General features: G+C 51.7%; 2 protein-coding genes across 6 annotated transcripts; one reads left to right on the forward strand and one right to left on the reverse strand.

Moving 5' to 3' along the window:
• Positions 1-3,454: 3,454 nt before the first annotated feature.
• Positions 3,455-12,885, reverse strand: RDH8 (retinol dehydrogenase 8). 3 transcript variants are annotated; one of them, XM_047717084.1, is made up of 7 exons: positions 12,776-12,885; positions 9,440-9,601; positions 8,611-8,790; positions 7,402-7,495; positions 6,887-7,070; positions 6,565-6,776; positions 3,455-4,039 (listed from the first exon to the last, which is right to left on the reverse strand). In XM_047717084.1, exons 1-7 carry the CDS (start codon positions 12,876-12,878, stop codon positions 4,030-4,032), a joined length of 945 nt encoding a protein of 314 aa, XP_047573040.1. In that variant the 5' UTR covers positions 12,879-12,885; the 3' UTR covers positions 3,455-4,029. The 3 variants fall into 3 exon arrangements, with proteins under 3 accessions (XP_047573040.1, XP_047573058.1, XP_047573050.1); XM_047717102.1 differs by lacking the exon at positions 8,611-8,790; XM_047717094.1 differs by lacking the exon at positions 3,455-4,039 and having other exon boundaries at positions 6,030-6,776.
• Positions 12,886-14,587: 1,702 nt separating this feature from the next.
• Positions 14,588-51,880, forward strand: COL5A3 (collagen type V alpha 3 chain). Of its 3 annotated transcripts, none has more exons than XM_047703210.1 (67): positions 14,589-14,827; positions 18,486-18,644; positions 18,739-18,928; positions 19,004-19,160; positions 19,823-19,927; positions 20,224-20,376; positions 22,184-22,297; positions 22,403-22,549; positions 23,594-23,641; positions 23,715-23,756; positions 24,074-24,136; positions 24,699-24,773; positions 24,870-24,953; positions 25,133-25,189; positions 25,280-25,333; positions 25,511-25,564; positions 26,132-26,185; positions 26,267-26,320; positions 26,489-26,542; positions 26,896-26,940; positions 27,048-27,101; positions 27,284-27,328; positions 27,490-27,543; positions 28,069-28,113; positions 29,069-29,122; positions 29,212-29,256; positions 29,387-29,440; positions 31,033-31,077; positions 31,186-31,239; positions 31,375-31,482; positions 31,961-32,014; positions 34,949-35,002; positions 35,868-35,912; positions 36,172-36,225; positions 36,349-36,393; positions 36,757-36,810; positions 36,908-36,961; positions 37,051-37,104; positions 37,242-37,349; positions 37,508-37,597; positions 37,870-37,923; positions 38,708-38,815; positions 38,921-39,028; positions 39,115-39,168; positions 39,624-39,677; positions 40,324-40,431; positions 40,506-40,559; positions 40,761-40,814; positions 40,932-40,985; positions 41,121-41,174; positions 41,719-41,826; positions 42,456-42,509; positions 42,680-42,733; positions 43,028-43,081; positions 43,253-43,306; positions 43,464-43,571; positions 43,753-43,806; positions 44,868-44,921; positions 45,107-45,214; positions 45,492-45,545; positions 45,626-45,661; positions 46,101-46,154; positions 46,803-47,010; positions 47,092-47,204; positions 48,771-48,839; positions 50,579-50,818; positions 50,907-51,880. In XM_047703210.1, exons 1-67 carry the CDS (start codon positions 14,740-14,742, stop codon positions 51,051-51,053), a joined length of 5,238 nt encoding a protein of 1,745 aa, XP_047559166.1. In that variant the 5' UTR covers positions 14,589-14,739; the 3' UTR covers positions 51,054-51,880. The 3 variants fall into 3 exon arrangements, with proteins under 3 accessions (XP_047559176.1, XP_047559166.1, XP_047559159.1); XM_047703203.1 differs by having other exon boundaries at positions 14,590-14,827; positions 18,483-18,644; XM_047703220.1 differs by lacking the exons at positions 47,092-47,204; positions 48,771-48,839; positions 50,579-50,818; positions 50,907-51,880 and having other exon boundaries at positions 14,588-14,827; positions 18,483-18,644; positions 45,107-45,152; positions 46,803-46,941.
• Positions 51,881-54,841: the final 2,961 nt, after the last annotated feature.

Below are 54,841 nucleotides of genomic sequence, written 5' to 3' on the forward strand. Positions count from 1 at the left end.
AGTCAACCTCACTCATAATAAGAGAAATCCAAGTTTAAATAAGAGAAATAGGAGATAGTAATTTTTACCCATTAGAATGGCCAAAATGTAGGAGACTAATCATGTGCAGTGTGGTGAGGCTGTGGGGAAGTGACCGTACTAACATACGGACATCAGTTTTTCCCAATAGAGTTGAATTTGATAATGTTCATAAAAATAACAAATGCATAGTTCTTTGGCCAAGTAATCCCATGACAGAAACACTTGCACATGTGTGAAATGATATATGCACACAAGGTTATTCATTGCAGCCGTTTATATAATAGGAAAAGATTGGAGAGAGCCCAAAAATTCATCAGTACAGGACTGGTCCCATAAATCATTGTCCACGTACACAACGGGATATATCGCAGCTGTGCAAAAGAATGAGGATGTCTGCTTGGGCTGATATGGGAACACTTCTAAGACATATTATTCAAGGAAAGAACTGAAGTTTGCATTTAGGTGTAAAGTATGCTGATTTCTGTGAAAAGTTTAATAAATATATATATATATATGTTTATACACATGTGTAGGTACCTATATATTCTGTTTTTCCATTAGAATACTCCATATTTGTTTTTTAAATTGTGGTAAAATCTGAACACCACGAAACTTACCGTTTTCATCATTTTGAAGTGTGCAGAGAATGCTGTCATACACATTCACATCACTGTGCAACCGTCCCCACCATCCATCTCTAGAATGTTCCATCTTCCCAGACTGAAACTCCGTCCCCATAAAACACTTACTTCCCACTTCCAACCCCCGCCAAGCCTCTGTTAACCATTGTTTTACTTTTTTTCTACAAATTTGCATATTCTATATACCTTACATAAACGAAATCCTATAATGTATTTGTCCTTTCATGTCTGGCTTATATCACTGGGCATAATGCCTTCAAGTTTCATTCCTGTTGTAACATGTGCCAGAATTTTCTTTCTTTTTAAGACCGAATAACATTCCTTTGTATGTATCTGCTGCGGTTTGCTTATCCATTTATCAGGTTTTTTTTCCCCTGGTATAATCAGAAGGAAAATCTGGATAGGTAACTTGAGGTGGGGGGGGGTATCAGGAATTAGGCAGTTGAGGGAAAGAGGAGGCTGGCAGAATTGCTTTTCTTTTATTCTTTTATTATTTTTTTTTAAGATTTTATTTATTTATTTGACAGAGAGAGACACAGCGAGAGAGGAAACACAAGCAGGGGGAGTGAGAGAGGGAGAAGCAGGCTTCCCGCCAAGCAGGGAGCCCGATGCCGGGCATGATCCCAGGACCCTGGGATCATGACCTGAGCCGTAAGCAGACGCTTAACGACTGGACCACCCAGGTTCTGAACTTATAAAATATTGCTTTTAAAATATTCTTTTATATGTACATAGACACAAATGTATTGATTTTTTAAAATTAATTAATTAATTTATTTGACAGACAGAGATCACAAGTAGGCAGAGAGGCAGGCAGAGAGAGCGAGAGGGGGAAGCAGGTTCCCCGCCGAGCAGAGAGCCCGATGTGGGGCTCGATCTCAGGACCCTGAGATCATGACCTGGTCTGAAGGCAGAGGCTTAATCCACTGAACCACCCGGGCGCCCCACAAATGTATTGATTTTTAAAAGACACTGAGATTTTATCAATTCAGAAGGTGTTTTTAAAATTTTTTTTTAAAGATTTTATTTATTTATTTGACAGACAGAAATCACAAGGAGGCAGAGAGGCAGGCAGAGAGAGAGGAGGAAGCAGGCTCCACGCCGAGCGGAAAGCCTGATGTGGGGCTTGAACCCAGGACCTGGGATCATGACCTGAGCCGAAGGCAGCGGCTTAACCCACTGAGCCACCCAGGCGCCCCCAGAAGGTGTTTTTAAAGTGTCTTCTGGGCTGTGGTGTGGGGAATGGATTGTAGGGGGCAACAAGAGTAGGAGGTGAGAGTGGGGAGGGGACAGGTGCAATTCTCCAGCTGAAAAATGATGGTGGTTGGGGCACCTGAGTGGCTCAGATGGTTAGGCATCTGCCTTCGGCTCAGGTCATGATCCCAGGGTCCTGGGATCGAGCCCCCCATCAGACTCCCTGCTCGGCAGGGAGTCTGCTTCTACCTCTCTTTCCCCCCACTGTTCCCCCTGCTTGTGCTCTCTCACTCTCTCTGTCAAATAAGTAAATAATTCTTAAAAAAAAAAATGATGGTGGTTGGATTAGGGTGGGGACCCAGAAAGTGTTGCGAAATGGTCGGTTCTGAATACATTTTGCAGGTCCAGTGAACAAGATCTGATTAGCTGTGAGGTATGAGAGAGAGGAAGTAGAGATGACACCAGGATTTTTGGCATGAGCAACTAAAACAGACTTATCTTTGCTAAGACAGGGAGGACCAACGGGCAGGTAGGACTGTAGAAATCGAGAACAAGGGTTTGTGCGTCTTCAGCACCTTCTGAATGTTGGCCAATTTCTGCTGGTCGGCAGTGGCATCCCGCTAGACCATAATAACATTTCTTCCTCCTCCGCTGAATTTGCTTTTATGTTGCCATCTGGATTGGTGATGATTCTTCCTTATATGCAACAGAAGCTGACTCAGGGTGATTTAAGCTGCAAAGGAATTTATTGGGTGGATATTGGTGGCTAATGAAATCACCAGCCCTCGAAGACGGAAGGGGCAAAGGAAGGGCGCAGGCCAGCAGCTAAGACCGGCCGTCAGCTCTGGCTTTCGCTGACGGCCCTGGACGTTTGCAATACCCCTGTCCCTTCCACTACCTCCCTTTCCTGATCTCTCCTCCTTTGGGTGGTGGGTTCTCAAATCTAACGTTGTACCTGAGTGGAATCGGGGTGACAGGCTCACTCCCTAGTTGCAAGACAATCTGGGAGAGAAGGCCGATCTGAGAAAGACGTATTTTCCCACACCAAGAGCCTATGAGTATAGGGTTTGGAATATTGTACGCCCCACCTGTAAATATCGAATTTGGCCTCACTTATGATGAGGTGACTATGATGGCTTTTCCTTCTTGGGAAGAAGATAACTTGTCTTTTTTATTTTTTTAAGATTTTATTTATTTATGTAGGGACGCCTGGGTGGCTCAGGTGGTTAAGCATCTGCCTTCAGCTCAGGTTGTGTTCCCAGGGTCCTGGGATGGAGTCCCCACATTGGGATCCATGCTCAGTGGGGAGCCCGCTTCTCCCTCTGCCTGCTGCTTCCCCTGCTTGTGTTCTCTTTCACTCACTCTCATTCTCTGACAAATAAATAAAATAAAAAAAAAAACTTTAAAAAATATTTTATTTATTTATTTGAGAGAGAGAGAGAGAGAGAGAGCATGAGTCGGGGGAGAGGCAGAGGGAGAAGCAGACTCCTTGCTGAACAGGGAGAGAGCACCATGATGGTCCCCCAAGGGGCTCAATCCCAGAACCCTGGGATCATGACCTGAGCAGAAGTCAGCCGCTTAACCGACTGAGCCATCCAGGCATCCCAAATTAGTCTTTCGAAATAATTTACATAAGGGAGTTTCTTGAAAAACAAGATAATGTTGGACTTAGAAATCGGGATTGTGGAGACCTTCGGGGTAAGGCAGGCAGCAAATATCAGTACCGTTCTAATGGTGGAGTCTGACGGTGAGCTAGTCTGCGTGCGTTTTGCTCCCTGGCTCTTTCACATGAATACACTGGGTCTGTCAGAGTCCCGGATGGAAAAAGATAATATATTCAAAGTGGGTAATTTGGAGATCAATGAAGACAGGGGCAATTGTAAAGGGGAAGACAGAAGGTGTGTATCCCTAGGGAAGATAGTGCAGTGTCATCCTGATGGCAATTGTGGGGGTCCCAACACCATCACTGGCTGAAGGGGGCATAGGGAGGGAGTGGTTTTCAGAAACTGGAGCTGGGGCCTTGGATGGATGGAGAGATGCTGCTAATACACGGAGACCCCCATGGAGGGAGCCTAGGGGAGAAATACTCTGGTCTTTCTCCTCCCTGCCTCTCAGCTCCTACTGAGGCCTCCTACTGGCACTCCAAAGACCTCTAGCACATGTGTGCTTCACTTCATATATTCCTTCAAAAGAATGTATTTAATTTTTAAATTGAGGTATAATTCATATACCATAAAATTTGCCATTTTAAAGTGCACGATTCAGTGGTTCTGGTATAGTCACAAGGCTGGGCAACCATCGTCATGATCTATTTTCATATATTCTTTTTAACATCTTTTTTTTAAGATTTTATTTGTCAGAGAGAGAGAGAGAGAGAGAGAGAGAGAGAGAGCATAAGCAGGGGGAGTAGCAGGCAGAGGGAGAAGCAGGCTCCCTGCTGAGCAAGGAGCCCGGGCTCCGTCCCAGGACCCTGGGATCATGACCTGAGCTGAAGGCAGATGCTCAACCAACTGAGCCCCCCAGGGGCCCCATTTTCATGTACTCTTTTCCGTATTCCAACACAGCTTCAAAAATCCAGTGTCAGGGAGGAGAACGGAGGGGTTCATTTGACCAAAAATATTAAGTGGCCCCAGTATATGTGCACTGACTCAAAGAGACCTCTTTCATGGGCCCTGGACTCAGTTTCTCTTGTCCTAGAAGAGGTTACTAGAGACCCTTAAGGTCCAGCATACACTGAGCTGGACAGACCTAGGCTTGAGTCCTGCCCTCCCCTCTGCTCTGGACAACCTCAGTTTCCTCATTTATGGACCGGGCAGGTTCTGAGTGCCTCTATCTAACAAGGCTGCAAGAGCAGACATTAATTAAAACACCTTCGACCGGAGCCTGGCATTCCAAGGAGATAGTTAAACAGGAGCCACACCAAAAGCTCCAAGCGAAATGGAACACAGTGCAGGGTGCTTCTCCTGTCATTTCACTGCCATTATTGTTAGCTCCCCTTTCCAGAAGATGACACCAGGGAGTCACCTGCCCAGGGTCACCCAGTGAACAAGAGACAAGGTCAACATTTATACCCAGAGTCCATTTGCTTCCAAACTCTCCACACGAGGGCCAAGAAACTGGGACCCCGGTTGCTTTTTAAAAACTTTTAATTGTGATAAAATGTACAAAACACACATCATTAGTACTGAGGCCACTCGCATGGTCGTGCAGCCATGACCACCCTCCAACCACAGAACTCTTTGTCTTGCAAAATTGCAACTTTCTCCCCACTCAACATTGGCTCCACATCCCACCCTGCCTGGCTCCCCCCATCTCTACCTTCTGTCTCCGTGGATTTGACTCCTCTAGGGATTGCATCTAAGTGGGATCAGACAGTATCTGTCCTTTTTCTGTCTGGCTTATTTCACAGAGCATAAGGTCCTCAAGGTTTACTCATGTCGCAGTAGGTGTTGGAATTTACCTTCCTTTTTTTTTTTTAAGATTTTATTTATTCATTTGACAGACAGATCACAAGTAGGCAGAGAGGCAGGCAGAGAGAGAGGGGGAAACAGGCTCCCCGCTGAGCAGAAAGCCTGATGCAGGGCTCCATCCCAGGACCCTGAGATCATGACCTGAGCCGAAGGCAGAGGCTTTAACCCACTGAGCCACCCAGGTGCCCCGGAATTTACCTTCTTTTTAAGGCTGGATAATATTCCATCTTGTGGATATCCTCATTGAGTTTATCCAGTCTTCTGTTGATGGACCCATGGATGGAATTGCTTCCACCTTTTGGCCATTGTGAATAATGCTGCTATGAACACGGGTGTGCAAATATGGGTTTTGAGACACTGCTTTCAATTTGTTTGGTTCATACCCAGAAATGGGATCGCTGGGTCACATGATAATTCTGTTTCTTTCTTCTTTCTTTCTTTCTTTCTTTCTTTCTTTCTTTCTTTCTTTTTGAGGAACTACTATACTCTTTTCCACAGTGACTATACCATTTTACTTTCTCAGCATCAGTGCCTAAGAGCTCCAATTTCTCCACATCCTCACCAACACTGGTTACTTTGCTTGGTTTACTTATAGTAGCCATTCTAATATGTCTGAAGTGAAACTTAGTTTTTAAAAATTTTTTATTTAGACACAAGAAATTGAGCTTTATTAAATATTTGATATAGTGATTACTTGTGGACACAAATACATATTTTATGAAAAAAATATACATGCACTACTGGTGAGTGCACAAACATTTTGCTGACAGAGTGTGTGACCAGAAAAGTCCGAAGACCCGTTAGTCAACTCAGTTCTATGGGAAGGGGTTTTAGATCACCCTTATATTCCCAGGCCCAAGATAATAAAGTCCAGAGGTTGAATGAAGCAGTCTATCTCATCTTTCAAGGTCCAGCAACAATGTTGCCTCCTCCAGGAAGCCTCCCTTGCTTTGCCAGACATAGCTCCAGGTCCTTACTCAGGGCTCCTCAGCCCAGAGTCCAAGCGTTCCTCTTTCTGCCCCAGCCCTGACCATGGAGGGGTGTGTGGATGGATGCTGAGGAATTTCTGGGGTCCAGCAATGCCCAGGCACAGAGTGATGCCCAGGAAAGAAGGAAGGAAGGAAGGAAGGAAGGAAGGAAGGTAGGAGAGAAGAGTCTGTACTGGCCTCTGAGATGGGTGTAAACTGAAGAGACCTGGCTGTTCAGAGGTGGGGAGAGTTGGGTGAGGCTCTGCTCACCGGGGCCATATTCGGAAGCGGAGGCAGCCACAGGCCAGACATCGAAGGCCAATGTTGAGAAGGCGTGTCCAGCGGAAGAGCAGGCAGTGGGTAGTGCGTACATACAGGCTGCCTGAGGGGTCTACAGTCTTGAGCGCAATCAGTGGGGTGTAGCGGGCGTTGGTCTGTCGGCGCAGGGGTGGTCTGGTGGAGCTGATGACTTTGACAATGACCTATGGGTGGATCCCTGAGCTCTTAGATTCAGGGAGGGGGGGGGCGTTTGCAGGGTGGGGCACCCTCACATATCTGAGCCATGTCTTGGGACTCTGGGTTCCCCACTCACCTGGGCTACATCCTGTGGGCTCTGTCCTACAGAGTGAAAGAGCTCCCTGGAGGCAGGGAGGTAGAAATCCCGGAAGTAGTGCAAGGTGTCAGGGTCAGTGTCTGGGAACTCGGCTGTGGAAACCTGCTCCAGGAGCTTCCCCTCAAAGTTAGTGACCACTGGGCCAGGTTCCACCAGGGTGATGCTGGGGACATCAGTAGGGGTAGGGGGTCTGGTACTCCAACCCACTCTCGGCCCCGTTACGGTCCCTCTTCTCCTCTCTCCCCCCATTTCTCTCATCATTACTTCATCCTTCCTGATTCCCCCAGCTTCTCCACTGCCCATCCCCCATACTCCTCCACTGTCTTCCCGTAACTCCCTTTCCCTCATTCCTGATTCCACTTTCTCACCATTGCCTTGTTTTCCCACCATCTCGGCCTTCCCAGCCCACATCCTCTCACCACCTCCCCTTCCCTCATCTTTCTCCACCACTGTCTCCCATTCCTCCCCCTTCACTACCCAAACGCCCGCCTCACAAGATGTTGAACTGCAGCAGCTGGACAGCCAGACTTTCGAAGAATCCCTCCAGGGAAAACTTGGAGGCTGCATAGACTTCATTGAACACCACACCTGAGAGGATTGGAGGAGGTTGGGCCCTTTGGGGTCTGGGCGACAGGCTTGTGGGACCAGAGGGGCATGAGGTCTTCAGGAGACTGAGCAAAGAGGGTTTAAAGATCAGAATGGGGGGGATATCTAAGGCCAACAGGATGAGTGTACGTATGTATGATGGGAGCATATGTTGAAGGATGAGCCCATATGCTTAGGATGAGATTGTCTTGGGGTGCCACGTGCTGCCTCTTCCCTGTGCTCCATTTGCTCTTGGCCCTGGAAAACCCTCCTTCCGTCCATCCTCTAAACCTCTGAGTCACTTGAGCATAGAATTGCCAGGGTCCCTGAGGGCAAGTACTATTCAGCAGCTTTCTTATCTGTCCTTATTAAGAGTGAATGTGGCTCCTGAAGTCAGGAGCTACAGCTGGAAGAGGGGCCACAGGGATGGGACTGATTGGTAGTTACGGATTCCCCATGGTGGGGTAACAAATAAGGTAGATTCTTAAAACAAACAAACAAACAAAACAAATACTGTGGATTCTTCAGGAGGCTGCTGAGGAGGTAAGGGCAGATCCCAGGGAATTTCCAGGGGGAGGAAGGGCATCTAGAGGGGTTCAAGGAGGAAAGACCCAGGAGCATGGATGGCAAATAAGTGGCCTCCATAGTAGGCTCATGGCAGATGTCGCTAAACGATCACTAGTCTCTTTTTCTGCAGAACCTCAGAGCTCCAAAGCTAGATGTCTCTGGGGCTTGGTTAGAGGTATTTGTCAAGAAAATGTCACAGGAAAGGAGTTCTGGGGCACCTGGGTGGCTCAGTTGCTTAAGCGTCCGACTCTTGATCTCAGCTCAAGTCTTGATCTCAGGGTTATGAGTTCGAGCCCTGCCTTGGGCTTAGAGGTGTCCAGAAGTAGCACTGATGCTGGATGGGGATGGCCGTTGCAGCATTTACAACACTACTGCTTAGCTCTTGCAGCATGGCCGACATAATCTAATCCGCAAATGTTTCCTATAGAGCTTCAGAATCCTTCTCAACACAAGCTCATTTGGAATATGAGCGAAAACCTATTTGCCATTCTTCTAGCCTGGGGAGGGTCAGATGCTAGGAGGATTCCCAGGGGTGGGTCCCCAGGGCTTACCCTGCAGTCCCATGACACTGCTGACCACCACAATGTGGCCCTTTCGCCTTCTCTTCATGCCAGGAAGGACAGCTCTGACCAGACGGACAGCCCCGAAAAAGTTGGTATCAAAGACGTTCTGCATGGCAGCTAGGCTGAGCCCCTCCAGGGGCCCCACCAGGCCCACTCCAGCATTATTCACTAAGGAGGGGACTGAAGGTTACTTGGAAGTCCCCCCAACCCTTCTAGTGTCACTCCTCTAGGGACACTCCCTGAATTATCCCACCCCCTACTCCAAATTCAGGGCCAGTCCAGAGTATCCTGAGTGGACAATTGTGGAACCCTGATGATCTTTACATATAGTTTAGCATTTTTTATGAGGACCCTGGACTCCGGGTCGGGGGAAGGGATGCTGGGAGCAGCCTCCCCTTAATGCAAGAGCAATTCAGCTCTGACCCCAATTTGCATCAAAACAGCCACACCCACCCTCCTCAGAAGGTCTTTGAGAGATCATGTGTTGCTTCTACATCATGCTCGGTTCCCCAAATGACTCATCAAAGTAACTTTTCCAACATATGGTTTTTGGAGAAAAACCATATGTAACAGAACACCATATGGTGTTCTATTTGGTAAAATCTACCCTACCCCCGGGACTCAGTTTATTTCTTGTAACCCCAATAAACTGGTGCCCTGGGCTTTTAGCCAGCTTGCCTACACCTTCTGTTCAGGACTAGAGGTTGCTGGTGAAGCAAGAAGGCTCATGCTCAGACACTGGAGAGGATTCACTACAATGAGGACCTGTGCTTAGGTCAGGGAAGTGGGGGTGACCCCAGGGGCTGTTCAGTCTCACCCAGCACATCCACTTCCCCTCCTTGGATGCCGCTGAGGCACTGGGCCACTGACTCGTCACTGCACACGTCCAGCTGGGCCACGGTGAGGGTCTGCCCCAGAGCTTCCCCAGCAGCTGCCTCCAGTGTCTCCTTCTTTCCCAGGTCCCTCATGGTGGCCACCACTGGGGACAGAAAGCAGAGTTGGGGCAAGCACTGGGTTCCTTTCCCCTGTGCATTCACTTACATATCTCCATGATATTGCATGAGCCATCACAGAGGGATGGAGACCCACGGGTTTACACACCTATTTTACTATACAACCACAAATGCATATAGTGTAAATACATTTACATGTACTTTCATCCATCCTTTCATCACTTTAGTCCTCCATCCCTCCATCCAACATTTACTGAGCATGTACTTAGTACACATTATGCTCTATTCTCAGTGCTGAGACGACTGCATGAAATAAGATGGACAAAGTGCCTGCCTTCACAGAATTTATAGTCCAGTGAGTAAGGCAATAAAATAAATAGAGAACACATGGCCTTGAGAAAAGAAATGCATAAACATTTAGGGTCAATATATGTGCGTTGTGCGTACATGGAAATACAAATAGCCACATCTACGTCAGCCACAGAACTGGCAATTTATTGAGTATCTACTATGTGCCAAACACTGTGCTACACACTTTTATAAGCATTGTCTCTACTCCTCACAAAGAACCCTATGATAAGGTAATGGGCTTATTTTCCAAAGATGGCCACAGCATCTTTCATCGCATATGCTCTTTGAGAATTTTGCTGTTCTCCCTCAAGACATGAAATCTCATTTCCCTCTCCTTGAATCTGGTGTCTAGCTGGGCACTAACAGAACACGGTGAAAGTGACATTGTGTGGCTTCTGGGATTAGGTCAGAAGAGGTATTGCAGTTTCTGCTCTGTTTGCTTTAATGTTCATTCTTTTTTTTTTTAAGATTTTATTTATTTATTTGACAGAGAGAGATCACAAGTAGGCAGAGAGGCAGGCAGAGAGAGAGGAAGGGAAGCAGGCTTCCTGCTGAGCAGCGAGCCTGACGCGGGACTCGATCCCAGGACCCTGGGATCATGACCTGAGCCGAAGGCAGCGGCTTAACCCACTGAGCCACCCAGGCGCCCCTTTAATGTTCATTCTTTTTCTTTTTTTTTTCCCAAGATTTTATCTATTTATTCATGAGAGACACAGAGAGAGAGAAAGAGAGAGAGGCAGAGGGAGAAGCAGGCTCCCCACTGAGCAGGGATCCCCGATGCGGGGCTTGATCCCAGGACCCCACGATCATAACCTGAGCTGACGGCAGATGCTTAACCATCTGAGCCACCCAGGTGCTCCATTCTTTTTCTTTTTAAAAAGATTTTAGTTGTTTATTTATTTGAGAGAGACTGAGAGAGCAAGAGTAGGGGGAGGGGCAGAGGGAGAGGGAGAGAGAGAATCCCAAGCTGACTTCACTCTGAGTACGGAGCCTGATGCAGGGCTCAAGCTTATGACACTGAGACCATGACGTGAGCCAAAATCAGGAGTTGGATGCTCAATTGACTAAGCCACCCAGGCAGCCCTGTAATGTTCACTCTTAAAATCCTCGGCCACTTTGTAGCAGCCCAGCTATCCTGGGGCCACCATGCTGGGAGGAATCCGCAAGCTAGCCAGACAGAGGAACCACATGGACAAGGCCTGACATTATTAGAAGGAGGAGAGATGCCTGCCCAGGGCTGTGACTAGTCACCGCTGTTCCAGTTGTAGCCTTTGACCCTGAGCAATAATCGCCTAGCTGCCCCCTTCCAAATTTACGGCTTTTGTAAACCAAAAACCATGGTTTTACAAAACCATGAGTTTTTGTAAACTATGACTTTTGTAAACCGTGACTACCATTGTCCTATTACACCAGAAATTTTGGAATGATTTGTTCTTTAGCAATAGTAGCCAGAATAAGTAGGTAAAGTTACTGTCCCTATCACAGAGATCAACACACTGAGGCTAAGAAAATGAAGTTTCTTGCCTGTCCCACCACTAGTAAGTGTTAGAACTGGGATTTGAACCTCGGTTTGTGGGAGTGCTGAGCTCAAACCCCTCTGTACATGTTTGTATCCTTCATGCGTGTACACATGATCATGCATGCACAGCACCAGGGGCCGTGTTCATATAGTCTGTGGGCCTGTGTGACTCACGGGTATCGCACAGATGAATGGGAGCACATGCATCTCCATACAGTGACAACTGTGGTCCCAGGGTGTGGGTTGCCTGGGCTCAAATCCAGGCTCTGCCACTTTCCAGCGGGGCGACTTTGGGTAAGAATCCTTGGCACTCTGTGGCCCAGTTTCCTCATTTCTGAGGTGGGGCTAATGATAGTGGCCACCTCATAGGGGTGATTGGGGAATTAAATGACTTACTAGATGCACGACACTTAGATCGGAACCGGGCACATTGTAAGCACTCCATAAACATCCTTCAGTTTCATACATTCATCTGCCTGTCCAGGGCTGTGACTAGTGTCACAGGGACACACACAGCACAACTACTTCCCTGCGCACTGGCACTCGGTCCGTCCCATCCAAGGCTGTGTGTGTCTCTAAGACAGAGGGCAGAGGGTTGGGAGAAGCTGCTCTGCCAACTGGGGCAATGCCCTTGCCCCCAGCAACCTCCTTGTAAGTAGCAGCCCTTTACCCACTTCAGCTGCAGCCTGCTCTGGGTCAGAGGTTCCCATGGGTGGAGGCAGACCGAGGCAATTTACTCCAGAGTTGCTGGAGGCCAAGTCCCTAGATTTAGAGGCCCCCTTTAAGCCCCCAAGGTCAGGTTCACTTAAGAGGCTTATCTTGGAGCAGTAATCTGGGGAGGGGTGGAGGAGGGGAGTCCTAGGGAGTGCCCAAGAGGAACCTTAGGGAAGCCCTCCCCACCAGCCCTTTAAAAAAAATCACCTACCCGCCCTGCTCCCCCCCACCTCCTACCATACACCACGCTTACTTTGCTTCTTAGCACTTATGAGCATTAGACATATTATACAATTAAAAAAAAGTCTGTTTATTGCCTGTCCTTGCTCCCCTCCCTCCTTACTGCTGAGGACAGAGATTTTTGTCTGTTTTGTTCAAAGCTGTGTTTCCAGCACCTAGAACAGTGCCTGGCACCCAGTAGGTGCACAAGAAATATTTGTTGGATGAGGGGATAATTCCTGAGCAGAGGTGGGAAGGGGGCCTCCATGTGTCCTCGGTCCCCCTCAAGCCCACACATACAGCTGATGGGATGGGCTAGTGGAAATGGTGCCAGGAGGGCTGAAGGTCCTCAGAATGCCCACCCCTGCCCCTCCCAGCCCCACCCTGGGCCTCTAACCTTGGTAGCGCTGCCTGTGGTCATGAGCCAGCTGCACTGCAAGCTCCAGCCCAATTCCCGAGGAGCAGCCTGAGATCAGTACAGTCCGGGGTGCGTCGGCCATGTTGATCCCTCCCCGGATGGGTGACCTCTGCTGGCCAGCACCTGACTCCTGCCACCCATCCTAGCCTCAACCCCCCTACCTCCTAGACACCCTCCCATCTTTCCCCTGCAAGGTGAAGGGGCTCCAGAAGACACCAATTCTGAACTGACCCTGGGCAGGCAGCTGGGGGCGGGGGAAATCTTTTAACCTCAAAATAGCCTCTTTCTTTTATCTGTTAAAAATCTCTTCTCACTGCTACACTCACAACTAGGGTCTTTTTATTATGACTGTAAATCATTTGGGGCTGGGGGAATTAGCAGGGGCATTCTCTTCCTGTCAATTCTGGGCAGAGAATCTCTGATGGGAGGTAGAGAGTGAGAGAAAGTGGCAGAGAGTGTGGTCCCAGAAGGCTCCTTTCAAAGATGAGAATGGGTGTCGATATGTCAGATGATGGGGGGAGACCAGGAAGAACTTCCCAGCAAGGCAGGGCAGGGCACTCTATGAGAATTTTTAGCAGGAGAAGTCTTAGCCTCTGAGGTCCCTGAGGAGGGAGAAGAAGCAGCTTGGGGAGATTCCCTTTCTTCTCCCCACCCCACTGCCCCCTTTTCAACTCTCAGGCCAGATGGGGCTCCACCCCTCCTCTCTAGGGACACAGACACTCTTTGTCCGAAGAACCAGAGGCTGGGAGGGAGACACTGCCAGCTTCTCCCTCTTCCCCTGTGGTGGGGCAGTTCTGGGCCCAGGAAACGCCCCTTAGGTTTCTCCCTGCAGAAGCTCCCTCAGATCCCACAAGTCTGTGCTTGTTCAATTGCACAGACAGCTCCATGTGACCCCCCCGGGGGGGGGGGGATGAGGGAGCTTCACAGTGGGGGGTCCCAGTAGGGTGAAGGGCAGCTCTACCTCACTCCAAGAATGGCAGGTATCCACCTCTCCCTAAGGCAGTGCCCTGCTTTGAAGTAGGGCCAGACTTCCCCCATTTAATGGGGGCATATGTGAAGATTTGGAATTGGGGCTAAGACATCTGTTCGGGGACCTGAATCAGGGAGAGGGGAGGAGAGGGCTAGGGATGGAAATGGGACCCTTTATTTGAAGATTAAGAGTTTGGGAGAAATTGAGGACTGTGTTTTGGAATCTGTGTCATAGGTTTGGGGGTGAGGCCAGGACATCCAATTCTGGAATTTGGGTGGAGAAATGAGGGTTTGGGGTAAGGCTGGGAACTCCATTTTGTAATCTGGTATGAGACTGGGGGTGGGATGAGGATTCTTTATTTAGACACCCAAAGGGAAGTACTGTGATGAAGCTGGTACCTTCCATTGTGTCTAAGCCACTGGGATAAAGCAAGTGGGTGAAAATTTGGCATCAGGCTGGGACCCTTTCTGGGGGCCTGGGTGAGACAGAAAGTATTTGGTATAAAAAAGCTGTATAAAGCCTTAACTCCAGGGCCTGGGTGGAGGCTGATGGAGGCTGAAGGTTTGAATGGGGCTAACATCTGTTTTGAGGGGGCCTGTTAGGAGGAAAGGGTTTGGGGTAAGTCTGGGGCCCCGAATTCTAAGGCTGGGTGGGAGTGACCCTTTTCCTCCACTGTGGGGTGGGACAAGAAGGGCCCCCGCTCCCGGCTCAGGGCTCCAGCCCTAGCCGGCCAATCAGCACTCGGCACAAACTTTCCCAACTCCCCCACCAGCTGTCAGCCACCCCCCCTCCTCTAGCGAGCCCCGCCCGGCCGGGCGCGGGAGAGCAGGGCGAGGCCAGGGCGGGGTCTCCTGCAGTCTCCTGCCGATCCGAGTGGAGCCGGCCGCGGCGAGCGAGTGCCCGGAGCCCGAGGAGTCGCCGCGCCCCGTAGACGCCCCGGCCGGTCCCCGCCTTGCGTGTGGGCCCCGCCGGGATGGGGAGTCGCGGAGGCCTGGGCCAGCCGCGGGCCGGCCTCTGCCTGCTTTTGGCCTCGCTGCAGCTTCTTCTCCGGACGCAGGCGGGTGAGCCGGAAAGAAGGAGATAGGAGTAGGATCCAGAGGGCAGGATCTAGCGAGCTCCCAAAAGATGGGGTGGAGTCAGGAATGGGGGGCGTGCAAGGGGGGCGTGAGTGTAGCAAGTGGCTGGGGTGCTCTGTTTGGGCGCGAGTATCCGACTCTGGGCAATTTGTGGGTGTGACAGCTGGGGGGAAGGGGATACGTGTGACCGAGTTTTACTGGTGGATGCCTTGGAGTGAATGCAATTTATAGGTGTGTGTGTAGCAATGTGTGTGAGGCCATTTGAAGTGAAATTGTGTGTGGGAGTTGACGATTATGTTATGAATGTGTGATGGGTGATCCCTGGCCAACTGTGTGATTGTGAGTTGTGGGTGTGTCTGTGTAGGGCTGACTTAGAGAATAATCGTGTTACGCGTGTGATTGTCTTTGGGTGACCCGATGAGGGGTTCGGTTGTGATTTGGGGGTGTAAAAAATGGCCCATGAGGACGCGAGCGGATGATTCTGGGGGTGATGCTGAATGGGGACGAGTATGGGAGGGGGCTAATCGGGGATTCAAAGTTTCCTTTGCATCGCCCCTAATGGCTTCATCGTATTCTTCCTCTTCCTCCTCTGTCTCCAATTGGCGCGCCCCCACCTCCTCTGCCCCCATTTCTCCCCTCCCCCACCCTGCTCTCCCCAGAGCCGCGATCAGCACCATGGACAGGACCTCGGGAGGGCTGCGGTGAGGGGCGAGGCGGGGCGGGGCGCGGGGCGGGGCGGGGCGGAGCGCGGGCGGGGGCGGAAGTGGAAGTTCTTCCCCCCAGCTGAGCGAGCCGCGGGTGTTTTTCCTGAGGAATTTCTCAGGGGCCTCAAGGGGTCCCGGGGGCCGCGGGACGAGTGAGTCAGCGCTGACGCACGCCCAGCTGCGCGCTTCTGGCTGGACGCCGCGCTCCGCCCCACAGGGTTCGGGGTTGGGGGCGCCCAAGGGTTTGGGAAGGTTCTTCAAGTGGCATCCCTGGTCTGAGAGAGGCTGGGCTTTAGGCACTTCTGGAAGTCCCTCCCTAATGTGAACTCAGCCCCTAACACACACACACACACACACACACACACACACACACACACACACACACACACCCGGTCCTACACTTTCTCACTTTCTCTGGAGTCCAGGGAGGTGCCTGTTCACGTGGATTGTCCCAAACTGGCCCATGTCCCATTCCCATGCTCACACATCCCCACAGTCGTGCAATCTCAGGCATCCATTCAGAATATAAGCCCTCGGGGACACCAGGAATTTTCAAACACCGGTGCCCATGCCCCAGGCAACCCCAGCAGCCACCCGCCACAGGGTCACAGCCTTTGTCACCCTCCTACGCCTTGCAGCCCTGGCACAGGCTTCCACTGGTATCCACGCAACCCTGTCAGCATTCACAGCCTGTCACCCGCTTGCCGAGGTGGCCATACTCTCACGTATAACCACATTCCCGCATCTCCAGTCTCATCTGTTACAATCACAGACCCACCTGCTCACTGACAGGACCCCAGCCCACATGCATGTCCAGTCACTCACCGAACACCCGCACCTAATCTCCCCACTGGAGGCCAGATACTCGGCACACACCACACATCCACAGATCACATGCTCAGCCATTCCCTGGTCCATAAAGAGTCATGGACACACTTGCACAATCTCATGCACATGTACAATGGCATATACACTCACACCTATGCTCTCCTACCTTTCTGAGGAGATCCCAACCTAGTGCCTGCCTGCCTCCCTTCATATCCTAGATCCCATCCAACATCTCCCTGGGGCCCTGACCAACACAGGGGAGAGTGTGGGGGAAGGTCAGGCTGGGTCCCTGGCAGACCCCCACCCTCTGGGCCTGCAGGCAGGACTCAATGCCTCTTGTGTGTCTCCTTGTCACAAAGCCAGCCATGAAAAGAAAGGGCAGTCAGTTTCTGAAAGGTCATTACAGAGGAGATACAAGATTGAAGCAGGAGACATTTGGGTTAGGTGCTGGGAAGGACTTTTTCAATGTCAATGAGCAGCTAGGCGAGAGGCTACTCCTTCCCACAGCATAGAGACAGGGGTCTGGGTGAGGGGAGAGCCACACTGCATGGGGTCATGGATCTCAGCTGTCCACTGGGCTGCAGCCTGGAGAGGGGGCAGCTGGGATGATCATTCTGTGGGGGAGTGACCCTTGTGGTTGACAGAGCCTGGGAGCTCAGATCTTAGTCCCAGGGGACTGTAACCCAAATACCTCTTAATAACAGCCCAGCCAGAGAACAGGCAATTAGAGTGGGGGCTGGTGGCAGCAGCAGAATTGGGGGGCGTGGATGGAGAGAGAGAGAGAGAGAGAGAGAGAAGGACGGGGGGAGTAATCTACACAGATATATATATGAAATACCAATAGACAGAGAGAGAGAGTTAGGAAGTAAGAGAGAAAGAGAGACACTGATTCAGAGTTGGACGCAGAGAGGAACCTGGAAAGACCAGCAGAGAAAGTGGGACAGAGAGAGAGGGCAGGGAGGGGGAGAGAAGAAAGAAAGAACAGGAGGTTGGGGGCAGGAGTGAGCTGAGGCTGGAATAGGAGTCTGTAAGTTTTGGAGAATGAAGGATCTGACCCAGGAGGAGCTGGATGGGGGTCCCTCATCCAAGCCCCTATCTCCCCCAAGTCTGGCCCCCCACCCTGACTCCCATTGGTGAGGTCAGCAGAAACTCCCCCAGGGTGAGGTCATGGGTGGATTTGACAGAACTGGCTTCTGCCAAGGGGTTGGGTCAGGGGGTCAGTGGGACAGTCTGGTGGGGGGAGGGGAGAGCAGGCAGGGGCTTTGGGCCCAGGGGAAGCCCCCACCCTCCCCGCTCAAACCATGTGGTTCCACTTAGCACTGGCCTGCTGTGTGGGGTGGGGCTGGTAGGATGGCCTGGATTCGGATCTGGTTGGGCCAGACCAGTTCCTTCCTTTCCTGGGATGAGAGTAATAGGGTCAGAGGGAGGAGGTCAGGAGGTTATTAGAGAGAGGTGGTCAGAAGGAGGAGGCTAGAGAGGGTGATAAAATGGGGAGGTCACAGGTCAGATAGAGGAGACTGGGATAGGCAGAAGGAGGAGGTCATGGGTGATAGTGATCAAGGAGGAGGTCAGAAGGAAGAAGTCAGGAGAGGTCGTGGTGAAAGGGAGTAGATCACGGGTGATGGTGGTCAGGGAGGAGGAGTTCAGAGGAAGTGGTGGTCAAAGGAGGAGGTCGGAGGGAAAAAGTGGAGGAAAAACACACCACACTAGGAGCCCCTCCTCTCCAAGTGGGTTTCCCCTGGCAGGGGGCTTCAGGCTGGGGAAGAAGCCCCAGGGAGTCAGTTGGTGTGGGGGAGTACAGAGAAGGGGACAGTCTGGCTCCGGGGCTCAGGCCAGGAAGCCTTGATTCATCCCAGAAGTAGGTCAGCATTCTTTTTTTTTTTTCCCTCACCAAAAAACCAAGCGGGGTGGGGGGGGATCCCAAACAGGAGTCAACAGGCTGATGAAGCTCGAACAGCTGTGGGGTGGTGAGATGGGTGCAGGTCCCAGGCCCGCTCCTTCTCCCGGACCCACAAACACAGCGGGAGGCTGAATTCTCCAAATCTGAGCTACTCACTTAAAGTGCTGGGTTTGTTTTAACTGCCCTGCACCCTGGCTTCTCTCTACAGCAGGCCCTGTGGATGTGCTGAAGGCCCTGGGCGTGAGAGGGGGCCAGGCTGGGGTCCTTGAGGGGCCTGGCCTCTGCCCCCAGAGGGCCCCAGAGGGCGATCGGGCATTCAGGGTTGGCAAGGCCAGTACACTTGGCATCCCCACGTGGGAGCTCTTTCCAGGTGAGTCAGGGCAGGAGGGGTGGGAGGGGGTCATTCTGGGAGCATGGGTCACTGCTAGACCACCTGAGATGCCCCTTTCCCTCTGCCCCTTCAGATGGGCAGTTTCCTGAGAACTTTTCCATGCTGATCACTCTGCGGGGCCAGCCAGCCAACCGGTCTGTCCTTCTCTCCATTTATGGTGAGGATGGTACTCGGCAGTTGGGCCTGGCTCTGGGGCCAGCTCTGAGCCTCCTAGGGGACTCCTTCAGTCCCCTCCCCCAGCAAATCAACCTCATGGATGGCAGGTGAGTATAGGGGAAGTTGGGGTCCAGAGAGAAGTGGGGTGAGAAGCACCCCCCACTGAGACTTTCCCCTTGCAGGTGGCACCGTGTGGCAGTCAGTGTGGATGGCGGGATGGTGACTCTGGTGGCTGACTGTGAGCCTCAGCCCCCCGTGTTGGGCCAGGGGCCTCGATTCATTAGCACAGCTGGACTCACTGTGCTGGGGACCCAAGACCTCGGGGAGGAGACTTTTGAGGTAGGGCTTCAGTGATAGGGGAAACCGAGGCAGAGGGTGGGTGGGAATTTTGTCCATAGCCTGAATGTGGAGCAGATAGGGGAAGGGAGCTGTCCAGTGTGCATCTTCATGGTGTGCGAGATTGTAGAGTCACAGAATGATAATGCATGATGGCGCGTACTTGACTTGTCGGGGGAGAGTAGGCTGGGGACACAGACGGCTCTGGTTGTTATGATGTGTAACTGTCTGCGGGTGGTTGTGATGCTGGGTGCTGGCAAGGCGTGCCGTTGGGTGGCTGGTGACAGAGGTGTTTTTGGTGTGGTGACTGTGCTGTGTGTGGTTGTGATATGTGTCCCCTCCCGTGGGCCAGGGGCCACATCCGTCCTGTTCTTCTCCTTATCCCCAAAGCCTGGAAGGGCACCTGGCACGTATTAAGGGTCACCATGTGCCTAAGAGCGAAGGAATAATGTGCTTCTGGTGAGACAGATGTTGTGGGGTGTGGTTTGCGGTTGTGATTTGGCGTGACCCTGATAGAATCTTCCTACTCTCAATTTTGACGGGCAGAGGGATTGCCACCCCCTCCTTGTACTTAGGCTGCTCTGGGTAGAGGGAGCCTTGGTGCTTGGGATGGGGTGTCAGAGTCAGCCTGTGGCTCCCTTCCCTGACCCCCATCCTCTCCCCAGGGAGATATTCAGGAGTTGCTGATAAGTCCGGATCCCCAGGCTGCCTTCCAGGCCTGTGAGCGATACCTTCCTGGCTGCGACATTCCGGACCCTACCACCACAAGGGTGAGTGAGGCACTTGTCCTGAGGTCACAGGCTGTTATCCCTGGCTCCAGGTCCCAGGAATGAGTGAATTCTGATCCCTGCCCTCAGAAAGATCCTAGGCATGAGTGACCTTGACCCAGGTCACATAACAGTGATTCCAAGCCCCAGATCATATGATTGACCTTAGGTCGCAGGGCTGAGTGAGCCCTGGCTTCAAAACATAGGACCAATGGGCCATGTGCCAGCATGGTCCCAGATGACAGAGTAATGGAGCCTCCATTGTGGGGCTCTAGACCTAATGGGGGTCATCTTCCCAGGTTCCCCAAGGTGAGCCAGAAACTCCTCCTCCTCGTCGGAAGGGAAAGGGAAAAGGGAAGAAAAAAGGGCGAGGTCGGAAGGGGAAGGGCAGGAAGAAGAAGAACAAGGAAAATTTGGCCCCAACCCCACCTCCTGGCTCCCTGGAGAAAGAGGTAAGGGATCTGCGGTTACTCACCTCTGCTTTTTGCCTGACCTCTGGTCTCTGATTCACAATGATTGCTGGTGCCTAATCCAAGCTCTCTGCCTTTGGTCTCCAGTCCCTGACCTTGACTCTTCTCAGCTGACTCATAACTGTGTGTGTGTGGAGGGGAGGGCTGGTACTGTCCTATGAGTTTTCCCATATCTGCCCCCCAACATCTAGTTTTAGGGGCTGGAGGAAGGGGGCATACCCGGATGAGTACCTTATTGTTAAGGGATTCTTGAGGAAGGCTACTAAGGGCAGCCATTAGCTGGTGTGAATAATGGGTTTATTAGTTAGAGCATCATTGTTTGGGGTTGACTCATTGGGGCCACTGGTGAGGGTTATTCATTGGGAGAGTCTAATTTGAGGGCATTATTTGGCTTCAATGAAAGAGATTGCTGGTTGGGCGGTCACTATAGGGATGTTGATTGAGGTCGATGTTTGGGAGGTTCCTAGGTGAAGGTCATTATTGGAAGTCATTGATAGAGACCACTGTTGGTGTTACTGGTATCACTGATTTAGGGTTAATGGTAGGAGGTCATTGCTAGGTATCATCAATTGGGAAGGTAGGTCATCTGAAGGGGACCACTGATTAAAAGGTGTTTCTGGGGTCACCAACTGGAATCATCAGTTGAAGGGATGACTTTCAAGGGGTCCTGGTTAAGATAATAGGTTTGGGAGTCCTTGATGAGCTATTAGTTAGGAAGTCATTGATGGGTCGTTGGTTAGTGAAATTACTGTTTGGCGGTCTTTGGTTGGGGAGTAAGAGTTGGGCTCATTCATGGGTATTCATTGTTAGAGGATTGCTGGTTGGGGAATAATCAATTAAGGGGTCACTGGTGGGGCTTATTAGTTGAGGGGCCACTAGCTAGTGCTTATTATGGAGGAGGTCACTGGTTGGGGTCATTAGTTGGGGAGGTCACTGGATGGGAGAATAACTGGTTGGGGCCATTGACTGGGGGACCACGGATGGGTCAACGGTTATGGGAGCAACTGCTGTGAGATCAATGATGTGAGTTATTAGTTGGAGGGGTCTTTGGTTAAGTCCTTTAGTGGGGATCATTAGTCAGGGGTTATTGATGGGGGCCATTAATTGGAGTTACTGGAGTTAATAATGGGCCACTGGTTGTAGGAATAATTGGAGGCCATTAATAGGGGCTTGTTAGCTGGTGGGTCATCCTTGGTGCAGGCCATTGGCTGAGGTCCTTGGCTGGGGAGAGTCATTGGTTGCACTACATCTATTCTCAGCATCAGTGGAGAGAAAGAAATGACCACTCAGGCCCAGAAAAAGAACCCCTCTCCAACTCCTTCCTTAGTCCCAGCCCCTCACCTGGGCCTTTCCTACCCTCTTTGTGCCCTTGACCAAATTCCTCTGCAGCTGTCCAAGCTTCTCTGATTGAGGCCTGCCTGGCTGACCACTGAGCTCTACCTTGGGAGAAGACATATAGGATACGCTTCCAGGAGTCTGGCCCTGAGTACTAGACCTTGACTTTGATCTCCGGGCTCTGGAGCCAGTCCTACTCTGCCTTCCATGTCTCCAGACCTGGCTCAGCCTTGCTCCTCTTCCACACTAGAAGCCTCCCCCTGCTGGCTCTTCTGGTCTAGTCAGCACACATTTGCCTCCACTGGGCAGCCCCCTACCTTATACCCCTCTGGTGTTTTTTGTGAATTCTTTGTTCCCATCCCCAGACAAGGCACTCCTGGGGGAGGGAGCCTATCTCCTCTTTTTGTCTTTATTGGACTGAACCCCAGAACTGATACTCCTGTTCCTGTTGCAGACCTCCAGCCACAGCCCCAAAACAGAGACACCAGCTTCAACTCTGCCTCCGACTCCCACACCTTTGTTCATCACCACCTCTGTGACCATTGGCCACAATGTCACCATACTAGAGGTCAGTGGGAAGTGGATGGGGCTGGAAGGGAAAGTCCTGGGGCAGTGGTGGTGGTGGACAATGAGGAGGCCAGGGGCAAACTTTGGTCTGTTTCAATGTTCTCAGGGGGGCCTGGACCCTGACAATGAAACCGAACTAAGAGCACTGGAGACTAAGTTAGCCAAAGAGGACAAAGAAGGAGATGGCCCCGCCATGGGCCCTGACTTCCAGGCAGCAGAACTGCCATCACAGCCTCAGTTCCACATCTTTCCTGTGAGTCTGAGGATTTGGGCTATGGGGGGGATGGGAAGTGGCAGGGAGTCCTGCCTGGAGCCGCCTCCCACATTTTCTCTTCTACTTTCTTGTTATTTTGCCTAGAATGCCTTCCCACCACCCCACTGTAGTCAACAAATATTAGCACGATGCTAATGTGACAGGAGCTGTGCTAACGGATGGCTATGTGGGTAGGATGGTGCATTTGGCTTTTAGTCCAAGCAAGATGAGAAGCCACTTGAAACTGAGCGTGATCTGATCTGGAGCTTTCAATTCCTTCTGGCTGCTGAACAGCATATGGACTGTAGGGGGAGCCAGAGGGGCAGCAGGGAAACCAGTGGTCTATGCAACAACAGCCTGGGGACCTGGATGAGGGTGGTGGCAGTGGGGATAGAGAGAAGTGGACAGACTTGGACCATGCTCCATTTTGGTCTTGCTACTGGAGATGGAGAAAGATGCAAAGGTGACTTGGTAGATGCATGGTGGCACCTTTGAATAAAATGGAGAAGCCTAAAGGAAAAGCAGGGGGCGGAATCTTAAGAATCTCGTTTTGGGTGTGTTAAATTGGCAGCCCCTGCTTGGCATCCAAATGGAGATGTCAAGTGGGTGATTGCTTAGAGGATTCGGGAGTTCAAGGGACATGGTCTAGGCTGGAGATAAGACTTGGAAATGAACACCAGAGTGATGCTGCCTTTAGCCAAGGGATTGGATAAGATTGCTTAAGAAAATAGTGCAGACAGGGAAGGAGCCAAGTTCTAGCCTTGATGTTGGACAGGGGAGGAGGGGAATAATCATAGCCAACTCACCCTGAGTGCTTGTTATGTCCTAACCATTGTTTTAATTTATTCTTCTTCCCATGGGATATATACAGTTATCATTCACCTACTGACTCTACAGGTGAGGCCATAGGAGTTGAATAAGTTGCTGCCCATCATCCGGGTAGTGAGAGGCAGCTCCCAGATTAGGATGTTCCAAAGTCCACACTCTCCTCCTTGATGATGGCCAGGACTCACATCTTTTTTTCTCTTCATTCCCTTGCCTCAGAGTGCTGGAGAGAAAGGAGCAAAAGGAGAACCAGCAGTGATTGAACAGGTGAGGGGCCTGGGGCTAGGAGGAGGTGGAGGGGTCTGGGCTAGAGTGGGGATCACACTCATTTCTCCCTCAGGGACAGCAGTTTGAGGGACCTCCAGGAACCCCAGGACCCCGAGTGAGTCATGGCTGCATTCCTCCCCTTTCCTTTCTCTTCTAGTTGGGGTGTTTGAGCCCTTGGGGTGAAGGGCTGGGGTATAATGTTGCCATATCATTAAAAGATTATTACATGTTTGAAGCTCACAGGATGAGTCAAAATAGGGGTTGGGATGTAAAGTGGGGGATAGATGTGGGTCAGTATAGTTTTGAGGGGTCAGAGAATGGCTCAGTGATGGGTAAGAAGGTGTGCAAGGGGTCAGGGTCAGTGGTGGGTTAGAAGTTGGCTTGGCTCAAGCTTTGCATTTCTTATGACTTTGGTTCCTCTGTCCTCAACAGGGGGTGGTTGGCCCCTCAGGCCCCCCTGGTCCCCCAGGATTCCCTGGAGACCGTGGTCTACCGGTAAGAAACTCCCTCTGGATTATATCCTTCTGGGAGGAGTGAGGTTTCAGGCTGTGAAGTGGAAATTGGGAACTTGTATGTCTGAATGTGGATCTGAGAGTCAGGGACTGAGAACATCATGCTGAAGATGGCATTGACCTAACCCACTCATCTCTCTCCCCATCTGTGAATTGTCACCCATCTTCTTTCTCTGGGGGCCTTCCCCTGCTTTTCTGTTCCATCTGTCTCTATCCCTGAGTGTCTTTCATCTCTTTCTCCCCATGTCTCTGTCTTTCTCTGTTGCCTCCATCCCTCTGCCTCCCCATCTTTCTCTCCCCCCTCTGTCTTTGTCTTTCCCTGTCCCCTTTTCTCCATCTTTCTACCTGTGTCTTCTGTCTCTCCATCTCTGCCACTTTTTATGACTCTCCCTCCTTCTCTCTGTCTTTCTCTTGCCTACTCTCTTTCTTGCTCTCCCTGCCTCCGTCTTTCTCCATCTTGCTCCCCTCTCCCCCTCCAACTCTCTTATCTCTGTCTATGTCCATCTCTCTCCCTCCATCCCCCTTTGTGTCTCTCCCTCTCTCAGGGTCCGGCTGGCCTCCCAGGAATCCCTGGCATTGATGGGATCCGGGGTCTACCAGGCACTGTGATCATGATGCCGGTAAGAGGGAGATAGGGTGGCACATCCTTGGGGGTTTAGTCCTGACCGGGGAGGGAACCTCTCCTTGGGCTTCCCTCACAACTAGCTGCCCCCTAGTTCCAGTTTGCAAGCAGCTCCCTCAAAGGACCCCCAGTCTCCTTCCAGCAAGCCCAGGCTCAGGCAGTACTGCAACAAGCTCAGGTGAGTAGAGGAGAATCAGGGACCAACAGGGGCTAATGGGAGGACATTGAGAGAGTGACAGGTTGGGAATAATGAAGGCTAGTCAGGAGGCAGGGGGATATTTTTCTCCTGAAGATGCCTTTTGGAAGGTTGTTGGTTTTTTGGGAGACCTGATGTTCTGTTCCCCTCCATCTTTCCAGCTGTCTATGAAAGGTCCTCCTGGCCCAGTAGGGCTCACTGGGCGCCCAGGCCCTGTGGTGAGTAAGGAGTCTTTATGGAGGAGGGGGGATACCTCAGTGGAGGGGGAACCCTCCTTCTAACTCCATTACCTCATCTCTTCCTCCAAGGGTCTCCCTGGGTATCCTGGTCAGAAAGGAGAGATGGGAGAAATGGGGCCACAGGTGAGATTGGTGGGGATGGGGACAGGATTGGATGGGAAGGACATTCTCCCAGAGAAGTGCTATTTAAGGACAATGACAAAGGGGCTGAGGATACCTTTGTAATTATTGCCCTTCCTAGAGAATGATTTAAAGCAAGTCCTTCCTCTCCTTTTTCTTCCTCCTTTTTTTCTCTCCTAGGGTCCCCGAGGCCTTCAGGGACCTCTTGGGCCCCCTGGCCGGGAGGGAAAGATGGTGAGTAACTTGTAGGTCTTTAGGTCATCTCTCATCCATCCCTCAACACCCAACATGAGCCTTGGCTCCTTGCCCCCAGGGTCTGCTGGTGTCATTGGTGGGATAAGGGCACTGAGAACAGAGAATAGCAGCTCTACTGAGTGTGTCACAAAGGTATCTGGCCAGGTCACAGAGTCAAGGAGGACTTTCTAGATGGAATGATGCTTGAACTGAGATCTGAGGTATAACCAGGTAAATAGGAGAAAAAGGGTATTCTAAGTAGAGGGAACAGCACATGCAGAGGAAAAGACTGGTGCACTGAGGGAGATGATGAACAAGATAATTCCAGACAGTTTTAAATGCAATGAGGAACACAGAGCTGGACACTTAATGGAGACTGAAGATTTTAATTTTTGTGATGGTGGTGACATGGACTAGAGCAAATGGCCTGGAGGTAAAGACTAATGGACAGGTTCAAGATGTATTTGGGAGGTTAAACTGGTACACAGAGAATCCCCCAGGATTCTGCAGGAGGAAAGTACTCAACAAACAGTAATAGGTATCTTGATGCTGTTACCTCCCTGATAGGGCCGCTCTGGAGCAGATGGTGCTCGGGGCCTCCCAGGGGACACAGGACCTAAGGTAGGTGATAAGGTCAAGACTGGGACGTGGAGGGACTGTCAGATCAGGGATTCAGGGCTCAGGTGGTGTCTCTTTGTGCAGGGTGATCGGGGTTTTGATGGCTTGCCAGGGCTTCCTGGAGAGAAGGGCCAAAGGGTGAGTGTGTGAGGTCCCTCCACCATACCAGGCCTCCCAATATCCATCCATGGTACCCTCTCCACCCCCAGTATCAGAGGCTCCATCGCTGTGTGTGAGCTCTCCTCCCATCCTTTCCTGGACCAGCCCCATGTTTCCACTCTGAACTCCCTCTGTTCTCAACTCCAGGGTGACTTTGGCCATGTGGGGCAACCTGGCCCCCCAGGAGAGGATGGTGAGAAGGTAAGTTTGGAGGAGACAGAATGGTCTAGAAGCTAGAAGGCCAGAATGAAGGTCAGAGAGAAATAGAGTATTCAGGGGACAGGGTGAGAGGCGTGTGTCATTAGCCTCGGTGGGGCTCCAAAAGGTACATGGAGAGCTGGGGGCTAGCTAGTACCAGAGTTAGTAGGTGAGACTCAGGATTGCAGGTACAGGATTGGGGTCAGGGGCCTGGACTGAATCCCATGTGCTCAGTCTATTGGTCACTTCCTCACGCTCTGACTCTGGGGTGCCTTGGAAGTCTCCCCAGACAAGGGAAGGTGGTTTTCTGAGTGTTTCTCTTCCCCGCTCACCAAGTGATGAATGCTTTCCTGCAGGGAGCAGAAGGACCTCCGGGGCCCACTGGCCAGGCTGGGGAGCCCGTGAGTATCAGGGACCTCTGGATCCTTTGCCTGGCACAGGGGAAGAAGTCACGATTCATGGGGCATCAGGGCAGTGATGCTGGAATAATGCTCCTACCTCCTTGCAGGGCCCCCGAGGACTGATCGGCCCTAGAGGCTCCCCTGGTCCCCTGGGACGGCCGGTGAGAATGTCACTTTCTGTCCACATTCCTGCTTGTCCTTTTCTCACCTCTGTCCCCTCTGCATGTCCATTTCTGTTATCTGGTTTCTCTGCCCACTCATCTTTCCACCTGTGCCTCTCGGTGTCTCAGACTCAGGCTCCTGTGTGGTATCTGCCCGGGTCTCACACCCTCTCCTCCCCCAGGGTGTAGTTGGAATTGATGGTGCTCCAGGAGCCAAAGGAAATGTGGTACGTTGTTCTGCCTTCTGACCCTTAACACTTTCTGATGCCCTGACTCCATGATCATCCATCCATATCCCTGTCCACTCTCATGACCCCTATTTCAACTTCATTGACACTTCAACACCATGATCCCTTCCAGCTTCACAGCACCTCCCCTTTCTCCTCAGGGTCCTCCAGGAGAACCAGGCCCTCCAGGACAGCAGGGAAATCCCGGGTCCCAGGTTTGAGCTATCATTTTCAATAATTGGGGGTGGCAGTAGTCAGCTAAGGTCATAGACCACTCTCAGCCTTTCCACTTCCCAGCTCACTACCCATTTTTGCCTTCCTTTACCCCCCCCCCCTTTTTTTAAAGAGAGAGAGCAAGCGGTGGAGGGACACACAGAGAGAAAATCTTAAGTAGGCTCCATGCTTAGCATGGGACTCAATCTCAAACCCTGAGATCATGACCCAAGCTGAAATCAAGAGTCAGACACTCCACAAACTGAGCCACCCAGGTCCCCCACCTTTACCTCTTTTTTTTTTTTAAAGATTTTATTTATTTATTTATTTGACAGTTGGAGAGAGATCACAAGTAGGCAGAGCGGCAGGCAGAGGGAGAGGGAGAAGCAGGGTTCCTGCCAAGCAGGGAGCCTGATGTGGGGCTCGATCCCAGGACCCGGGGATCATGACCTGAGCCGAAGGCAGAGGTTTAACCCACTGAGCCACCCGGGTGCCCTCACCTTTACCTTCTTTTTTTATGTCCCTAGGGACTCCCTGGCCCTCAGGGACCTATTGGCACTCCTGGGGAGAAGGTGAGTGACAGCCCCACCCACCACCACCCTTTCCTGTCTTCTTCCTTCAACTCTGTCTGCAGGAAAAGCTCCCCCACTAGGACCCTTTTATTAGCCCTGGGTAATGATAAATTGTAACATTCCTTAAACAAGCCCAGAGTTTAAAAAATATTGTTGGGGGGAAGGGTTGGTTGGGAGAAACAGAAATCCACCAAAGCTAGATCACATAAGGAGATATTCTCAGAATTTAGGGGAACCCACAGATGCCAGTCATCACAAATATTAGTAAGACCCATGGGCCAGGAGAGCCCTTTCTCTGGGGGCCTGTGGTGTCATCTTATTCCTGTGCACATCAATTCCATCTCCCCCAGCAGACAGGCTTCTTTCTCCACATATCTTAGTCTGTCCTCACTCCCAGGTTCTATTTCTACACAATTTTGTGCTGCTTTAATCACAATTTCAGCCCCTAGCTCCTTTTGACCTTACAGTTTCTTTACCCAAATCCATCTGATTTTAGTTTCTATGAAGTGAGGTGTCGCTTACCTCAAAATTTCAGAAGAAAATCTAATTGGCTTAGCTGGGCCAAGGGGCCCACTTCTGGACCTATTCACTATTTGTAGAACACAGGGGGTCACCCCATGCCTTCCTGGGCTCAGCTTTCATCAGATGAAGACAGAGGCACTTCTAAAGAAAAGGATGTGGCTAAGGAGTCCACCCACACACTGTTTGTTTGTTTGTTTTCCCCTCTACACTGTTTTTACCTCCCTTGTCTAAACTCTCCCAGAGATGGAGGATTTCTGAGGCTCAGAGAGGGAAGGGGACTTACCCAGGGTCACACAGCAAGTCTGGGCAGAGCTAGGAAGAAATTTCCTAGCCTGTGGGATATGCTTGTTCTGTTATCTTGAGTAGCTGTAGGTCTGAGTAAGGCTGTTCCTGGTGAGATGCCAGACTCCCCCTACTGCTCATTTTCTTTCAGGGTCCCCCTGGGAACCCAGGAATTCCAGGCATTCCAGGATCTGATGGCCCTCCGGTGAGAACTGGGTGCAGGCAAAAGGAGGGAGAAGGAGGAGGCTTGGGAATTTGAATGGCAAATCTGTCTCTGATGAATTCTTTCCTCAGGGTCACCCAGGCCATGAGGGCCCCACAGGAGAGAAAGGGGCCCAGGTAAGTGGCCTGTAGAGAGACTGGGTTGGGGATGAGCTTGATAGGCAAGACTCATGAGGAGAGAGATGAGGGCACCAGGACCATGGAGTGGGGGAAGAACAGGATGGCTCTGATCTTATCTCCATCTCAGGGACCACAAGGGTCTGCAGGACCCCCGGGCTATCCTGGACCTCGGGGTGTGAAGGTACGTGATACTTGGTGCCTGCAAGTAGGGATGAGTCATTGGCATTGGGTCTGGGGAACCAGTTTCATGGGAAATGTGTGCATGTGTGGTGAGAGGTATCAGTTGGCCAGGAGAGGTGTGGTAGGAGTTGGGTTTCAATCTGAGTGACAATAGGTAGAATTATGTGCGTTACTTGGAGCTGAACAGCCGGGGAACTATTGCAATGTAGTTGTCACCTTGTAGTTGAGAATAGTTAGGCCTATCTGAGGCTGGACCATTTCACTGTAAACACAGTCCAGGTCAGCACACCGTAGTGAAGCAGACAGTTGGGCTTTAGCGCAAGCCCAGGGCCATGCAATCCTCAAGCACAGAAATAGCTCTACTATTGACCAAGGGTGGGGACATTGGAATCACATCTAATATAAATTTAGTTACATTGTAGCAAGATTGGTACCTGTGGTCTAAGAACAGAGTTTGGTGGTAGCCAAGAGGCAACTCATCACATTGTGGCTTTGTAGGCAAGCTCAGTTATACTATAACCAAGGAAGTGGCGATATTATAGTCAGCCACAGAGTCCTGCGGGTTGCCAAACTAAGAGTTACATTGTAACCAGGCATAATTATATATAGTTAAAGACTATGTTGTAACTGATTCTAGCTACATTGTAGCCAGGGTCAGAGAGTCATGGTGGCCTAAGCTTGGTTGGATACATTGTGGTTAAGTGAATCCCCTTGTGACTGGAGATAGTCATGCTATTGTCAAAACAGTTATATTGTATTTAAGTACAACTTCATTATCGACATTGAACTCAGTTACATTGTGTCTCTCTGTGGCTGGAAACAGTCGTGCTATTGTCAAAACACAGTTATGTTGTATCCAAGTGCAATTTCATGATAGTCTCTGAGCTCAATTACATTGTATCTCTCTGTGGCTAGAGACAATCACGCTATTGTCAAAACACAGTTATGTTGTATCCAAGTGCAATTTCATGATAGTCTCTGAGCTCAGTTACATTGTATCTCTCTGTGGCTAGAGACAATCATGTTATTGTCAAAACACAATTATGTTGTATCCAAGTGCAATTTCATGATAGTGTCTGAGCTCAGTCACATTGTAACCAAGTGCAATTTTCATTGCAACCCAAGCCCAGGGTTTGGGCACCTGGGCTTGAATAGAGCAGCCTTGCTGTAGCTAAGCACAGACTCGCCTTGTTGCCAGGCACAGAGTCGCATTGTAGCCAGCACAATGGGGAACATTCCTTTGCCTTTAGAATGAGACTGGGGCCTGGAATGTTCATCCTCTTTCTCCTGCCAGAAGGAACTGTGGACACAGTGTCCCCGGGAGATTGGAATCAATTACTCGGAAATTTGGCCTTCCCTGCACACCCCCACACAGATGACCCTGGGAGGCTGCCAGTGGGAAGAGGGGTGGAGAGCCAGTCTCTTGCACACCACACTAGCAGGCTTTGGAGAAAGGTCATTTCCTCTAAGGCTGCCCCCTTCCACTCTTGTCCAGTATCCTTGGGGCTGCCCTGACTTGTTTTGGGGCAGAGGACTGAGTTGGAGGGCCCTTCTTAAGCAGGGGAGGGACTTGAGATCTTTTTTATTTTTCAGGGTACCTCTGGCAACCGGGGCCTCCAGGGGGAGAAAGGAGAGAAGGTGAGAAGGGAGAGGGTTCTTGGTTGGGGGGAGCCCTAATAATGAAGCTCTTGTTGTATCCCTTCCCTGAAGCCCTGACCTCTGACCTCTGCACTTCCTCCCACCCAGGGAGAAGATGGCTACCCAGGCTTCAAGGGCGATGGGGGGCTTAAAGGAGATCGGGTAAGATGCCTCCAGATGAGGGATCTAGTGATTCTGGGGCACTTGGGGAAGACAGGTGGGAGGATGCTGGGGCTAAGATAGGGGGCTGGAGGGACCAGGAATAACACAGGGTCTAATACCTCCTTTCTATTCCAGGGGCTCCCTGGACCCCCTGGACCCCGGGGAGAGGATGGTCCGGAAGGGCTAAAGGGGCAGGAGGGGCTGCCTGGCAAGGAGGGTCCCCCAGGCTCAGCTGGGGAGAAGGTGAATGGACCTTGGTCACCCTCTCCAGTCTACTCCACAGCTTCCCATCCTGCAGCCAAGATACTCCCTGGCCTTCTGCCTTCTACCCTTGGCTCTTTTATCTCCAACCTCAGGAGGCTGCTACCACACTTACCATCTCTAATTTCTTAACTCAGCGTTACAGAGCAATTTCATGCACAGTATCTGATTTTATCCCCATAACCACCACAGGCAACAGGCATTTTTATCCCCATTTAACAGACAAGGAAAATAAGATTTGGAATAGAATAGAATAGAATAGAATAGAATAGAATAGAATAGAATAGAATAGAATGTGTTGCCCAGAGACATGCCCTTAGCAGGCAGGAGCCAAGATTTGAACTCATGTTTCCCTGAATCTCACCCTATTGCCCCTGTCACCAGGCTCTAGCCATGCTGTCCTTTCTTTCCTGATCTTGAGGTTGCAATTTCTGACCTTTGTCCCATAACTTCTCTGCAGGGCAAGCTTGGGGTGCCAGGTCTCCCAGGTTATCCGGGACGTCCAGGCCCTAAGGTAAGAAGCTCAGGGGTTGGGAGTGGGCAAGGGCAACATTCAGATATTCAGGGCCAGATTGTGGTCTAGGCGAGTGAGCTACCCACCCCTTGGGTCACTAAGAGACAGCAAAAGATGTGAGCTTTGGTATCAGACTTGGATTAAAATACCCACTCCTTACCTGCCTAGTGACCTTGGGCAAGTCTCTTGAGCATACTTACTTCTTTGTAAAATGGAGATATCAGTAGTTTTTATCTCATCAGTTTGATTATAATGACATTGATAATTTTGATAATAAAACTATAGGATCCTTCTTATCTGGTGTGATTGAGGCTGGTTCAAACCAAGCCAGTAGGAGGAGAATCACAAAAAAATACATATCTTACAATACTGAATTATAACTTACAATAAAATGCACTTATATAAAAAGATACATTTGTCTGCCAATTTTTTAATGGATGAGACTGCTGATTAGGTTTTTCTGCCTAAGCCACACCCACATTACATCACTGAAGATTTATAGTTTGGGTTTATATAAAGTGGAACAGAAACTTGGACACTTGGGAAGAAATCCGAGCGCCAAATCCTTCCAGAGTTCCACACTTTTGTCATCTCCATCTGGCAGTCATCTTGTGCATGCCTCATTTGACGTGACTTTTTTTAGTGACTTCCCTTTTTATTGAGTCTTTTCCATTTAACTTACATTTGGTAGACATCTTTCTTTTCCTTTCTGCATCCCATCAGTTGTTGTAAACTTTCCTTAAGTCACATGACTCCAGTAGCAAGGGCAACTGACATAAACAGACTGGGGAGTATACTCAAGGCACCATACCTAAGAATAGAACTCAACCGATTGGAGCAGGAGTTCATGGGAGTTAGAGCAAAGCCTCTTCGCCAAGACCAGTCCATGCGTTTTGGACAGCAAGCAACACACGACAGAAGGCATGATGTGTTAAGTTGAGGTTGTTGTCTTAGCTGTTATAACAAAAATACTTTAGACAGCGTGGCCTAGACAACAGAAATTTATTTCTCACTGTTTTGGATGTTGGGAGTCTGAGATCAGAGTGCTAGCATGTTTGGATTCTGGTGAGGACTCTCTGGTTTGCAGACAGCTGTCTTCTCTCTGTGTCCTCGAATGGTGGGGTGGGGGCGGGAGAGGGGGACAGAGGGAGAAAGAGAGACAGGGAGAGAGAGATGGGGACAGGGAAGGAGGGAAAAAGAGAGAGAGAGATCTAGTCTCCTTTTCTTTCTTTCTTTCTTTCTTCCTTTCTTTCTTTCTCTTTCTTTTTTTTTTTTTTTTTTAAGATTTTATTTATTTGACAGACAGAGACCACAAGTAGGCAGAGAAGCAGGTTGGGGACGAGGGAAGCAGGCTCCCTGCTGAGCAGAGAGCCTGATGTGGGGCTCAATCCCAGAACCCCAGGATCATGACCTGAGCCAAAGGCAGAGGCTTTAACCCACTGAGCCACCCAGGCACCCTGAGTCTCCTTTTCTTATAAAGACACAGATCTGGGGTGCCTGGGTGGCTCCGTTGGTTGAGTGTCCTCCTTTAGCTCAGGCTGTGATCCCGGAGTCCAGGGATCCAGGCCCATGTTGGGTTCCCTGCTTAGCAGGGAGTCTGGTTCTCTGTCTCCCTCTGCTCCTCCCCCCTGTTCACGCTCTCTCTCTGTCTTCTGATCACTCTCTCTCAAGTAAATAAGTAAAAAAAGATTTTTTAAAGACACTGATCCACTTCATGAGGGTTCCACTGTCACCACCTACTTACCTCCCAAAGGTCCCACCTCCAAATGCCATTCTTCAGCATAGGGCTTTGACATATGAATTTGAGGGGACACAAATATTTGGTCCATAGCAGTCAGTAATAATCAACCTGAAGAATGACAACTAATGTGTCATAAACACTTACTGTATGCCACACGCCATGTAAAATACTTTCTATACATTATCCTAGTTAAGCCTCACCAAAACCTTGTGAGGGAGGTATTATTGGTATCCTCAGGCTACAGGTAAGGAAACTGATGCTCAGAGAGAGTAAGCCATTTGTCCAGGGCCACACAGCTAGTCTAGTGATAGGTCTGGGATTCAAAACATGGTGAGGGGTGGGAGGAGATAGCAGACCCTATGATGTCCTCCCCTGGGTGGAAGGAGGATGCCTCTAAGATGGGCAGGACAGCGTGGGCTGCGGCCAGTTAGTTAACAAACATCAAGTAAGCTCCGACTATGTACCAGGTTGAGGGGAATAAGACCAGAGCAGCGTATCCTAGCAGAAAAACCAGACAATGAGTAAGTAGGCAAGTGAATGAGGTTTTTTTTTTTAAGATTTTATTTATTTATTTGACACACAGAGAGAGAGATCACAAGTAGGCAGAGCAGCAGCAGGCAGAGAGAGAGGGGGAAGCAAGCTCCCTGCTGAGCAGAGAACCCTATGCGGGGCTCGATCTCAGGACCCTGAGATCATGACCTGAGCTGAAGGCAGAGGCTTAACCCACTGAGCCACCCAGGCGCCCTGAACAAGGTTGTTTCAATATAAATATTTTGGGAAAACAAAATAGGACAATGTGATAGACGGCAAGTGACTTGGAGGTTGTGGTGGTCAGGGCGGTGGCAGAAGACTTCTCTAAGGAGTTGACATCTAAATGAGACCCAAAGGATGAAGAATAGCTCCGTCTGTGGGGACCTGAGAGAAGAGCAGTTTAGGCAAAGGAAAGAGCCAGTGCAAAGGCCCAGAGGCAGGAGTGAACGAGTGTGCCTGAGTAGCATGGAGGGGCCAGTGTGGCAGGAGTGGAATGAGCAAGGGCTGAGGATAGGGAAAGAGGAAGCCTTGGAGGAGGATGGGGCTGGAAGGACCAAAGAAGCTTCTGGAAAGGATGGAGTGGCTGAAGGGTGAGGGGTCAACTTTACTCACCACCCACTTTTTTTACCCACAACTTTTTCTCTCTGATTCTCTCAACTCAGGGATCTACTGGCTTTCCTGGGCCTCTGGGACCATTAGGAGAAAAAGGGAAGCGGGTGAGTCGTGATCCAGGGGTCAGGGGAGAGGGTAGGACTTGGCGAGGGGAATGACATGTGTGGTTCTGCAGGACAGTGGGGAGGCCCCTGGGTGGCTGCATGTAAGCCTAGAAACACTTGTTTGCACACATACCCCCATACACGGTGCAGGGCCCACGTAGGTGACCCCACCTGGCATCCCTGCCCACATGCTTGCGTGTGCCAGTGGCCACACGCCTCACAGTGTGGATCAGATGGGGTCTGGGGGCTGCAGCCTGTGGGCCTGTGGTCAGCAAGGACACGGGCCTGCACGCACGTGTGTGACTGCAGACATAAATGTGTGTGTGTGAGGGTGGGGACATGCTCACAGGTGCCCGTGTGTCTGTGGACATGGCGTGCAGACGTGTGCATGGTGGGTGTGTGGCCACTGTGTCTGTGGACGCAGTGTCTACACACAAGAATCTGTGTGTACAGCTGTGCTTATAAGGACCATGTCCTCCTGTGAATCCGTGTGTGCTTGTGTTTACGTTGAGTGTGCACATGTGCAAGGAACAGATTGCATGGGGAGCTCCAGGTGTCGATCCGAGGCTGTGGGTCACCCCACGTGTGCTGCTGCGGCATGACGTCTGGGATAAGTGGGTGTCCTTCTGGGCGGACACACCTGTGTTTGGACCCTGTAGATGCATTCACAGGTGTAACTGGGTGTCTGTGATCTTCGCACGGTGTGTGTGTGTGTGTGTGAGAGAGAGAGAGAGAGAGAGAGAAAGGCTTGTGAATAAACGTGTAGCAGACCTCTTTCTGGGTCTGTGCCGGGATGCATTTGTGTGTGTCAGGTCTTTGCAACGTAGCTTTCTTCTGCTTCCCCCTCACCTGATTTATTTTCCAGGGGAAGGCGGGGCAGCCAGGCCTGGAAGGAGAGCGGGGACCACCAGTAAGAAGATGGCTCCCCCATTCTGCCTGGCCTGGGGGCGGGGGCGGGGCTGGAGGGAGGGGCTGCAGGAGGAGAGGCGAGGGTGGGGGTGGGGTGGGGTGGGAGGTTATGCAGGTAGGCAGGGGAGAGGGTTAGGGTTATGTTGGTGTCCCTGGGAGGGCAAGAAGGGATCACAGAGGGAGGGGGCCCAGAGGACTGGGGCTCATCTCCTAGCTTCTCCCACCCTCTTGCTTCTAATCTTTGCTTCTTTTCTACTCAGGGCTCCCGCGGAGAGAGGGGGCAGCCAGGTGCCACCGGGCAACCAGGCCCCAAGGTATGGGCTGGCGGGTGATCAGGCCCCCACGTGGGGCCCCCTCACCCAGGCTCCCCAATGTCCTCCGGAAGCCCTCCCGGTTGGGTTTGTCCTGCAGCCTGAATCTTATGCACTGTGTCCTAGGGCAATGTGGGCCAGGATGGGGCCGCTGGGTTCCCTGGAGAAAAGGTGAGTGTGGGTGTTTCTGGATGGGAGACAAACCCAGGAGGGAGGGAGGCATTATGACACGGTGGAAGGAACAGCCTCTAAAGTTGGGAGCTGTGAGTTTAAGTTCCAGCTCTGCCACTTGCCTGCTGTGTGACTTTGGGGAAGTCACTCAGCCTCTCTGGGCCTTGTTTTCTCCCTCTATGAGATGGGAATAAACACAGTCCCCACTGCAAAGGGCTGTGGGGACACGGGAAATGACTGAGTGTGTGTCACGTGTCTGGCTCCATGCCCGGTGTGCACAAAGTGTTCAGTATGCTTGTCCTAATGCGGGGCTCAGACGGCCAGGCAGGAGGGATGAGGCCGTGGTTTCTGGTTCCATTTCAGGGCCTCCCAGGTCTGCAAGGCCCTCCTGGATTTCCTGGGCCAAAGGGTCCCCCTGTAAGTGAGTGCACCGTGATTGGGGGTGGCCTGGAGGGAAGCCAGGGGTGGGAAGACTGCTTAGTCATGGCTTATCTCTGTCGCACCTTGTTCCCAGGGCCCCCAGGGGAAAGATGGGCGTCCTGGGCACCCTGGTCAGAGAGGAGAATTGGTGAGTAGCCTCTGGACTTCTGACCCCTGACCTGTTAGGCTCTCTAGTTCTTCCTCCCATGAGACACCCCTTTTAATTTTTCTCCCCAGGGCTTCCAAGGTCAGACAGGCCCACCTGGACCGGCTGGTGTCGTGGGTCCTCAGGTCAGAATGGACCCCACAAGTCTTCCCAGTTCTGCACCAGTTGGGAGTTATTTGGGGGGGAAGCACATCTCCGACAGCCCCCTCCCCCACGCTGGGCCACCTCCGTTCAAGATAAGCTTCTCTTCCTTCCTCTTCAGGGGAAGACAGGAGAAGCAGGACCTCTGGGGGAGAGGGGCCCCCCAGGCCCTCCTGGACCTCCTGGTGAACAAGGTCTTCCAGGCCTGGAAGGCAGAGAGGGTGTCAAGGTGAGATGCTACCCCCTGGAAAATCTCAAGTTGAGTGGCCCCAAAGGTTCCCCAATGACCCCATGCCACCCCAAGGCTCAGAATCACCCCCAGATTCACAGACTAGGAGGAAACACCCCTTCTCTGGAGCCTGACCTTCCTCCTCTGCCCTCCTGCAGGGGGACCTGGGGCCACCCGGACCCCTTGGGAAGGAAGGACCACCTGGTCCCAGGGGCTTTCCTGGCCCCCAAGGAGCCCCTGGGGATCCAGTGAGTATCCTTTGCCCCCCCCCCCCCGCAAATGTATCTGGCTGGACTCTGAAGCAGACAAGGAGAAGGGTGCTCTGGGGAGGGACATGGTGGTGGCATCCTGGGTGGGGACAACCATGAAAGTAAAGGAATGACAGCAGGCGGGACCTGGAGGAGATAGACCCCTGACCTTCAGCGCCCAGGAAGAAGAGGGGAACTGTGGGCCCCCAGAAGGAAGACAGGACCTGGGCACACCCGTGGGCATCTCTTGACTGAATCATCTCCTCCCTCAGGGACCTACTGGTTTAAAGGGTGACAAAGGCCCCCCGGGCCCTGTTGGAGCCAATGTAAGTATAAGCCCATTTGCTGGGTGGGGGACAGGGTGGCGGTGCCTTGGGGCATCTGGGGAGCTAGACATTGCCATGATTAAGTCCCCTATCCTGGGTGTCAAACAGGCCTGGCTCACACCCATGACCTCAGTTTTCTCACCTGTGACATGGCCCCGTCCGTGAGATGATCCATCCCACACTTACTTACCTGCATGCCAGACATCAACAGATTATTTCTTATTTCTAGTTGGGGAGATAAGGAATCAGTGGCATGAATAGCACAGAGAAGGGGGAGTAGGGAGAGAGCCGCTGAAATGAGCTGCTCAAGGAAGGCCTCCTGAGAAGGGGATATTGGAGCTGAGACCTGAGGGAGGTGAGGGAGGAGCCATGTGGGTATATAGGGGAAGAGCATTCCAGGCAGTGGGACTAGCATGTGCAAAGGCCCTGGGGCTGGAGTGTGCGCAGCATGCTGGAGGAAACAGTGGGACCTGTGTGGCTGGAAGGAAGGGAGCGAGGAGGTCAATAGGAGGCAGAGAGGGCAGGAGGTAATGGGGCAGGTTGTGCAAGGCCTGGGGGTCACCAGGAGGATTTCCCATTTCGTGAGTGAGCTGGAAGCTGTGGAGGGTGGTGAGCAGGGGGATGTGTGTGCCCTGACTCAGGTGTCCCTCTGGCTGCTGTGGGGAAGGGCACAGAGTGGCCAAGACAGCAGTATTAACCTGACTCAATGCCAGGCAACTTGAAAGGCCTCTATCAGTGAGAACTACTTTTGCTATTTTTCCTGACCCTTTACTCCTGTTTTCAGGGCTCCCCGGGGGAGCGGGGTCCACTGGGCCCGGCAGGAGGCATTGGGCTTCCTGGCCAAAGTGGAGGCCAAGGCCCTGTTGGCCCTGCAGGCGAGAAGGGGTCCCCGGTGAGTGCCTGCCCACTACATTCCTCAAGCATCCTCAGGACTCCACATATCAGGACCTTCCCTCTGCCCTGACCCCTGACATACCCCCTTCCACTCCCCCATCAGGGCGAGCGTGGCCCCCCTGGCCCCACAGGCAAAGATGGGATCCCAGGCCCCCTGGGGCTTCCTGGACCCCCTGGAGCTGTTGGTCCTTCTGGCGAGGATGGGGACAAGGTAAGCGTTCACAGAGAGGGCAGGACTCAGGGGCTTAGGGTACGGAGAGTCCAAGTTGGTCCTCCATCATGCTCTTTCCCCTGCAGGGGGAAGTGGGTGCCCCTGGTAACAAAGGGAGCAAAGGCGACAAAGGGGATGCGGTGAGTGTGGGGCCCCAGGGAAGGAGGTGGTCCTGGGGGAAGGCAGAGGGATGGGAAGGATGGGGTGGGTAGCTGGGATCCTGAGAGAATGGGGAGGGAGCTGAGGTGGTTACCTCCTCCTCTCCCTTTCCTTGTTGGCATCGTTCTCTCTGTTTGTGACTCTGGGAGGCTCTGAGGCATCACATTCCAGCTTCCCCCAGGACTTCAGCCACAGTGCCTACTGTCTGTCTGTGAGCCAGCTCAGTCCCTGGAGGGACTTCTGGGGAAAAGTCCTGATGAGCCAAGCTCAGGATGACGTCCGTGTCTGATCCCATCAGTTGATGGCTAGGAAGACAGGGCTGTGGGGGAAGCAGCTGTTGCTTCCTGATGGGTGGAGTGGGAGGGAGTGATTGTCATCTTGAGGGTTCTCCTAATCCTGAACTTGAGATTTTTTTTGGCTGTGTCCCCTCCTCCAGGGTCCACCTGGACCAACAGGAGTACGGGGTCCTGTGGGACACCCAGGCTCCCCGGTGAGTGCTCCTGGCTTTGTGACCATCTCCTGGATCCCAGGTGGGAATGGACAGTGTCCTCCACCATGACCCAGACCCAAACTCAACCCTAGCCCTAATCTACCCCTCCATGCTGACATCCAGTAGGAACTCACCCCAGAATCTGACTCAATCCCAATCTCAACCTGAATCCTGAAGGCCTTCACAGTCCCAGTCTTAACCCTATCCATGACCTTAACCTCAACCCCAACTCAAACTTTATCTTTAAATCTGAACCTTGACCCCATCCTACCCCTAACCCCAAATCTGACCCACCCTCCAATGCTGACCCCAAACCTGAACTCAAACTTTGAATCTGACCTCAGCCCCAATCTCAAACCCAACCCTAAATTCCATCTCAGCCATATCATGACTTTGACCTCAACTCACCACCCAATGCCCACTCACCACCCAATGCCCATGTGAAAACTTTGACTCAGCTCTTGACTTAATTCCCAAAATCTGACCCTTAACCTGCACCCCCAATGCCAAGTCCAACCCTGACACTTTCCAAACTTAAGCCCAACCCTGACTGTAATTGTTAACCTCGGTCCTGACTTTGACCCAGAGCCTATCTCCAACTCTTCACTCAGACCCCACCTGTACCCTGCTTCTGTCCTTCTCCCAGGGTGCAGATGGGGCTCAGGGACGCCGGGGACCACCAGGCCTCTTTGGGCAGAAAGGAGATGATGGAGTGAGAGGCTTCGTGGGGGTGATTGGCCCTCCCGGCCTGCAGGTGGGTGTCTGAGTTTGGGGGTGTGGCCTCTTTCCCTGCACTCTGTGCTCCAATCTTTCTTCTTTTTCCCACAGGGGCTGCCAGGCCCTCCTGGAGAGAAAGGGGAGGTTGGAGATGTGGGGTCCATGGTATGGACAACCTGGGGAAGGTGGGAGGGAGGAGAGGATGGGTGATTTGTGGCCATTACATTAATTTTGGAGGGGTGGTATCACAGGGCACATTGTCATTTTAAGGTGATGCTGGTCACCAGCATTAAGGATGGTGTTTGTGGCTAGTGATGCCTTTGGGGAGTCATGAGGTCACTGGATGCTATTCTGACTGTCCCACAGGGTCCCCATGGAGCTCCAGGGCCTAGGGGTCCCCATGGCCCCAGTGGATCAGAGGTGAAGACTTGCTGGGGGGTGGTGGGGCAGGATGTCTGAGAGGTGGGGACCTCCATTTCCCCAAAAGGGGTTGTTGGAATCCCACAGTCCCACTTCTACTGCTTGCTGTCTCTCCAGGGCCCTCCAGGGCTGCCTGGGGGAGTTGGTCAGCCAGGCGCTGTGGGCGAGAAGGTGAGAGAGAGGGGGTAGGGGGCTACCTAGGGTGGGGGAGTCTCAGCCAGTTTGGCTTGGGGATGGCTGTTCTGGGGAGCTCCTCCCTGTCCTTCATAATCAGAGCTCTCCCAACCCTGACTTTGCCTCCTGCAGGGTGAGCCAGGGGAGGCTGGAGATCCAGGACCCCCAGGAGCCCCAGGCATCCCTGTGAGTGACTGTGTTCTATACCCCTGCACACGTCTCAGGGAATCCCTGACCTCTGGGCATCTATACCCCTGCACACGTCTCAGGGAATCCCTGACCTCTGGGCATCTAGGGCCACCTTCACGAAATCTGGGCAGGCCTGAGTCAGACCTATAGGTATCCCCAAGCCCCGGAAGGTCTCAGATAGGGCTGCTACGGAGAGTTCTTCAGGTTGTACACCTACAGGGTGCAGGTGGGGGCTTGGGTCCAAACTATGAACCCAGAGTGGGGGATGAACTTCCCGGAGGGATCCCCTTTCCTAATTCACTCCAGCATGGCATGTGGGCTAGACCAGCCTTGGTTATGATCTCTGAGCAACTGGACCATCCCGGCCCCTGACTCCAATAAACCCTAGATGTTTTCGACATCTGACCCTTGGACAGTCTAGGCTCTTCTGACCCCTGACCCCAGGAAAGTCCCAGACCACTCCGATTCCTGAGTCCAGGGAAGCTAACCCTTGACTTCTGAAGAGTCCCGGCTATTCTGACCTCTGACTGTTTCTGCAAAGGGGCCCAAGGGAGAAATTGGTGAAAAGGGGGACTCAGGCCCATCTGGGGCTGCTGGACCCCCAGGCAAGAAAGGTCCCCCTGGAGAGGATGGAGCCAAAGGGAGCGTGGTGAGTCCCGGGAGAAGTGGAGGGAGAGATCAGGGAGGGGCACTTGTGTCCTTTTGAACCTGCTCCCCAGCTTCTATCGAGGGGTTCCTCCTCCAATGTGCTGGTTCCCTAGGCAACCCAGCACGTGGCTGAATACTGACAAATGATGGTTATAGGTCACTGTATGGGCGCAACTTGCTTCCACATGGAATCATTCTGGAAGCGTTGGAACTGCTGAGATCGATGCCCAGAGTTGGGGCTGATGTGGGATTTGGCCTTAGGGTGGAGGCTGAGACCCTCCCACCAGCATGATGGGGCTTGGGGTGGGGTGGGAGGGCAGTGAGGACCTTCAGGGTCTACAAAACCTCAAGTTGGATCTGACCCCTTTCCGGAGGGTCAGTCCTACCTGTGAGTCCTGAGCTGGGAGGTGCCTGGAGGATGGAGTGAGGTGATGTGTGTCATGGGTTTAGCTCAGTACCTGTACACCTTAGACTCTAGAAAGTTCACCCTATCAGGGCGGGGACTTTGTGTTTTGTTCACAAGCATATCCTCAGCAGCCCAGGCTATGCCTGGGGACAGTTCATGTGGCAAATAAATGAATGAATGCCCGATAATTCAGAGAGGTGCTTAGTCCTTGTTCTGTCTTCCAGGGTCCCACTGGGCTCCCAGGAGATCTAGGACCCCCCGGAGACCCTGGAGTTTCGGTGGGTGTGAGCCCTACTCCCCCATAAGCCCCCACATAGTCTCGTTTCTGTCCCCATATCTCCACCCTCCATAGATTTGGGCAAGGTCTGTGGAACAAATAACCCTCATATTTCCCCACATTTCACCCCCAAATCCTTAAGTGCCTCCACAACCCCTGCCCACCCCACAGGGTATCGATGGCTCCCCGGGAGAGAAGGGAGACCCTGGTGATGTTGGGGGACCGGTGAGTGGTGGAGCAGAGGATGTGGTGCTGGTAGAGGGGGTTGGGTTGGGTGAACTGGGGTGAACTGGGGGGACAGAGAAGTAGGTGGATGAGATGCCTGGGACCCCTGTAGATGCCCTTGCCTTGCCTCTCTGGGGCTTCCCTAGGAACATGAGTGACTTCAGTGAGGAGGTGGGAGATGGCTGCTGTTGGCGTGGTGTATGAGGGAGGCTGTCTGGGTCAGAGGCATCCTGAAACATAGTCATGCTCCACCAACATGAGCTAATACTACCTGGTGCTGTTCTGTATTCGTAGGGTCCACCTGGGGCTTCTGGGGAACCTGGCCCCCCTGGGCCTCCTGGCAAGAGGGTGAGTGAGACCCACCTCCTGGCTCTCCTGGGTCCATCCTTGCCCCAGCCATCTCCACTGGCCTCCCTTCACTCCCACAGGTCTCCCTAAACCCCCACAGACCCCTGTCACCCCAACAGGCTCCCTTTACCCCTAAAGCTCCCCTCCCCCACATCCTCTTTCTGTCCTCAGGGTCCTTCAGGCCGCATGGGTCGAGAAGGCAGAGAAGGGGAGAAAGGGGCCAAGGTGAGTACTCCCCACCCAGGGAAGGGTCCCTGTGCTGATGCTTGGCCAATAGCTGGGCCATCAACGCAGGAGTCCCACTTCCCTCCCCGTCCCTCAGGAGCTCAGGAGGAAGTTTCCCTCTGACTCTTTTGGCTCTTCCCTTGTCCTGTTCTGTTAGGGGGAGCCAGGTCCTGATGGTCCCCCAGGGATGACAGGCCCAGTGGGGGCTCGAGGGCCCCCTGGACGTGTGGGGCCTGAGGGTCTTCGAGGGATCCCCGGCCCTGTGGTGAGTTGGGTGGGAATAGGGATGGGGTGGGGTGGGGTCAGCTCCTCCCTTATAGTTTCTCACCACAATTTGGAGCAACTGACCCTGGCTGGGGGTGGGGGTCGGGGGTGTGTGTGGAGGCCAGGGCATTCACACTGAGTTCTGGCCGAGGGCAGCCTCCCCATGTTTGGCTTCATCCTAGGGTGAACCAGGCCTCCTGGGACCACCTGGACAGATGGGCCCTCCTGGACCCCTGGTAAGAGACTTCTTTGTCCCTGATATCCTGGCACTGAGAACCACACTGGCCGTCCAGGGACCGTCTAGCAACTGTGGGTGCTGGTGGTGCAAGCTGACCCCTCACTGACTACCCATCTGACAGTCCACCGTGACCATCTGTACTAACCATCTCTCTGATCACTTATCTGGATGGTCTACACTGACCACCCACACTGACCCTCCATCTTGGTGGTTCATACTGACCACAGTGATCCTCCATCTTGATAGTCTTTGCTGCTCATCCACACTGACCCTCCATCTTTTTTTTTTTTTTTAAGATTTTATTTATTTATTTGACAGAGAGAGATCACAAGTAGACAGAGAGGCAGGCAGAGAGAGAGAGAGAGAGAGGGAAGCAGGCTCCCTGCTGAGCAGAGAGCCCGATGCGGGACTCGATCCCAGGACCCTGAGATCATGACCTGAGCTGAAGGCAGCGGCTTAACCCACTGAGCCACCCAGGCGCCCCCTGACCCTCCATCTTGATGGTCTACACTGCTCATCCACATTGACCCTCCATCTTGATGGCCTACACTGATCATCCACATTGACCCTCCATCTTGGTGGTTCATACTGACCACAGTGATCCTCCATCTTGATGGTCTTTACTGCTCATCCACACTGACCCTCCATCTTGATGGTCTACACTGCTCATCCACACTGACCCTCCAGCTTCGTGGTTCATACTGACCACCGTGACCCTCCATCTTGATGGTCTGCACTGCTCATCCACACTGATCTTTGGTGGTTCATACTGTCCACAGTGACCTTCCATCTTGATAGGCCAAACTGACCCTCTATCTTGCTAGTCTACCCTGACCTTCCACACTGATTCTGACCACTGACTGTTCATATTTACCATGCTCTAACCCCTTCGTTATCCCTTGTCACCCCTCCTCTCTCCTGACCATCCCCATAATCACATCCCTGGTAGTTCCCACTTGAAATCTGAGTAATTTCCCATTTGACTCTCCCCTAATCACCCACATGAACCTTGAGATTTCATGTTTGAGACTCATTAACTGAGCCTCACCCTCCTTCCAGGGGCCCTCTGGTCTTCCAGGATTGAAGGGAGATGCTGGCCTCAAGGGGGAAAAGGTAAGGATATGACCTTCCATTATTCTCCCCCAATTACCTCCATCTCTCCCACCTTTACCTGCCTCCCTGGCCAGAGGGCTGGCAGGTTGGGGTCTCCTCTGCTCCCACACTCACAACCCCAAGGCTCTAGAAGTATCCCTCCCCACCATATTTTTTTCCCCATATATGCCTCTTTTGTCTTACAGGGCCACATTGGATTAATTGGGCTCATCGGCCCCCCCGGGGAAGCTGGTGAGAAAGGGGATCAGGGGTTGCCAGGCGTGCAGGGCCCCCCTGGCCCCCAGGGAGAACCTGTGAGTTCTATCCCAAGTGGGAAGAGTGTGTTCAGAGGACGGGTGGGTGGGGAGGCAGAACTGGGGCTCATTTGGAGAGTGCACATTTGGGAAGCTGGGGTCTAGAATGAAAGGGGTTGTGTCTGGGGAAAATGGAGGCCTCTAACTGGGGATTTACAAGTCAGAGGCTGTGTCTGTGGCTTGTTCTCTTGAGGGGACTAGAGGCTCGTCTGGGGGATATGCCTGGATCATAGGGGTGAACCCCCATCCATGATAACCTTGATGTTCCTTTCTTCAGGGTCCCCCTGGTCCCATCGGCTCTCTGGGCCACCCTGGGCCCCCAGGTTTGGCGGTGAGTAAGAGGGGTTTGTGGGGTGGGGTCACCATGGTGGGCCAGCTGGGACTCCAGCCTTCCCTGTCTCTACCCCATAGGGTCCTCTGGGACAGAAAGGCTCCAAGGGGTCCCCGGTGAGTATATGCTGTCCCTTGGGCCCCTACATCCTGACTTCCCGCCCCCTTTCAACATCACCACACCTCAGTGCCTTTGCATTTGTTTGTTCATTCAATCACACATTCACTGAATATTTATTCAACATCTACCATTGTATTTTATCAAGTCTAAGATGCCATCAATTTTAACAGGAGCCATTATTTTAGAAACTACTATGAGCGAAAGCAGTTTTGACAAGGAAACTGTGATTTGCCAAAGATGTTAAGATGTTGCTTTCAGAGATGTTAAGATATGGAAAGAAAATGTGCATTTTATACTTGGTGTGAAGCAGTGCATGTCCCTCCCCCAGTACTGCACGTGTGAGTGTGAGACTGAGTGCGTGTGAGAGCGTGTATGTGTGTTGGCAGGAAGGGGTCTCCATAGACAGATTCACTCCCAAGTGACTTCTCCCTACAGGGATCCTTTGGTCCCCGTGGTGACACCGGCCCCCCAGGTCCCCCTGGCCCCCCGGTAAGTTCCCCAGGGAGTATGTTAGAGGGTTCCCCTGGGTCCCCCAGTGCCCAGAACTGGGTGGAGCCCACAGCAGGTGTTTGTGGCATGCAGGCGAGGAGGAAGGTGCCTTGAAAGCCAGAGGGGGTCTGGGCTGTGTTGGGGGTTTAGGGGGGTACCCATGGGGGCTCTGATGGGTCTCGTCTTGCTTGGCTCTGTCACCCCGTCCATCTCTCTCTCCCTGTCTCTCCTGGGATCCATCTCCTGGACTTTTACTGTCTCTATTCCAAATACTTGTTCCCCTGTTTTGTCTCTGTTTCTCTCTTCTTCCTGTTCCCTCTTTCTCTCTCCGCTTTCCTTACCTCCCTTGTGAATCTCTCTTTCATTGTGTTATTACTTCTGCTTTTCCCCAACTCTGGGTCTTTCTATCTCTTCCTCCCGTTTATCTCTCTCTGTCTCTGTCGGCCTCTCTATCTCCTCTGCCCCTTCTCCCCTTTCTTATCGCTTATTCGCTTATCACCCTCTTTCTCCCCTTTCTTATCGCTCCCCCCCAACCCTTGTCTCTTTACCTCCCATGTCTCTCTCATCTTTGCTTGTCTCTCTTCCTGTCTCTCCTCCTGCATCTCCGCTCACCTCTCCTCCATACCTCCCCGCCCCGCCCCTGCTCAGGGTCCCCCAGCTGAGCTGCACGGGCTGCGCAGGCGCCGGCGCGCTCTCCCAGGCCCAGGGGCGCTCGAGAGCGGCCTGGAGGAGGTGTTGGCCTCACTCACGTCGCTGAGCTTAGAGCTGGAGCAGATGCGGCGCCCTCCGGGCACGGCTGAGCGCCCGGGCCTCGTGTGCAGTGAGCTACACCGCAACCACCCGCACCTGCCTGATGGTGAGGTCCCTCCCTGGCGGGGCGGGCGGTAAGCCTATGGGGTCCTGCCCCTGCACACTCACCGGCGTGGCTCTGCGGCAGGGGAATACTGGATTGACCCCAACCAGGGCTGTGCGAGGGACTCGCTCAGGGTTTTCTGCAACTTCACGGCGGGAGGAGAGACCTGCCTCTATCCCGACAAGAAGTTTGAGATGGTGAGTGCCTGGAGGAGGAGGGTTGGGGGGGAGAAAGGGGGCTTTGGAAACCACCTCAACCCCTCCCCCACCACCAAAGCTATATCCCCTATCTCCCCTCCCTGCCCAATGCACACACCAGACTTTGGATCCTTACCCTTCCTTCAGCCAACATTTATTGAGCACCCGCTGTATGCCAAGTCCTGTGAAGGGCTGGGACTACAGCAGAGAATAAAAAACCAAACAAAACTCTGCTTTTATGGGGCTCACCGTCTGTGAGAAAAGATAGACCAAAAAACCTAATTAAGAAAACGGAAATGGTGGAAGCCTTTAAATAGGGGATAAATGTGCCAGACTGTTCTGAGCACTTAGCTGCATTTGCACTGAGTCCCAGCCACCTGGTGTGGGGTGCAGGAACCATTATCCCCAGAGAGGAAACTAAGGCAGAGAAGTGATGGGATTACCCCAAGGCAGGCTGGCTCCAGAGACCCAGCCCTTAACCACCATCTCTCGACCTGCTACCTCATAGGCCCGCAGACTCATTGCCCTCTAGGCTGTGGGTTGGGAGGTGAGACCACCTGGTTCCCCAGGAATACTGGGGTGCTCCATCAGGGAGCCCTCAGCCTCCCAGCCCCAGCACTGGGCTGAGCAGCGGAGGGCAGCGGGCCAGCTGTCCCTTCTCTAGAACGCTGGGTTGGGAGAGAGGTGTCACCTCAGTTGTTTTTATCTGTAAAATGGGACTCAAGACAGTATCTGCCTCAGGATGGTTGTATCATCCAGGTACTGACGCACGTGTCAGGCTCAGTGATAAGATACAGGCAGCCCATGGGTCTGTGCTAATGCCTCCTCCACGGCTGATAAGATCTGCAGCCAGCACAGAGCCTGCAGAAAGGCATGGCGATGTCCTTCTTGTTGCTTATTTTTGACTAGTCAGAGCCCTGGTTTAGTAGGAGCTCACCCCCCCCCCATCCTGATGGGAATTTAGACAAGCTCAGGACCCCCAAGTCATGTAGAACTTGACTTCTAAATGGTTGCTGGTCCCTGAGACCTGAGCCATTCCCACGAGCTCACCTTCCTCCTGCCCAAAGGGGCTGGGGAGGGGACTGAGGAATGATCCAGAGTTGGTTCCCCAGACACAGACCCTGAGACAAGGATTTGAGGGCAGGTCATTGATTTAGAAGGACATCTCAGGAGGCACCAGGAGAGAAGGGTGGGGAGTGGGAGGGTCTGGGGGAGGTGGCCAATGAGGATTAAAATGTCACCATTGGGCACTAAAGGCTCAGTTCTACTGGGGGACATCGGGGAGATTGCATTGTCCCACCCAGCGGGAGAGGGAGCGGGAGCGGGCATTTATCCATCAATCTTGTCAGTCATGGGTTGTGGTCTGCTTCAGAGGGCGTTCAGAGGGCGGGGACCCCTGGTCCCTTGGGCTGCCCTATGCACCAGCGAAGCTCACCTCCATGGCGAGAGAACAGCCCAAGAGTCCTGGCTATACAGGCTGCAGCTTTCAGTGTGGGGTAAATGCAGGAAATACCTCGCGGGCACCCAGAGCATCTTTTACGCTCACTACAACCCTCTCGTCCCCAGGTAAAAATGGCCTCTTGGTCCAAGGAAAAGCCAGGAAACTGGTATAGCACATTCCGTCGAGGGAAGAAGGTGAGTTGTTGGAGGCCAAGGCAGGGATAGTATGAAAACTGGTGGGAACTGGTGCAGGGAGAGTTGGAGGAGGGGCTCTGAGAACTGAAAAGAACAGGGAAGACTCACCCCTGCCTTCATGGTGATTGCAGGCTTGGTGGGGGTGGCAGATTGGGGGGGGGCAGCATTAGATATGTGATGGAGGGGATACAGAGGATGGTGGAGATCCAGACGCAGTGCTGGAAGTACCAGAGGCTTCCTGGGAGCAGTCACAGATCAGCGGAAGCCTAAACAATGAGTTGGGTCAGCAAGTTAGGGAGGACAAGGAAAAGTGTTGCAGGCAGAAGGAACAGCATACATGAAGGCCCAGAGTTTAAAAAAAAGAGGGTCTGGTGAATTTCAAGAGAAAGCCACTTGCTCTGTTCTAGAAAGTATGAAGAAGGGATTAAGAAAGGAGGTGGAGTAGGAAGGTGAGGGTTAGGCTTACCACCCCCCAGAAAGACCTGTGAGGCACAGGGAGCCATGGAATGTGTTTAAGTGAGGGAAGGACCCAAATCTAATCTCTGTTAGAAGAGTGCCTCTGGGACTGGTGAGGGTGGAGTGGGTGGAAGAGACTGGTATGTTGGTCTGGGAGAGAGAAGAGGTGGTCCAGGCTGGAGCTTCTGCTATTGGGGGTGGGGAGGAGGGCATGGCCTGGAACTTCTGGGAGGGAAGTCAATAGGACCTAGTCATTGCTGAGATGGAGGGCAGGTAGGAGAGTGTTGGTGGGCTGGTGCCCGGGAGGGATTCTGAGATATGTAAATGAGAGGAAGAACAGCCTTGATGGGTGGGGGAAACTTGGGTTCAGTTTGGGATTTGTTTATGTAACATACACGTATGTGCTAAGCACCAGAAATGTGGCGACAAATAAAACACGGCTCCTGACTTCATGAAGCTGATACTCTACCAGGACCATAACCAAAGAAACAGGCAGACAATAACCAAAGAAACAAAGCTCTAATATAGTGTGGGGATATCTTGGTTTGGGTTCCCCTAAAAGAGACCCTTCGACAAAGACTCAGTTGCAAGTGCTTTATTTGGGATGGGATTCCAGAAAACATCAGTCGGGGAATGTAGAGATGATACAGAGAAGAGAAGGAAGCCAGAAGGAACGGATTGACCAGCCAGTTATCTCAAGCCCATGACACGTTAATGATATATTTTATTTGACCCAGTGCATCTAAAAGAGTGTCATATCAATATAAAGGTTACTGAGGCATTTTAAATTCCTTCCCTCCGAGTTCTGCAGAGTCTGATGCGTATTTTACATTTATAGCACGTCGTAATTTGGATACTAAATTTCATTGGAAGCTCTTGATCCGTACTTAGATTTCATAAAAGCTGAAGTTGAAAAGGTAGATTCGTATATACTCAAGTTGTTCCACATCCAAGTTTTCTGATAACTGGATTGAGCCTCAGTTATTAGCCATGAATCAAATACAGTAAAACAAAATAATTACTTTAAAATCCAACAATTAATTAATGTTTTAAGCAGTTTCCTCCTCATCGGGTGCATTTCAAGTGCTCAGCAGACACGTGTGAGTGCCTAGGGGCTCGCCAGGCACCCGTGGGTGCTGGATGGCTGGTGGACCCACCCAGAGAAGGGGACGAGGCAGAGAGGGCAGGTCGGTCGGGGGATGGAGAGCCTGAGAGGTAGGTTCCTTAGAAAGAAAGTAGGGGTCATTGGGGCACTCTCACCTCCTGCTTTGTCCCACCCCCAGTTCTCCTATGTGGACGCTGATGGGTCCCCGGTGAGCGTGGTTCAGATGACCTTCCTAAAGTTGCTGAGTGCCACAGCCCGCCAGAGTTTCACCTACTCCTGCCAGAATTCTGCCGCCTGGCTGGACGAAGCTGGAGGCGATCACAGCCGCTCCGTCCGCTTCCTCGGAGCCAACGGGGAGGAGCTGTCTTTCAACCAGATGGCAGCGGCCACCATCACTGTCCCCTATGATGGCTGCCGGGTAAGGGGAGGGGCAGAGGCTGGCTGCAGTGGGGAGGGACCTTGGCTGCCCTCCTGCTCACCCACCATTCTGTCTTCCCTGTGGTCAGCTCCGGAAGGGACAGACGAAGACCCTCTTGGAGTTGAGCTCTTCCCGAGTGGGCTTTCTGCCTCTGTTGGACATGGCGGCTACTGACTTTGGCCAGACGAACCAGAAGTTTGGGTTTGAACTGGGCCCTGTCTGCTTTAGCAGCTGAGAGTTCTTGGGGTGGGAGGGACAATGAGGGAGCCCCCGATGGGGTACTTTTGGTGCTGAGGCCTTGAAGCCATCATATTTATCGTCTCCTATGACTCTGGAGCCCGGGGAGAGTCTGCTCCTCACGGTCAAGCAATATCCCTTCTCCATTCCAGGTGGCTGGGGGTCCAATTCCCCTGGCCCAAGGGTCCGGCTTCCTCCTCACTGCACCGTAGCTGACATACTGTAGTCTGGCTCTTTCTCCCTTCTGTGCCCGCCCATCCCTCAACTCCCCACCCCTGATGCCCCATGTAAGGAACTTCCAACTCACAGCTGACGAATGCCCCCCACACCTGCCTCCCCATTCCCTGGGCAGTGCTCTCAACACCCTGTGGTGCTACCCTTTCCCATAGTTAAGCACTGGATGTCTCCTGATCCCAGGCTGGGACCCCTTCACTCATTCCTATTTTCAGGTGGGTTCACAGTGAAGGAACTAAAGTCAGACCACAGAGGGAAGTGAGACTTCCCTGGACTGAGCTGGGTGCTCCTTCTGCTGCCTCCGCCCAGCTCTGAATACCGCCCCCCATCCATATCTCCCCAAATGCACCTTGCCATGCCAGGTGGGATGGGAGCCAAGATGGTGGGGGTGAATCAGGATCCTAATGGTGCTGCCCTATTTATACCTGGGTCTGGATTAAAAGGGAAAATCCCCTCTGTTGTATATTTAATCTGCTTCCTCCTTAGGGAGGGCTGGGATATGATGAGATGGATTCTAGCATGTTCCCCTCCCCTCCAGGGCCATAGGGCATATTTGGCATCTCAAGTCTGAGAATAAACCAGTGAACTGTGTCCCTGTGTCTTTCATCTAGTGCTGGCTACATCCTTCTTAAGGTCAGGCTCTTGGGTCACCTGCGGTATCTGCCCCCACCTTCTTAATTGGGTCTTTGGGTACAGGTGGCTTTGGCAGCTGGGGAGCATCTGATTATAATGGCACTCCCTGGAGATGTTGGATCTGTTTACCAATTCAGGTCCCTAGAAGAAAAGTTGGAAATGGCCAGATCTCTAAGAGAAATCGTAAATGTTCTCGCCATAAAAAAGAAATGCTAATTATGTGATGTGACACAGGTGTTAGCTAATGCTATCATGGTAATCATTTTGCAGTATACAAGCGTATCAAATCAACAGGTTGTATGTCGTAGACTTACACAATATCATATGTCGTCAATTCTGTGTCCATAAAGCTGGAAAAAAAGGTGAACTTATTAGGAAGACCTCAAACTTTGAAGAAGAAAGAGGAGAGGAAGGAGGGAGAAGAAAGAGGGAGAGAGGATATCTAGATCTCCATGTTGACCTTGATTAGTCCTAGAGTCGCTGGCTGAACTGAGGGTGTGGGAATGGATCAAGAGGTGACATGGGATGTGGTTTGGGTTTGAGATAAAATGACTAGAGGTGAAACATCTGGGTGGCCATTCAGGAGTTGAGTTGAGGGTAGAGAGGATTGAATTAGAAGTGGAGCTTTGAGGTGTGCTGGATATTGGGGGGTAGGGGTTGGGTGAGATATGTTGAAAATGGTTTGAAGATCAGTCTAATAGGAGGTTGGTTTGGAGTGAGTTGAATGAGTCTGAGGTTGTGGATTGAAGATGGGATCCGCTGAGTTGGAGGTAGGGCAATCAGTGGATTGAAGTTAGGGTTTGAAATTAGATGTTGGATTGACATGAATGAGGGTCAATTTGGGAAGTAGGATGAACGGAGTAGAGGTAAGTAGGGATTGCTGTGAATGCGGAGTGGGGATTGGCAGTTTGGTCAGTCAAGATGGCATCAGTTAAGATGAGAGTTGGGTTTGAGGTAGCTTGAATTGGGGGTTAGATGTTGGGTTGAGGTTTTCTTTTAAATAGATTTATTGAGATGTAATTCACTTACCATATAATTCACCCATTTAAAGTATACAATTAAATGGTTTTCAGTATATTCACAGACTTGTGCAACCATCACCACAATCAATTTTAGAACATTTTCATCACCTCAAAAAGAAATCGCATATCCATTAGCAGTCACTTTCCAATTCCCCCAAACATCTCAGTGGTAGGCAACCGCTAATCTTTCTGTCTTTATGGATTTGCCTGTTCTGGACATTTCATATAAATGGAATCATATAGTATGTGGCCCTTTGGATCTGTCTGCTCTCATTGAACACAATGGTTCAAGGTTCATGTTGCAGTGTGTATCGGTATTCCATTCCTGTTTATTGTTGAATCATATTTCGTTGTCTGGTTATATCACATTTTGTTTATCCATTCATCAGTTGATGGACCTTGCCAAATTGAGTTGAGTTAGGAGTGATGGAGGGCTGGTGTGAGTTGAGTTGGGTCAGGTGGGCTTGTGTAGTTATGGGTTTTAGGTTGGGGTGAATTGTCTCTCCAAAAGCCAGGGTAAGCCCTGCCACCTAGGTCCCATAAAGCCATCTGAACGCGTGTCCTGGATTCCCTCAGGCATTCAATAAACATTACTGATGCTATGAAGAATATTGGGGTTCAGGAGTTGACTGATGAGTTTATTTTCCATTCACTTACTCATTCACTTGTTTCATTCTCTTGATGGTTTACTCAGTGCCACACACTGTTCCAAATGTTGGGGTAGAAGAAAGGTGTGGTGTCTGAGGGATCTTATTGCTGAGGGAGACAGAATAGACAAACATATAGCTATGTAGTGTGATTTCAGGAAAATCAAACAAGATGCAGAGTGATGGAGTGGTGGATTTTTAAAAGAAGGTGGTCAGGAGAGATCTCACTGAAGAGGTAATATTTGAGCAGAGAGACCTGAAGGATGAGAGGAAAAGCCATGTGAAATTTGAGGAAGTATCCTCTACACAGTGAAGAGTCCAGAAACCCTAAAATACCGATGCTGACTCTTGAGGGGATGGTGTTCCCTTGGTTACCTCTTCTCCCGATTTGTTGCTTTTGCTGATTTTTTTCACACTGTTCTATCAACCCAAATGTACACTTAGGCCTGCTTCCCATTTAGTTCCTCTCCCAAACATTCTTAACTCAGTGCACATAGTAACATAACATCAAGGCTGTGTGTTGTTTTCCTCTTCCTGAGCACTCCTAATTGGGAACACATTTCCCAGCTTACCTTGCAGTTAGGTTGGGGCACGCGCCTGGGTCTTGGCCAGTGGGGATGTGGGTAACCATAAAACCTCCCGCTGGATCCTCTGAGCGCTTTCTGTCTGTGATGACCTTGGAGATCACAGTAAGTAAGTAAGTAAGATGGGAGTGTCTCCTATGGAACTAGAAAGGGGCCAACTTCTCTGAGCTACTGCTTGGAGGAATGCTGCAGGGGAATTCCATCAAACAAGTAACTTGATTGCATTAAGCCCTTGAGATGTTTAAGAATTGCTTGTTACAGCAGCTATGATTAATTATCCTGACTAATACAGCAAACGAGTCCAGTTTTTACTGAAGATCAGCATGTAAGCATGTGTGCAAACCGGGAGGTCCCACTGCAGCAACATTGACAGATTAGAAGTTAATATTGAATATCCTTGTCCTTAAAAGTCCCTGGTGTCACTGGTGGTATCTGGATTTCCCACGATTCTGCTATCATCTGCCATCTTTCCCTCCCTGATGCCTCTTCTTGCCTTCTCTCCTCATCCCCTTCCTCTAAGACTGTGCACACTTAGATCAAATTTTTCTCACTTTCTTATGAAGAACCATGCACGACATTTCTTATACACCAAATCTCAAGATTTATTTATTTGACAGACAGAGATCACAAGGAGGCAGAGAGGCAGGCAGAGAGAGAGGAGGAAGC

Source organism: Lutra lutra, chromosome 1 (genome assembly GCF_902655055.1).
Source record: "Lutra lutra chromosome 1, mLutLut1.2, whole genome shotgun sequence".
In the NCBI taxonomy this organism is placed as follows: Eukaryota; Metazoa; Chordata; class Mammalia; order Carnivora; family Mustelidae; genus Lutra; species Lutra lutra.

Bases quoted from the DNA above. Each gene is read 5' to 3' on its own strand.
- COL5A3 (XM_047703203.1), top strand. From the start codon at position 14,740: ATGGGGAGTCGCGGAGGCCTGGGCCAGCCGCGGGCCGGCCTCTGCCTG. The intron at 26,543-26,895 runs GTAAGTTTGGAG...GCTTTCCTGCAG, and splicing joins CAGGAGAGGATGGTGAGAAG to GGAGCAGAAGGACCTCCGGG. The intron at 36,962-37,050 runs GTGAGTAGCCTC...TTTTCTCCCCAG, and splicing joins CTGGTCAGAGAGGAGAATTG to GGCTTCCAAGGTCAGACAGG.
- RDH8 (XM_047717084.1), bottom strand. From the start codon at position 12,878: ATGGCCGACGCACCCCGGACTGTACTGATCTCAGGCTGCTCCTCGGGA. The intron at 7,071-7,401 runs GTGAGGCGGGCG...TGATGTCCCCAG, and splicing joins CTGCTGCAGTTCAACATCTT to CATCACCCTGGTGGAACCTG. The intron at 6,777-6,886 runs GTGAGTGGGGAA...ATCCACCCATAG, and splicing joins GCCCACAGGATGTAGCCCAG to GTCATTGTCAAAGTCATCAG.